At 40.6% G+C, this 71,310-nt stretch overlaps 7 long non-coding RNA genes across 7 annotated transcripts in view; 5 read left to right on the top strand and 2 right to left on the bottom strand.

The window, feature by feature from the left end:
• Window positions 1-183, top strand: part of LOC110964614 (uncharacterized) — an 885-nt gene extending 702 nt beyond the window's left edge. Inside the window, exon 4 of the long non-coding RNA XR_002596611.2 lies at window positions 1-183. This exon is cut by the window's left edge and continues 187 nt beyond it. This is a non-coding gene — a long non-coding RNA (uncharacterized LOC110964614).
• Window positions 184-4,949: 4,766 nt separating this feature from the next.
• Window positions 4,950-5,467, top strand: LOC127533238 (uncharacterized). Its single transcript, XR_007941023.1, has 2 exons — window positions 4,950-5,003; window positions 5,123-5,467. It is a non-coding gene; the product is annotated as an uncharacterized LOC127533238 (long non-coding RNA).
• Window positions 5,468-12,150: 6,683 nt separating this feature from the next.
• On the bottom strand, window positions 12,151-13,331 carry LOC127533234 (uncharacterized). The gene is made up of 4 exons (XR_007941019.1): window positions 13,241-13,331; window positions 13,039-13,112; window positions 12,855-12,923; window positions 12,151-12,737 (listed from the first exon to the last, which is right to left on the bottom strand). It is a non-coding gene; the product is annotated as an uncharacterized LOC127533234 (long non-coding RNA).
• Window positions 13,332-14,977: 1,646 nt separating this feature from the next.
• On the top strand, window positions 14,978-16,216 carry LOC127533231 (uncharacterized). The gene is made up of 4 exons (XR_007941015.1): window positions 14,978-15,107; window positions 15,234-15,307; window positions 15,423-15,491; window positions 15,594-16,216. It is a non-coding gene; the product is annotated as an uncharacterized LOC127533231 (long non-coding RNA).
• An 8,929-nt stretch (window positions 16,217-25,145) lies between these two features.
• LOC127533233 (uncharacterized) lies at window positions 25,146-26,421 on the bottom strand. The gene is made up of 4 exons (XR_007941018.1): window positions 26,331-26,421; window positions 26,130-26,203; window positions 25,946-26,014; window positions 25,146-25,829 (listed from the first exon to the last, which is right to left on the bottom strand). It is a non-coding gene; the product is annotated as an uncharacterized LOC127533233 (long non-coding RNA).
• Window positions 26,422-28,142: 1,721 nt separating this feature from the next.
• Window positions 28,143-29,386, top strand: LOC127533232 (uncharacterized). Its single transcript, XR_007941017.1, has 4 exons — window positions 28,143-28,272; window positions 28,399-28,472; window positions 28,588-28,656; window positions 28,759-29,386. It is a non-coding gene; the product is annotated as an uncharacterized LOC127533232 (long non-coding RNA).
• A 21,541-nt stretch (window positions 29,387-50,927) lies between these two features.
• LOC110964606 (uncharacterized) lies at window positions 50,928-52,114 on the top strand. The gene is made up of 4 exons (XR_007941016.1): window positions 50,928-51,018; window positions 51,145-51,218; window positions 51,334-51,396; window positions 51,499-52,114. It is a non-coding gene; the product is annotated as an uncharacterized LOC110964606 (long non-coding RNA).
• The last annotated feature ends 19,196 nt before the right edge of the window (window positions 52,115-71,310 follow it).

The raw sequence follows: 71,310 nt of genomic DNA, 5'->3' as shown, positions 1-71,310 counted from the left end.
ACCGGTCTGGAATGGAAAACTTGCTCTCAGTGCTGTCTTGTGTCAGTATGTTTTTGCTGATAATCTGCTGAGATTTTCTCAGTTTAATGTTTTAACCACTCGTCATTCAAGTTTAGTACAACATGTCTATCAAAATTCATTATTCTCTGTGATATTTACCAAATAAACATAATAATAGCTTGAGTCCATGTTTTTTCTCTGTGAATTTTTACATATCCACCAGCGATCATCTTCTTTTGCTATCATGTAAAACAATCTGACTGCGTCCTCAAAACATTCTCTGAAAGTTCCAAATAAAACATTATGCCTTAGTTACCTTTTAACCCCCTAAGAACATGAATTGAAATGAAAACCAGCCTTTAAACATTCTTTGAACATTTGATTAAAATGGTTTAACATTATCACAACTCATTGGTCATGTTATTGGAAAACATTCTCTGCTTGCTGGGATGGTGACGGTACAATACAGTTTGGTAGTTTGCTATCTGAAAAGGGAAAAGGAAGAACTATTTTTCTATGATTTGGGCAGTTTAATGTGGATGGAGATTTATTTTAAAATGACTTTAACACAACAGTGTGTTAGGATTTTGCCAGCTGTGCTGAATTTTAGAACTGGAAATGATGGAATTCGTTCCCTGATTCAAAAAAGGTTCCCATGGTAACCGCTTCTGTAAAGGTCAAAAACATTTTGTTCACAAACGTCAAATTTCTCTCCATTCAGGGCCGGAGTGGGACTCATTTTCAGCCCTGGACTTTCATGCCTCAGACCGGCCCACTTTAGATCACGATCTATTACTATTAAAATCATGTAATTCTAGCCTTGTCTGTGGAATTCAGTGTGCTTTTCTAAAATATCTCCACTTCAGTACAAGTAAAGGTCGCTTCACAATGTGGATATATTTCAACATGAGTGCACATCTCCAACATTATTCTTTACAACAATATCAGAATCTATAAGTAAGTTCAAGTAAGTGTTCAAGGATATTCAAAACCTTAAAAGTGAAATAAACGAAGAAATAAAAATATTAAATTTAAAAAATAAAAATAAATAAAAGGTGTTGCACTTTCTAATAACACTATCATCTCTTTTTCCTCTGCAAGGAAACAGTTCGGTCCGTGTAATTGGATTTTCCGTTCTAAAGCAGGTATTGAAAAACAAAAAACAAGTGGTTATTCGATTTTCGTTTTAAAATACAAAAACTGAAATAGAAATACAAGGCGTTTTTCCTTTTCATGATTAAAAATGTATATACGAAATTTTAAAAATGCTTTGATTTTCATTTTATATTGACAATAACGAAAATTAAAATTACAAAGAGACAGAAACGAGAAAAGGTCCTTGATCAAATCTCCTGTGCATAAATCTCTTTTATCTCTGCTCGCTTTTTTTAATTTCCTGATTTGTCCTTATGCTCACTTTCTAGCTTTTTTAGGTCTGATAAAAGTGTGTCAAGTTTTAACTGTCTTGCCTTTTTTAAATATGCTGTTTTGGCTATCTTCCCTCTCATCACAGCCTTACACGCATCCCACTGCACAGACGGAGACACCTCACCATTATCATTATCCTCTATGTGTATCTGAAGTTCCTTCACTATTTCTTCCTTTGTGCGTCCTTTTAAGATATTTGAATTTAATCTCCAGACTGTCACTTTTTTCTCACTCGCCAGACGTAGTGTTAAATACAGAGGGCTGTGGTCCATTACTCCTATATCACATTTTTCTACCCTATGCATATCTTTATTATTCATCAAGATATAATCAATCCTTGAGTATATGTTGTGTGGTGAGGAGTAATAAGTGTAATCCTTACTTGTGGGATTCAGATTTCTCCATACATCTACAATTCCCAAATCAGACATCAGACCCTTAATTTTTTTACTTATTGCACTTTTTTTGTATTCCACCTCCTGAGGAGTTTAGCTGTGAGTTCAGTCTTTGGTTCAGATCGCCTCCAGTTATCAAAACTCCCTCTGCCTCTGAGGTCATCAGATCGAACATCTGGCTATAAAATCTCCAATCAGAGCCTGGTGGTGCATAAATATTAAGAAAAGTTACCACCTCTCCCTCTAGTTTCCCCTTAACCATGATATATCTTCCCACTTTGTCCCCTGTCACAGAAATTTTTTAAAATGAAATCCTCCCCAAAATTAAAATATCCACCCCTCTCCGGTGTACTGATTTGTAGGAGGCTGAGAATATTTGGTTGTAACCATTCCTCTTAAGCTTTGCATGTTCATTTTCTGTTAGGTGGGTCTTCTGTAACATTATCACCCCGACACCTTCTATTTTCATCTTACTTATTATCTTACTCCTTTTGGTTGGGTTGAATACACCATTTACGTTATATGAGGCTACTTTAATGCAGTTTTTGGGTGATGTCATTTTTCTCTATTCTTTCGGTCTCGTGTCCTCTCCTCTCCTCCCTTTCACATTTAACCCTTTTGCTACAGAAACAACAGTGAACATTAAACAATGTATAACAGAAGTTTAACACAGAACAAAATCCTAAATGAACTTCCTTAAGTGAGGTCCAATTATTGACCTTCTCTGAGCTCTGATGTTCAGTCCGCTCTGAGGCCCTCACTGATAAAGTCAGCATTGTTCGTAAGTCTAAAACAGAATTCCATCTAAAGTCCTCCAATGTGGACCTAAAAGGTGAGTTTAATGCTATATTCCAACTAAAATTCACTACTGTAGATCTTGGAAGTTGGTCTGATGGTATCTTCCACCTAACATCCTTAAAAAGTTCGTTCAAAGGAATATTCCACCTAAAATCATTCAATTTAGACCAAAAAATCTTGGTGTAAAGGAGTATTCCACCTTAAATGTAGACCTAAAAGGATTGTTTAAAGGGACATCTAAAGTATTATTTAATAATCTGTTATCAGTCAGAACCCTGGCAAACTTATTTTCATCAATTTTTTAAGTGGAAGTCACAAATAAAGGAGCTCTTGGTTTTTACCGGCGTTACTGAGTCAAAAGCTGCTGTTTCAACACAAACATGTTCACATGCATCCACAAACCTGTTTTAATACAATTTTAAAAAAACAAATGCATCCACAAACCTCTCAGCACTTAAACACCCACAGACAGACGGCTGAGGCTCGGCAGCGTCCTCAGACCCACTGTTGTCGTTTTTGTTGTCGACCCTGGCAGAGAATTAAATTCGTTGCCGTGGGTTGTCTAGCGCGGCTAGGCTAGTTGTTTCCGGTTGTTTCTGTCAGAATCGTTGCGCCTCTGTCATCACTTAGTTACGCCCGCTTTCTGACTCTACACTTCATGGTGATTCGTCGGCCAGTTTTAGGAGCATCCAACCTCGAGGCTTACCGAAGGTAACTAGACCCACCCTGGCAGAGAATTAAATTCGTTGCCATGGGTTGTCTAGCGCGGCTAGGCTAGATCTACACCAGACTCTTCATTATATTCATTCTAATAATATTCACTCAATGAACAATCCTACCTCCCACTCTGGAGTTGTGGCTCTTGGCTGCTGCTTGGTTCTGGATCTTTCTTCTGACTCTGAGGGGCTACAGGACAAAGTTCCCCATTTATGTGGTCGCATCATACTATTATTTAAATTATATAACGTTATGTTTTACGCCACAATGATACACAATTAATTGACTTGACAATTAACTTGAATGGTGGTTTGCAAAGTTCAACAAAGTCCGTATCAGTTTCCTTGTCCTCATTTGTCGTTTCAAACCGCGAGCTTTAGTGTAAAAGTTTCCAATTTCTGCACATTCGGCTGCATCTGTTTCCAGAGCTTTCCTCTTCTTAATTCTTACCTTCTCCCCACCATCCTTGCTCTTCCTGTTTTCATCTTTCATTGTCCCGGTCCTCCTGATTAGCCACTCCGGGTCGGTCTCCGTTGCCTCTGTTCTTATTTAGCCGAATGCAGTTTTCTGACACTGTTTCTTTTCCTCATTCATTCAGTTGATACCAAACTGTCTGATCCACTCCAATGTTTGATCAGTAACCTCAGTTACTGCTCCAAAATCCTCCCATTTCATATGATTTTCTCTCCTGCACTGACTGTGGGGAGCTGCTTGCCTTTGTCATTTTATTCTGCTATGATGTTCTCAACTGTAAAGCTCCTGAAAAAATTAAAGAGACTAATCCGCTTGTACACTCTGACTGAACAACTCCACTTGTGCCATTAGAAGAGATTGTAGGAGAGCTGATGGGGAAAAAAAGACAAGCTCCAGGTCGCATATGAAATTTTAACAAGATTGCTTAAGTGTTAGAAATTCTATGGAAACACACAGACACTAAGCTTTACATTTCACAAACCAGAGGGGGCAAGTTCAGCTGAATCAGTTGGTTACTGAGCAGGGAATCCTATAATAAGCCACAATGCTGAAACAGAACATCACTGAAACTAGTGAGACAAAATAAGCCTGGATTATTGTTTTAATCTGTTTCAATGAAACAGGACCAAGGTGTGTTTCTGTCTGTAACAACTAGGCACACATTTTGAAATGTGGAGGTGGAAGATTTCCTAAGAGCTGCAGTTTCCCAACAATGCTGCTCCTGAAAGTGTATATAAGAAAAGCTCCACGCTCAGAGCAACACCACAACAACCTCCCTGATCATCTGTGAGACAGTCTGCTGAAGCTAAGACCTGACAGTAATTACATGAAATGTTATTTGTTGCGGTGTTTTCTGAAGGAGCATGGTAGAATCTTTATTTAATTAGTTTTTACTTAGACCAAACAGTTCATTTGAGAAGATTTTCATTCTTATTTTTGTTTTCACAGGTGTGATCACTGAAACCATGCTGAAGGTAGCACTTGTTCTTGGATGCCTCCTGAGCCTCGTTCTGGCCAATCCTGTGAGTGTGGCTTTATTATACTCATGATAATATATAAAATATGTACAGTATATTGTCATTGTGATAAAGTAGAATGTAGGTAATATTTATCTTGTAACTTGCGGATTTTCTACAGGTGGATGAGGGGCACAAACGAGTTGCCCGTTCAGAGTCATCAGAGTCTAATGAGGTGAATTCTTTCTCTGTCCTCTAGAATCAAACCACACATGAACGTCTGTACAAAAAAAAAAAATCTGTAAAAATTCTGAGACAGTAATATTACAACAAATGTTTCTGTTTTCCTTGAAGGCTGCCTCTACCACAACGGGACTTACTACAGCACAGTTCCTACAACTGCTGCAGGCTGTCCTCAATCTTTTTACAACTACTACGGCTGCACCCACTACTACAACAACAGCAACTACTACAACCACTACTGCTGCTCCGTAGAAAAATCTGTTTGGAATGGAAGACCAGATTTCATCACTGTTTTGTATCCCTTGCTTTGCTGAGAATTTGTTTAGATTTTCTCTTTTCAAATTTAAATCATGCTGTCTTGACCACACCACACGCACCATTCGAGTTCAGTAAAACATGTGGATCAAAACTAAGAGTTATCCATGATATCTTCTAAATAAAATGCAAAAATGGAAATGATACGGTCTCTGTTTTTCTTTTCTTAAAACTATATTGTTTTCAACTGTAAAGCTCCTGAAAAAAATAAAAGATGCAAGACTAATCCGCTTGTACACTGACTGAACGACTCTACTTGTGCCATTAGAAGAGATTGTAGGAGGGCTGATGGGAAAAGAAAGACAAGCTCCAGGTTGCATATGAAATTTTTAACAAGATTGCTTAAGGTAGTATGAAAGCGGGGTTAAGAAGCTTAATACTATGCGAAACTAATCCAAAAAAATCCCATACACCTAAAATTCTATTTAACTCCTTCAATTCTATTCTAAATCCTACAGTTCCTAGCTCCTTTGAGAGAGTCTTCTGAATTTCTGTCTCAATAAAATATATAACTGTGGGCATCCACAGGCAATTAATAGATACCGATGAAGTGACAGATCTTGTGGACACGAACCATTAGGCAGAGATGAAAAGAAAGAGCTCAGTGCAAACAACACACTACACCCACAGGCTGCTACAGAAGAAAGGGAGATGCTTCTTGGGAAAGTGGAGCGCTGTTTCACCTCTTCGCACAGGAATTTTATATATACACGACCGGTCATGAGCTTTAGAACACCTCATTTTTTCCATTTTTTTATCGGAAATTATGCATGTCAACATCTCGTACTCTCACCTCACTGTGCAACTGCTACAGGACTTCCTGACAAGGAGACCACAGGCAGTACGGGTCGGCAGCAAGGCATCGAGCACCATCATCCTGAACATGGGGGCCCCCAGGGATGTGTGCTGAGCCCCTTACTCTTCACCCTGCTGACCCATGACTGCACATCAGCGCACAGCTCCAATATTTTTATGAAGTTTGCGGATGACACAAATGTGGTGGGTCTCATCAGCAACAGCGATAAGACACAATACAGGAGTGAGGTGAGCAACCTGGCCAGGTGGTGCAGCACCAACAACCTCTCTCTGAGCGTGGAGAAGACAAAGGAGATCGTTGTTGACTTCAGGAAAGGACACACCCAGCATGCTCCTCTCAACATCAACGGTGCAGCTGTGGAGAGGGTGAGCAGCACCAAGTTCCTGGGTGTTTACATCTCAGAAAATCTCTCCTGGACCAGAAATACAACATCACTGGTCAAGAAGGCACAACAACGTTTCTACTTCCTGCGTAAGCTGAGAAGAGCCAGCGCCCCGGCCTCCATCATGTCCACCTTCTACAGACGCACCATCGAGAGCATCCTGTCCAGCAGCATTGCAGCATGGTATGGCTCCTGCACCTCTTGAAAGTGAACCCAAACATACACATGGTTTGTCCATCAATATGTGTGTGAGAAAGAAAAAAAAAAGAAGCCATGTTTCAGAAGGTCCTTTGAACATCAGGATGATTTTGTTTTGACACTCTAACCTCAATGCATCCATTTATCTTTATTAAAAATCCAACTACATTTTCTGCAATTCTCCTCATTCATGTAGCAGACACTTTTATCCAAAGTGACGTACATCTGAGAGTAGAAACAACACAAGCGAGGATTAGATAGATTCTGAAAATGAATCCAACACTAAATCACTGACATAGCAACTTGTACTGTAACACTCATCTGAACTGTGGAATAATGTATTTGATCCATCATGTATTAGACACCAAACATTTCTCAAACATCACATGTTAGTAGCAAAAGCCAGAAAAGTGATCAATTTCCTCAAACAAGAGGTGGCAGGCAGAAATGCAAACTTCATTGGGTGTTGCCTGGAACTTACCTGAACCACTAAGTCGTTTGACCTGTAATAACAATGCCAGATATTTCTCTGCTGTTGCATCTGTTTACCAATGTGCCAGTCCTGATGGGTGGAGACTGAACAACAGTGGAAGATGCATTTTTTTTCTGATTGCGCCAAGAGTAATATTCAAATTTGACACAGAAATCTGTTTGGACTGTAGTGTTTCTACAAGGCACCATTTAGTGAGTGTGTAGCGGTACTACGTTATGATTTATTGCTCTCGTTATTAATAATTGGGGCACCACCCTAGATCTCTAGGGAAAAAATTTAATATTAATAAAAAAAATTAATATTCATAAAAATTTTGATCAATCTCATATCAAAAAGTCTTGAATCCTCGTTTAAATTGACCACATTCTACACAAAGAAACACAAGACTGTAATTTGGTCTATAATGAGGTATTTATTAACTATTCTATGAAAATAATGACAAGTGAACTATATACAATGTAGATATGGTGTGTGTGTGCATGCAGGACTACGTGTGTGCGTGCGTGTGTGGAATGTGGGAGTGTGTGTGTGGTGTGTGCATGTGTGAGAGATGTGGAAGTAGGTGTGAGAGAGAAGGAAATATGGTGAGGATTAGCCAGAGCTAACCTGACGAGGTAATCGGTAATTTGGATTAAGAATTCTAATGATTTGTAAGAGAATAAATTGATTAAATTAATTAATTGACCAAGCTGTTAGTACATCACCCATAGAATGGAATCAGAGCAAACTCAGCTGGAGTTATTGAAGTGAACCGTCATGGGGCTGGGACTTGCGAGGCCTTCAGATTCTGCACACGGTCTGGACCTGCGGGTTCGGAGCGGTGCGTCGTCGTTGTGGTGGCCTAGATGTCCTGCCGCGGGTTGATCGGTTCTATGCAAAGACCTGGTCCAACAGGTCTCCGTAGTTCTCAGCTGAGTGTTTAAAAATGATGGTTCTCAGGCTTTAGCCAAGAAAATGGGTGTTGATGAAAAACGGTCAAAATTAAGAAAAATAAATGCTGGTTCTGAATCGGTTCTTCAGATTAAAACGAATAAAATTCGGCTTAACGTTGAGCAAAATTGAGCAAAATGTCTCCTTAAGTTACAAAAATATTAAGAGATAAATAGTTAACAAACTTAGATGGTGAGGGAATTTCAAAGATAGAAAAAACGCGCTTTAGGTAAGAAAATAATGAGAGAGACTTTGGTTGGCCTCTCAGGAAGAGAGGGGTAAGAAGTAAGAGTGGTAAGAGGCTAAGAGAGAAGAGAGAAGAGATGATGTGGGCTACGGCTGACTTTATCTGTGGGTCCAGCTAAGGGGAGGACCTGGGCGGAGAGAGAGAACTTTTAGGTGCGAGTCTGGTGGAATTTGGAATCTCTTTGTTCTCACAGAGTAGAGAAGAAAGAGGAATCCAGAATGGATTAAAATATGATATTAAACGCGCAAAACACGATCTGTCTATCCCACCATATTCAGTTGTGTGAAAGTGAAATGTGTAGATTAATACATATGTTCATATGATGTGAATCATTTCATTCATAACTATATGTTTATGTTTATGACATTAAAAATATGTATCACAGTGAAAATATAACAACAAGTCATAGATTTGGTAACAGGTAAATACAATGGTCATCATTCAACCTAAATAGAGAGGAAATTCAGAGGTTAATACTGGAATTCATTCCAAAATCATAGTATCCTGGGGAAGAAATGATTAAACATCACAAATTAATAAATCGACTTCTATCAGACATGCAAATATGATCTTCAAATATGACATAGATGAAACACTGTGAGTAACTGTGGTAAATCTGGAAAAACCAAATGCATATAGAAATATTAATTTGGAAAGTGTTTTTGTTTAAGTTCAGTTCCAGTCTCTTTGTTTCAGTCAAAGAGAGAGAGAGGGTGACTCCAGCCTTCTGCCATAAAGTTTTACGACTTGTTATCTGATCTGTGGAATGCAGAGACATCTCCGGCTGAGGGTCTCCTAAAGCTGAAAAGGGATGTTAGCATGAAAGTTCATTAAACAAACATCCATAGCATATAATTGAAAGTCATTGTCTTTTAAAAAGAAGAAGTTATTCCAGGGGTTTAAATGTTCACATGAGCTCCATCCTTCTGTGAATGAAAACCTACAGAAATACAAATGTCTCAATCCTCCTATAGAGATGGGTGTTGGTCAGTGCTGGAGAGAGGGACAGCTTATCTGAGTTTTGATCAGTTCAGGAATTCCAGGGCCTTTGCAGTCTTGCTACAAGTGTCACATTCTTTCTGTTCAGATGAAAACATCTGGTTTGAATGAATATTAACATTTTCTAATTAAGACAAGTTAAAAGTGTCTCAGCAGCATGAATTGAAATCAGGCTTGAATTATTCTACATCATGCATGTACACAGGGTACATACAGTGATGGAAACAAGTTTTCAGACCCCCTTAAAACTTCACAAAATCTCAAATATTATCGTGAAATATTTTTGTCTTTAAAAAAGTGTGGCTGTATTAGACAGGAACAAACAAATACAAATTACATTTGTTGTTGTTTATTGTTTACAAGAAAAATTAGAACTAAATTGTTGACAGTTTCAATGTCACGGATTTAGGCTGGACTCGAGCAAAGGAACCACGCTACTGAGGCAGAGATGGAGATAGAAGGTTTATTGACTGAATGCGTTATTAGTGGGGGAAGTGAGTCCGGGGTGTATTCAGAAGGCGGTGGAGGGTTGGTCTGGTTCTGGAGGGGGGAAGCCGGGGATCGGCGGCCATCGTCGGTTCCGTGAGGGGAGCCGAGTGTGGCAGCAGGTGGTAGGAGGATCCCTGGCGGCGGCAGAGCTCGGTTGTGGACGGGATCCAGGAGGGATGGTGCAGAAGGGGAAGGGAAGGCAACGCAGACGATCCAGGCAGGGATGAGGGACGAACCGGGCTGATCGGAGGCAGGAGTATCCGGGGCCGGGGGGCACCAGGAGGGGGGAAGCCAGGAGGGATTCGTGGTGTCTGGTGGTTCCAATAGGGAAAACAGACGAAGTACTGCAGGCAGGAGTCTGGACAGCCAGGTTCTAGGTGAAGGCAAAGGAGAAAATACATTAACGTTTCACAGAATGCAGAGCTACTGTGCGGCTAGAGTGAGACTAACAGGTATGTCAGGTACAACAATCTGGCAGAGACTGGAGGAGTGAACCGGTCTTTTGTAGCAGAGGCAGGTGATTAGTGGAACGAGTTCCAGCTGTCCAGACTCCAACGAAGTGGCTGATTACCTGAGTGAAGGAAGCCTTGGCTGCACTCCACTCAGTGCACTGCTGGGGAGAGAGAGAGGGAGAGAGGAAGAAAGAGGGAGAGAGAAAGGTGGGAGACAGATGAGAAAAAGGTATTTGGATGCCAGATAGGAAGAGGGTGAGAAGAGGGCTCTGACATTCAATATGTTAGTTCTCGGCATTGTCGGTATCAAAGTCAACAAAAAACAGAGAATGTGTTCAAAACTGAAAAAGAAAATAAATTAAAGCTGCAAGCAGCGATGGACGGGTCCTCGCATCCATGCCCAAATTTTCTCCTCTCAAATTTAAATGATGTTGTTTTTCACCTGACCACACTGCCAAATAAGGTTGATCAATTTAAAACATTTGGACTCTGTCTTCTCCTTAGTTAAATACAGGTGCTGACTTTTTTTTTGGACAGGCAGTGTATTTGGAACATTCTGACGACCTCCACACTCGCTCTTTTAAAGGAAGTGAACTGTATGATCCTGTGCCACCACACTGTGGAGTAGTCTGACAAAAACATCAAGGAAGGTGGTAGGCAGACAGACTCATCAGACTTCTTGTGTGCAAAAGAGGAGAAGATACTATTTTACAGCACTTCTCCATTCATGTCAGACTCAAAGTGACTAAACAGCACAAAAAATTATTTACACTGAAGAATGATTTCAAAATTAATCCACAGTTACTCAAAAAAAGGCACTTTTTTTGCAGCACAGACTCAACCCTTTCTCAGAGGAGCAAAATGTGAATGTGCTCAGTTCACACCTTCATCACTTCATACAGCATGGTGACCTTCTCTACAACCTGCATGCAAAGGATACTGCAAAAACCATCACTGCACACATTAAAAAGCTGTTGGCATTCCTAAATGTCCCCCTTTGATAGTAATATTTTATGTTGCAACTGAATGGTGTGTTTTCATACATAAGACACATTCATCAAAAAGGAAAAAAAAAAACACAAAACAAAAGAAAATCCTCCATTTGGTCTGGCCCAGTGATGTCACTCTGACCTTAACAACACCATAAATCCTGAAAGTGCTGGATGACCTCCTCCCAAACACTCCTGCATGATGAGTCAGAAAAAAAACAAAACAAAAACAAAGAAAGGTAAGTTTGAACAAAGGCGCAAACAATGAAAGCACATTTTACCTGTAACTTCATATAGAATAACTGAAACCGATCAAAGCTGTTTGTTTTGCTTTAATCCCCACATGATGGATGCAAACTTTAGCAAAATATCAACACAAACTAGCTGAGTGTAGGATGTGATGTGATGCTACACTAGCATGCTGAAATTAAAGCAAAAATACACATAAGGAAAACAGTATTCTGTAATGTGTAGAATAGAAGTGTCAAGGGACAAGTGGTGAAAATGAGAGTTCTCACAAACTCAAATACAAATGTGTCCTTATAATATGCCATTTTTCTTGTAAATAACACAAATTTGCACTTTATTGTAAATACTAAACATTTTTTGTACACCTCTGTAAATATCAGCATTTTAGACAGTGAGATATCTATCTATCTGTCTATCAATCTATCTCTGTCTGTCTATAAATATAATGATGGCTGCTGAGTAGGGAGACTTCAGGTGAAGTGTTACCACAAAAACACACATACATGCATGATATGAATATTAGCAAACACACAAACAGAACAGAGTCCATATATTTTACATTTATGAACTTTATTTGGCAGTGTGGTCAGGTGAAAAGCAACATGATTTAAAGTGGAGAGCAGAAAATCAGAAAAAAAATCTCAAGAAACATTTAAACCAACAGGAAATAGAGCTGACACTGACAATCCACTTCAAACTGGTTTTCATTCACTTCTTGGTTCCTGGTTACATTTCAGATATTAGAATGGAGCAGCTGTTGTAGTCGTTGCTGCTGTAGTAGTTGTAGCAGCAGTAGGAAACAGGAAAATGTGTTTAAGGACACATTTTAAGATCTTACTGTTTACTTATGAAAGCACACTCTCCTGATTTTACGTGAGATTTAGTTTAGTTAACTTCTCTGAAAAATATTGCTAACTTTTCCAACCTTTTCCTTTTGGTTTTCATCCACTGAATTGTGTTGTTTTTCAACCTGATGATTTTATGACTTGGAACTTGGACTGTGAAAAGTGCTCCATAACTAGAGATTATGATCCCTGCAAGAGGGCAATAAGAAGCTGGATGAGTTGTTGTGCAGACAAGGCGGGAGCAGCAGTAGTCGTAGTGGCACCTGCAGCAGTAGTTGTAGTAGCAGTTGTAGTGGTAGTAGTAGTAGCAGTGGTGGTAGTCTTCGGGGAAAAAAGAAACATTTGTTGTTGAAGACAGAGCAGATGATTCTGTCAGAAGTTTTACAGTAGCTGATGTTCATGTGTGGTTTGATATTAGAAGACGGAGAAGGAACTCACCTCATCAGAATTGGAACCAGAATCAGAACCAGCGCTTGAGCGGGCAAATCGTTTGTGTCCTCCATCCATCTGTAGAAAATCCACAAGTTACACCTTGAATATTATCTGCATTCTACTTTATTACAATAATAATATATTGTACATATCATATATATTATCATGAATATAATAAAGCCACACTCACAGGACTGGCCAGAGCGAGGCTCAGGAGGCATCCAAGAACAAGTGCTACCTTCAGCATGGTTTCAGTGATCACACCTGAAAACAAAAATAAGAATGAAAACTTGGTCAAATGAACTATTCAGTCAAAGTACAAATTAATTACATAAAAATTCCACCATCTTCCTTCAGAAAATACTGCAACAAATAGCATTTCATATAATTACCGTCAGGTCTTAGCTTCAGCAGACTGTCTCACAGATGATCAGGGAGGTTGTTGTGGTGTTGCTCTGAACGTGGAGCTTTTCTTATATACACTTTCAGGAGCAGCATTGTTGGGAAACTGCAGCTGTTAGGAAATCTTCCACCTCCACAGTTTAAGGTGTGTCTAATGATTGCAAACAGAGTCCACATCCCTATTAGATCGAAGCAGACAAAAGTAAAATCCTGGCCTAATCAATCTTGCTCATTGAAATGACAGGTCTGTTCCTATTATTGTGGCTTATAGGATTCTCTGCTCAGTAACCAACTGATCCAGCTGATCCAGCTGCTGTAGAGGATGCTGACTGTCAAACTTCATCCAGCTGGTTTCAAAGAATTTCCAAAAGATGGAAATAACATCCCAAAAGACAGTCCCATCCAGTGACTTCATGTAAAGAAATCTGGTTTCAGATGTTTTTCTCATGAGCATGATTTTGTTTGTTTAGGGTTATCTATCTATCTATCTATCTATCTATCTATGGTTACAGCAATAATCGCTTGCATGCTGGAATTTTGATCAAAATAAATAAGTGATGATGCTTCCTACGGCTCCCCTGAGCAACTACTTCTGACAGACGTAGGACCTGCTTTGTTTCTCAGTAACTGTCAGGAAAATACTTAAAATGGATTCCAAAAATTAAAGACTTATTTGAGCAGCTAAAGCCAGAATAGTGATTAATTTCCTAAAACAAGAGGTGGCAGGCAGAAATGCAAACTTCACTGGGTGTTGCCTGGAACTTACCTGAACCTCTAAGTCATTTGACCAGTAATAATAATACCAGGTATCTCTCTGCTGTTGCATCTGTTTACTAATGTGCCAATCCTGATGGGTAGAGACTGTAATTGTCCAGAGTTATATCAGAATTAAAGGCTTCACCTTGAACAAATATTAGGTAAATGTCAGCACATGGTCCAAATACAACCTGTTTCAATCTTCACTTTTGAGTGTAAAAAGAATGCAGGACTTTGACAGTAATTTCACAGCGTGATTTTAATAATTCTAGAGAAGAAAACAGTTGAAATTCTGAACAATAATTCAGATGATGCTCAGAATTTCAGATTGATTTTATGAACACAGCCACAAACAAACGGATGGAGACAGCTTCCTTTTAATCATTAGCTCATGTTTGTATAGTTGAATTTAGTTAGCTCCATGTTTAGGCTGCTAGCAGACATAATATAACTGGTTACTGAGTGAACTACGAGCTCAGCAGTCAAACATTTGTCCGTCTGTATGCAGTGAACTTCTACTGAAAGTTTTAACAGATTTCTGCTGTTACGTGAGCACAACTTGTTACTGTTGTGGCAACGAATATTTTCTGCATCAACTGTAGAGAAGTTTCTTCATACTTTTAGATGTTTGACATCTGTCTTTGCAGCACGGAGCTGCAGATAAGTGACAGAGCTGCTCAGCTGACCCTTGATGGAACTGTCTTCTGGGATGTCATATCGATCTTCAGAAAATTCTTTGAAACCAGCTGGATAAAGTTTGACAGTCAGCATCCTCTACAGCAGCTGGATCAGCTGGATCAGTTGGTTACTGAGCAGGGAATCCTATAAGCCACAATGATAGGAACAGACCTGTCATTTCAATGAGCAAGATTGATCTGGCCAGATTTTTCTTTATCTGCCTCGATCTAATAGGGATGTGGATTCTGTCTGCAATCATTAGACACACCTTGAAATGTGGCGGTGGAAGATTTCCTAACAGCTGCAGTTTCCCAACAATGCTGCTCCTGAAAGTGTATATAAGAAAAGCTCCACGTTCAGAGCAACACCACAACAACCTCCCTGATCATCTGTGAGACAGTCTGCTGAAGCTAAGACCTGACGGTAATTATATGAAACGCTTTTTGGCAGTATTTTCTGAAGAATGATGGCTTAATATCTATTTAGTTTGTTTTTTGACTAAATAGATCATTTGAGGAAGTTTCTATTATTTTTTATTGTTTTTTTCAGGTGTGATCACTGAAACCATGCTGAAGGTAGCACTTGTTCTTGGATGCCTCCTGAGCCTCGCTCTGGCCAGTCCTGTAAGTGTGGCTTTATTATACTCATAATAATATATATAATATGTACAATATACTAATATTGTAATAAAGTAGAATGCAGGTAACATCCAAGGTGTAACTTGCGGATTTTCTACAGATGGATGGAGGACACAAACGATTTGCCCGCTCAAACGATGTTTCTGATTCTGGTTCCAACTCTAATGAGGTGAGTTCCTTCTCCGTCTTCTAATATCAAACCACACATGAACATCAGCTACTGTAAAATTTCTGATTGTTTGACAACAAAATGTTTGTGTTTTCCATTAAGGCTACAACTGCTACAACTACTGCTGCTGGTGCTACTACCACTTTGTCTCCAGTACAACTAATACAAATCCTCCAGGCTTTACTTACCTTCTCACAAGGATAATAACCTTCAGTTATGGAGCACTTTTCAAATTCCAAGTTCATTAAAGTGCTTCACAAGACTAAAAGAAATTAAACAGACAAATCAAAAAATTGTCACATTGAAAAAAAAAACCCACAATTCGATGGATGAAAATCAGTGTTGGAAAAAGTAAAAAAACTTTTGAGAGAAATCAAAGACAGTTGAAAGGAAACTACATCTCCCGTAAAATCAGGAAAGTATGTCTTCAGAAGTAAACAGTAAGATCTTAAAATGTGTCCTTAAACACATTTTCCTGTTTCCTACTGCTGCTACAACTACTACAGCAGCAACGACTACAACAGCTGCTCCATTCTAATATCTGAAATGTAACCAGGAACCAAGAAGTGAATGAAAACCAGTTTGAAGTGGATTTTCAATGTCAGCTCTATTTCCTGTTGGTTTGAAATGTTTTACTGAGAATTTGTTCTGATTTTCTGCTCTCAAGTTTAAATCATGTTTTTCACCTGACCACACTGCCAAATAAAGTTCATAAATGTAAAATATATGGACTCTGTTCTGTTTGTGTGCTAATTGCAGCTGTGTTACACTATAATACTATTATTTATCCTTTTAATTCCCAACCTCCAGCTATGAATACCACTGGTGGTTGATGTTAGTGAACATTTATGACTGTTTACAAAGATAGATAGATAGATAGATAGATAGATAGATAGATAGATAGATAGATAGATAGATAGATAGATAGATAGATAGATAGATAGATAGATAGATAGATAGATAGATAGATAGATAGATAGATAGACTTGGACTTTTAGCAAACTTTATTTATGCGACATTCTGACAATACTTCAAGACAGTTTACATTTTTACATGTTAATTAATGAAACATGATTAATTTTAACACACACTGTCACACACACACACACACTGTCACACACACACACACACACACACACACACACACACACACACACACACACACACACACACACACACACACACACACACACTCTCTCTCAAAAAAAACGAGTCCTTCAGAAATTAAGTACCAAGGAGCCATCCTTCTCCAGTGAGCACAGCCTGCCTGACAGCCCACACATCCCTAAAACCATCCGAGTTGTTTGTCGATTTATAAAATGTATATTCAATTCTGAGTCGAGCTGCTAACAAACCCTTCATAAAAGAGACTGGATCAGTCCAGCCCACCCCCAGAACTTTGTTTTTTCGACTTTTCCATATTGCCAGTTTGGCACTAGCAAAGACAAAATTAATCAACACCAGAATCAGCTTTTTCTTGGGAGTGTATTTGGGACCAAAGATGAAGAGGGGAAAAGAAAACAGCTCTCCCAAACCCCCCACCCACTCCTGCAGCGTTCCGAAAAGCCCAGCCAGTCTGGGACAGGACAGCACCAGGTGTTCGGTGGTCTCTGTGTGTGAGCAGAAAGGACATCCCTCCCCAGTGCTTGGATCAAGGTGAGCTCTGTATCTGTTCGTAGCTATTGCTCCATGTATAATCCTCCACCGGAGATCAGCCACACGTTTCTCCACAGGAGGCTTATACAGGACCCTCCAGCTGCCATTAGGGAAAAGCCTGAGCCAACAACCTCAGTCCACTTGGACTCTCTGACTCCAGTGAGGGAGTCCAGGTTTAGCACCCTCATGCAGCTCAGGTAAAACTGCTTTCCTGTGCAGGAGCTCAAAGTCCCCAGTGCTGGACTCCTCAGAGACAGCAGCAGCCCACTCTCCTCTCTCCAGTCACCCACTGCAGGACTCGCACTCAGAGACGGGAAGGTGTACTCATGGCCGTCTGTCCATCGCTCGGCCAGACCCCGACTCTGAGCAAAGGCCCTGAGGGGCCCCGACAGAGACTGCCACACCTCCTTCATCAGGTTCTGCAGCACTCTGGTTGATCTTACGCCAGTAAGCTGAGGCAGTCTCTCCACGGGGGTTCTTACGAGGTGTCCAAGCTTCGTGACTCCTGCTTTAACGAAGGCACTTTTCAGCGTGACGGAGGACAGCACGGTGCTAACCAGGAGATCGTTACTGAAAAGTGGCTCCTCAAACAGCCACGTCCCAGGCTTTGGGTCAGACATTTGGGTGAACACTAGAGTCCTCCAGGCCTCAAACACAGAGATGTAAAAAGGGGAGAGTTCAGTGAAGCTTGGAGCAGGGGGCTTCAGCAGGAACAGCTGCTTGTCCAGTCCCAGTCCCCCAGCTCTCCGGAGCAGCAGCATAGCTAACGCCGACCAGCTGAGAGATGATCTATACAGCAGCCGCTGAGCTGCCTGAAGCCTGGAAGTTGCAGTCCTGGAGGCGATGTCGATCAGGCCCTGTCCCCCCTCCTCCACCGGAAGGTACAGGACGGATGCTCGCAGCCAGTGATGACCCAACCAGAAAAAGTCCACCAGGAGCTGCTGCAGATGTTTCATCAGTTCAGATGGAGGGTTCAGCACATGGAGTCTGTGCCACAGGGATGACACCACCAGATTGTTGACAATCAGAGCTCTTCCCCTGTAAGAGATCTGAGGTAACAACCATTTCCATTTAGATAACTTGGCTTCTACCATTTCCAGCACTCCCTCCCAGTTTTTAGCTATAACATCCTCACGTTCCAAATACACTCCCAAGACCTTTAGCCCCCTGTTTCCCCACCTGAGGCCACCAGGAAGACTGGGAATGTTCCCTGCACTCCAGTGGCCGACCAAACATGCCTCACTTTTGTCCCAGTTAACTTTTGCTGAAGCAGCCTTCTCATGGAGGCCCAGGCAGCACTTTAGCTGCTGGATGTCCTCCTGATCCTGCACAAAAACATTAACGTCATCAGCATAAGCAGACACAACTAAAGACCTGTTCTGAGCTGGTTCAGGTAAATATAAGACCCTCAATTGCTTTCTAAGTCTACAAAGAAGAGGCTCAATGGCCACACTGTACAGTTGGCCAGAGAGAGGGCAGCCCTGCCTGATACCTCTGCCAACTGTAACAGGACTGCTGAGCCCACCACCCACCTTCACTACACAACATGCACCACTGTACAATAGCTTCACCCAGGATAGGAAGTGCTCCCCAACACCAAAAGCCTGCAATGTGGAAAATAAGAAGGAGTGATCGATACGATCAAAGGCTTTCTCCCGGTCAATAGATATTATTCCAGTCTTTAAGTTGTACAGTTTGCACACATCGAAAGTGTCCCGCATTAAAAACAAATTGTCCAACATGGCTCTGTCAGGGACACAATAAGACTGATCAGCACCAATAATAAAATCCATAAAACCCTTCAGTCTGTTGGCTAAAGCCTTGGACAATATTTTATAGTCCGTACATAAAAGGGCTACGGGTCTCCTGTTCTTCAGCAAGGTCAGGTCCCCCTTCTTTGGCAGAAGCGATATCACCGCTCGCCTGCAGGAGGCCGGAAGGGTTCCCCTCAGGAAAGACTCCTGAAACACGTCCAGCAGGTCCGGTCCCAGGGTACTCCAGAAGTGTTTAAAGAAATCCACTGGTAAACTGTCCATACCCGGTGCTTTCCCTGAGGCCATCTTTGTTACCGCAGAGGTCAGCTCCTCCATGGTGATGTGGCATCCCAGGGTGTCCTGATCTGCTGGGCTCAGCTGAGGAAGGTCCTGGAGAAGCTCAGCTGCAGCCTCCACATCACAGCGCTCAGCTCTGAACAGCTCGGAGTAGAAAGCCACGGCATGCCTCCTCATCTCAGTGGGGTCTGAGGTTAACCCCCCATCAGGCAGATGCAGACACACCATTTGTTTTCTTTGGCCTTGTGACTTTTCCAAATTGAAAAAGAAGGACGTTGGGGCATCAATGTCTCTGATGGTGGTGAAGCGGGCTCGGACCAGGGCTCCTTTAGCTTTCTCCAGGAGGAAAGAGTTCAGCTGCTGTTTCTTGGAGAGCAACTGTTCCGGGTTCTCCACGGACATGCACTCCAGCTCCCTGATCTCTGCCTCCAGCTGCTCCATAGCCCTTCGGACTTCTGCAGTGGACTGGGCGGAGTACTTTTGGCAGAAAACCCTAATCTGACCCTTTCCTACCTCACACCACTGACTAAGAGACACAAAAAACTCTTTCCTGTACCTCCACTCTGCCCAAAACAATTTAAAATTTTCAGAGAAACCGACTGGTCGGATTTGACTCCTAGTTGCACGAGTAATAAAAGACGATGAAATATAAAATCTATCCAGTCTCGCTGCACTGACCATGCCGTCAGAGACTCTCACCCAGGTGTACTGTCGAGTGGAGGGGTATTTTAATCTCCAGATGGCAACGAGGTTTGCCTCTGCGACCATCTGGGCCAGGAAAGAGGATGACTGAGACTGAATCTCCTGTCCTATCCTGACCAAAGGGCCATCAGTGCAGCAGTTCCAATCCCTCCCCAGTATGATGCACTCCCCCTGACTGCTACTCCCTAAACTTGTTTTTTAATAAATTAAATAAAACTAAATGTGCAGACCTTTGATTGGGTGCATAAATGATAAACAAATTAAAAACAAACCCAATGATTTCTACCTTTACCATTAAAGCTCTGCCCACCATGATCTCACAGCTGGATAAAATTGTAACATGTACGAATGGGGAGAATAAAACAGCCACTCCAGCACTATGTTTGAGCCGTGGCTGAGTGCATACTGACCCCCCCACCACATTCCCCAGTCTGCCTCATTAAAACTGTCACTATGTGTTTCCTGCAACAAAACTACATCTATTTTTTTCAGTTTAATAATTTCAGATACTAATGCTCTTTTCTGTGGGTTTCTACCCCCATTAATATTTAAAGAAGCTCCCCTTAAAGTCTGCATATGAGGAGACACGAAAAAGAGCAGGACAGACAGAAAAATACAGCAGAGAGAAAACACCCTGTGACACACAATCATTTTTTTTAATTATTTGGAAACTTTACGTTTTTTCAGTACTTTTTTTCCCCTTAGAATTTTCCTCACATGTGCGACATGCTTTTGGAGACACAGCAGGTCCTTACCTACGACCTTCTGCAGAGTATCAACAGACTTCACAATTTTCTGCATGTCAGGGAAATAATCTGTTATCTCCACTGACCTGCCAAAAGAGTCATCTAGGAAGTCTGTCACCTCCTCCAAAGAATATAGATCTGTGCTCAGTGACACACTATCTGCCACAGACACAGAATCTGAGTCAACATCAGCATCTGAGAAGACTGCACCCTGGAGCAGCCTGAGACCCAGTCTGCAGTTTCTGCTCCGTGTCTGCAGCCTCCACCTGATTCAGCTCACCTGCAGTCCTCACCTGCTCAGGAGCACAAACTCCCAAATCCTCTGCTGTGTGAGCCTCTGCCTGCTCAACACGGCACTCAGTCACTCAGTAAATCCACAATAATCCTGACTCGGCTGCTTCCAGGACAGAATCTCTCCACAGTTTCAAAAAGAAAAAAAGAAAATGCTAAAAACCCAATTAAAACATTTAAAACAGACAGACACCCGACAGAGACAAAAGACATGCTGCCATCTTGGAAAGTGGGTGAGTTTCTCAACAATGCTGCTCCTGAAAGTGTATCTACACACGTGGACAAAATTGTTGGTACCCCTCAGTTAAAGAAGGAAAAACCCACAATTCTCACTGAAATCACTTGAAACTCACAAAAGTAACAATAAATAAAAATTTATTGAAAATTAAATAATCAAAAACAGCCAATACTTTTGAATTGTTGATTAACATAATTATTTAAAAAAACAAACTAATGAAACAGGCCTGGACAAAAATGATGGTACCTCTATAAAAGATTGAAAACTATTTGACCAGAGTGACATGATTAACTCAGGTGTGTCATTTAATTGACATCACAGGTGTTTCCAAACTCATAATCAGTCAGTCTGCCTATTTAAAGGGAGACAAGTAGTCACCCTGCTGTTTGGTGAAAAGGTGTGTACCACACTGAACATGGACAACAGAAAGCGAAGGAGAGAATTGTCCCAGGACATCCGAAAAAAAAATTATAGACAAACATCTTAAAGGTAAAGGCTATAAGACCATCTCTAAACAGCTTGAAGTTCCTGTGACAACAGTGGCTCATATTATTCAGAAGTTCAAGACCCACGGGACAGTAGCCAACCTCCCTGGACGTGGCCGCAAGAGGAAATTGATGACAAATTGAAGAGACGGATCGTTGGAATTGTATCCAAAGAGCCCAGAGCAACCTCCAAAGAAATTAAAGGTGAACTCCAAGGCCAAGGTACATCAGTGTCAGATCGCACCATTCGTCATTGTTTGAGCCAAAGTGGACTTCATGGGAGACGACCAAGGAGGACACCACTGCTGAAAAAAACTCATAAAAAAGCCAGACTGGAATTTGCAAAAATGCATGTTGACAAGCCACAAAGCTTCTGGGAGAATGTCCTTTGGACAGATGAGACCAAACTGAAGCTTTTTGGTAAGGCACATCAACTCTATGTTCATAGACTCAAAAACCAAGCATACGAAGAAAAGAACACTGTCCCTACGGTGAAACATGGAGGAGGCTCAGTAATGTTTTGGGGCTGCTTTGCTGCATCTGGCACAGGGTGTCTTGAAAGTGTGCAAGGTACGATGAAATCTGAAGACTATCAAGGCATTCTGGAGAGAAATGTGCTGCCTCGTGTCAGAAAGCTTGGTCTCAGTCGCAGGTCATGGGTCTTCCAACAGGACAACGATCCAAAACACACAGCCAAAAACACCCAAGAATGGCTGAGAGAAAAGCGTTGGACTATTCTAAAGTGGCCTTCTATGAGCCCAGATCTGAATCCCATTGAACATATGTGGAAGGAGCTGAAACATGCCATTTGGAGAAGACACCCATCAAACCTGAGACAACTGGAGCTGTTTGCTCATGAGGAGTGGGCCAAAATACCTGTTGACAGCTGCAGAACGCTCATTGACAAATACAGAAATCGTTTAATTGCAGTGATTGCCTCAAAAGGTTGTGCAACAAAATATTAAGTTATGGGTACCATCATTTTTGTCCAGCCCTATTTCATTAGTTTTTTTTTTTTTTAATAATTATGTTAATCAACAATTCAAAAGTGATGGCTGATTTTGATGATTTAATTTTCAATAAATTTTTATTTATTGTTACTTTTGTGAGTTTCAAGTGATTTCAGTGAGAATTGTGGGTTTTTCCTTCTTTAACTGAGGGGTACCAACAATTTTGTCCACGTGTGTAAGAAAAGCTCCACGTTCAGAGCAACACCACAACAACCTCCCTGACCATCTGTGAGACAGTCTGCTGAAGCTAAGACCTGATGGTAATTACTGATTTTCTGATGGAAGATGGCTTAATATCTATTCAAGTTAGTTTTTACTTTGACTAAATAGTTCTTTTGAGCACGTTTCTATTCCTGTTATTAGTTTTTACAGTTGTGATCACTGAAACCATGCTGAAGGTAGCACTTGTTCTTGGATGCCTCCTGAGCCTCGCTCTGGCCAATCCTGTAAGTGTGGCTTTATTATACTCGTAAAAATATATATAAAATGTACAATCTGTTATTATTGTAATAAAGTAGAATGCAGGTAATATTCAAGGTGTAACTTGTGGATTTTCTACAGATGGATGGAGGGCACAAACGACTTGCCCATTCAGACTCTGATTGTAATACCAACTCTGAAGAGGTGAGTTCTTTCTTCATCCTCTAGAATCAAACCACACATGAGCATCAGTTACTATAAAATATCTGACTGTTTGACAACAAATGTCTCTGTTTTCCATTAAGGCTACCACTACAACTGCTACAACTACTGCTGCTGGTGCTACTACCACTTTGTCTGCAACACAAATCCAACAACTCATCTAGGCTCTTCTTGCCCTCATAGGATAATAACCTTCAGTTATGGAGCACTTTTCAAATTCCAAGTTCATTAAAGTGCTCCACAAGACTAAAAAAAATTAAACAGACAAATAAAAAAATTGTCAGATTGAAAAAAAAAAAACACAATTCGATGGATGAAAACCAGTGTTGGAAGATGTAAATAAAAAACTTTTGAGAGAAATCAAAGACAGTTCAAAGGAAACTACATCTCCCGTAAAATCAGGAAAGTATGTCTTCAGAAGTAAACAGTAAGATCTTAAAATGTGTCCTTAAACACACCTCCTGTTTCCTGCTGCTACAACTACTACAGCAGCAACGACTACAACAGCTGCTCCATTCTAATATCTGAAATGTAACCAGGAACCAAGAAGTGAATGAAAACCAGTTTGAAGTGGATTTTCAATGTCAGCTCTGTTTCCTGTTGGTTTGAAATGTTTTACTGAGAATTTGCCCAAATTTTCTCCTCTCAAATTTAAATGATGTTGTTTTTCACCTGACCACACTGCCAAATAAGGTTGATCAATTTAAAACATTTGGACTCTGTCTGTTTTCTATTCCTTGGTTAAATACAGGTGCTGACTTTTTTTTGGACAGGCAGTGTATTTGGAACATTCTCATTAGCTCCACGCTCGTTGTTCTTTTACAGTAAGTGAATTGTATGATACTGTGCCACCACACTGTGGAGTAGTCTGACAAAAACATCAAGGAAGGTGGTAGGCAGACAGACTCATCAGACTTCTTGTGTGCAAAAGAGGAGAAGTTACTATTTTACAGCACTTCTCCATTCATGTCAGACTCAAAGTGACTAAACAGCACAAAAAATTATTTACACTGAAGAATGATTTCAAAATTAATCCACAGTTACTCAAAAAAGGCACTTTTTTGCAGCACAGACTCAACCCTTTCTCAGAGGAGCAAAATGTGAATGTGCTCAGTTCACACTTCATCACTTCAGTCCACCTACCATCATACAGCATGGTGACCTTCTCTACAACCTGGATGCAAACGATACCGCACAAAACATCACTGCACACACTAAAAACCTGTTGGCATTCCTAAATGTACCCCTTTGATAGTATATTTTATGTTGCAACTGAATGGTGTGTTTTCATACATAAGACACATTCATTAAAAAGGAAAAAAAAACACAAAACAAAAGAAAATCCTCCATTTGGTCTGGCCCAGTGATGTCACTCTGACCTTAACAACACCATAAATCCTGAAAGTGCTGGATGACCTCCTCCCAAACACTCCTGCATGATGAGTCAGAAACAACAAAAACAAACAAACAAAAAAACCCCAAAGAAGGATAAGTTCATATAGAATAAATGAAACCGATCAAAGGCTGTGTGTTTTCCTTCAATCCACACATGATGGATGCAAACTTTAGCAAAATATCAACACAAACTAGCTGGGTGTAGGATGTGATGTGATGCTACACTAGCATGCTGAAATTAAAGCAAAAATACACATAAGGAAAACAGTATTCTGTAATGTGTAGAATAGAAATGTCAAGGGACAAGTGGTGAAAATGAGTTCTCAACAACTGAAACACACATGTACTCTTACAATCCACCATTTTTACTGTAAATAACACCAATTTGCAATTTATTGTCAATATTAACCATCTTTTTCATTTTCATTACAGCTGCTGAGTAGGCAGACTTCAGGTGAAGTGTTACATGCATGATATGAATATTAGCACACAAACAGAACAGAGTCCATATATTTTACGTTTATGAACTTTATTTAGCAGTGTGGTCAGGTGAAAAACATGATTTAAAGTGGAGAGCAGAAAATCAGAAAAAAAATCTCAAGAAACATTTAAACCAACAGGAAATAGAGCTGACACTGACAATCCACTTCAAACTGGTTTTCATTCACTTCTTGGTTCCTGGTTACATTTCAGATATTAGAATGGAGCAGCTGTTGTAGTCGTTGCTGCTGTAGTAGTTGTAGCAGCAGTAGGAAACAGGAAAATGTGTTTAAGGACACATTTTAAGATCTTACTGTTTACTTCTGAAAGCACACTCTCCTGATTTTACGTGAGATTTAGTTTAGTTAACTTCTCTGAAAAATATTGCTAACTTTTCCAACCTTTTCCTTTTGGTTTTCATCCACTGAATTGTGTTGTTTTTCAACCTGATGATTTTATGACTTGGAACTTGGACTGTGAAAAGTGCTCCATAACTAGAGATTATGATCCCTGCAAGAGGGCAATAAGAAGCTGGATGAGTTGTTGTGCAGACAAGGCGGGAGCAGCAGTAGTCGTAGTGGCACCTGCAGCAGTAGTTGTAGTAGCAGTTGTAGTGGTAGTAGTAGTAGCAGTGGTGGTAGTCTTCAGGGAAAAAAGAAACATTTGTTGTTGAAGACAGAGCAGATGATTCTGTCAGAAGTTTACAGTAGCTGATGTTCATGTGTGGTTTGATATTAGAAGACGGAGAAGGAACTCACCTCATCAGAATTGGAACCAGAATCAGAACCAGCGCTTGAGCGGGCAAATCGTTTGTGTCCTCCATCCATCTGTAGAAAATCCACAAGTTACACCTTGAATATTATCTGCATTCTACTTTATTACAATAATAATATATTGTACATATCATATATATTATCATGAATATAATAAAGCCACACTCACAGGACTGGCCAGAGCGAGGCTCAGGAGGCATCCAAGAACAAGTGCTACCTTCAGCATGGTTTCAGTGATCACACCTGAAAACAGAAATAAGAATGAAAACTTGGTCAAATGAACTATTCAGTCAAAGTACAAATTAATTACATAAAATTCCACCATCTTCCTTCAGAAAATACTGCAACAAATAGCATTTCATATAATTACCGTCAGGTCTTAGCTTCAGCAGACTGTCTCACAGATGATCAGGGAGGTTGTTGTGGTGTTGCTCTGAACGTGGAGCTTTTCTTATATACACTTTCAGGAGCAGCATTGTTGGGAAACTGCAGCTGTTAGGAAATCTTCCACCTCCACAGTTTAAGGTGTGTCTAATGATTGCAAACAGAGTCCACATCCCTATTAGATCGAAGCAGACAAAAGTAAAATCCTGGCCTAATCAATCTTGCTCATTGAAATGACAGGTCTGTTCCTATCATTGCGGCTTATAGGATTCTCTGCTCAGTAACCAACTGATCCAGCTGATCCAGCTGCTGTAGAGGATGCTGACTGTCAAACTTCATCCAGCTGGTTTCAAAGAATTTCCAAAAGATGGAAATAACATCCCAAAAGACAGTCCCATCCAGTGACTTCATGTAAAGAAATCTGGTTTCAGATGTTTTTCTCATGAGCATGATTTGTTTGTTTAGGGTTATCTATCTATCTATCTATCTATCTATCTATCTATCTATCTATCTATCTATCTATCTATCTATCTATCTATCTATCTATCTATCTATCTATCTATCTATCTATCTATGGTTACAGCAATAATCGCTTGCATGCTGGAATTTTGATCAAAATAAATAAGTGATGATGCTTCCTACGGCTCCCCTGAGCAACTACTTCTGACAGACGTAGGACCTGCTTTGTTTCTCAGTAACTGTCAGGAAAATACTTAAAATGGATTCCAAAAATTAAAGACTTATTTGAGCAGCTAAAGCCAGAATAGTGATTAATTTCCTAAAACAAGAGGTGGCAGGCAGAAATGCAAACTTCACTGGGTGTTGCCTGGAACTTACCTGAACCTCTAAGTCATTTGACCAGTAATAATAATACCAGGTATCTCTCTGCTGTTGCATCTGTTTACTAATGTGCCAATCCTGATGGGTAGAGACTGTAATTGTCCAGAGTTATATCAGAATTAAAGGCTTCACCTTGAACAAATATTAGGTAAATGTCAGCACATGGTCCAAATACAACCTGTTTCAATCTTCACTTTTGAGTGTAAAAAGAATGCAGGACTTTGACAGTAATTTCACAGCGTGATTTTAATAATTCTAGAGAAGAAAACAGTTGAAATTCTGAACAATAATTCAGATGATGCTCAGAATTTCAGATTGATTTTATGAACACAGCCACAAACAAACGGATGGAGACAGCTTCCTTTTAATCATTAGCTCATGTTTGTATAGTTGAGTTTAGTTAGCTCCATGTTTAGGCTGCTAGCAGACATAATATAACTGGTTACTGAGTGAACTACGAGCTCAGCAGTCAAACATTTGTCCGTCTGTATGCAGTGAACTTCTACTGAAAGTTTTAACAGATTTCTGCTGTTACGTGAGCACAACTTGTTACTGTTGTGGCAACGAATATTTTCTGCATCAACTGTAGAGAAGTTTCTTCATACTTTTAGATGTTTGACATCTGTCTTTGCAGCACGGAGCTGCAGATAAGTGACAGAGCTGCTCAGCCGACCCTTGATGGAACTGTCTTCTGGGATGTCATATCGATCTTCAGAAAATTCTTTGAAACCAGCTGGATAAAGTTTGACAGTCAGCATCCTCTACAGCAGCTGGATCAGCTGGATCAGTTGGTTACTGAGCAGGGAATCCTATAAGCCACAATGATAGGAACAGACCTGTCATTTCAATGAGCAAGATTGATCTGGCCAGATTTTTCTTTATCTGCCTCGATCTAATAGGGATGTGGATTCTGTCTGCAATCATTAGACACACCTTGAAATGTGGCGGTGGAAGATTTCCTAACAGCTGCAGTTTCCCAACAATGCTGCTCCTGAAAGTGTATATAAGAAAAGCTCCACGTTCAGAGCAACACCACAACAACCTCCCTGATCATCTGTGAGACAGTCTGCTGAAGCTAAGACCTGACGGTAATTATATGAAACGCTTTTTGGCAGTATTTTCTGAAGAATGATGGCTTAATATCTATTTAGTTTGTTTTTTGACTAAATAGATCATTTGAGGAAGTTTCTATTATTTTTTATTGTTTTTTTCAGGTGTGATCACTGAAACCATGCTGAAGGTAGCACTTGTTCTTGGATGCCTCCTGAGCCTCGCTCTGGCCAGTCCTGTAAGTGTGGCTTTATTATACTCATAATAATATATATAATATGTACAATATACTATTATTGTAATAAAGTAGAATGCAGGTAACATCCAAGGTGTAACTTGCGGATTTTCTACAGATGGATGGAGGACACAAACGATTTGCCCGCTCAAACGATGTTTCTGATTCTGGTTCCAACTCTAATGAGGTGAGTTCCTTCTCCGTCTTCTAATATCAAACCACACATGAACATCAGCTACTGTAAAATTTCTGATTGTTTGACAACAAAATGTTTGTGTTTTCCATTAAGGCTACCACTACAACTGCTACAACTACTGCTGCTGGTGCTACTACCACTTTGTCCCCAGCACAACTAACACAATCCTCGAGGCTCTTCTTGCCCTCTTACAAGGATAATAACCTTCAGTTATGGAGCACTTTTCAAATTCCAAGTTCATTAAAGTGCTCCACAAGACTAAAAGAAATTAAACAGACAAATCAAAAAATTGTCACATTGGAAAAAAAAACACACAATTCGATGGATGAAAACCAGTGTTGGAAAAAGTAAAAAAAACTTTAGAGAGAAATCAAAGACAGTTGAAAGGAAACTACATCTCCCGTAAAATCAGGAAAGTATGTCTTCAGAAGTAAACAGCAAGATCTTAAAATGTGTCCTAAAACACACCTCCTGTTTCCTACTGCTGCTACAACTACTACAGCAGCAACGACTACAACAGCTGCTCCATTCTAATATCTGAAATGTAACCAGGAACCAAGAAGTGAATGAAAACCAGTTTGAAGTGGATTTTCAATGTCAGCTCTATTTCCTGTTGGTTTGAAATGTTTTACTGAGAATTTGTTCTGATTTTCTGCTCTCAAGTTTAAATCATGTTTTTCACCTGACCACACTGCCAAATAAAGTTCATAAATGTAAAATATATGGACTCTGTTCTGTTTGTGTGCTAATTGCAGCTGTGTTACACTATAATACGATTATTTATCCTTTTAATTCCCAACCTCCAGCTATGAATACCACTGGTGGTTGATGTTAGTGAACATTTATGACTGTTTACAAAAGATTAGATAGATAGATAGATAGATAGATAGATAGATAGATAGATAGACTTTGACTTTTAGCAAACTTTATTTATGCGACATTCTGACAATACTTCAAGACAGTTTACATTTTTACATGTTAATTAATGAAACATGATTAATTTTAACACACACTGTCACACACACACACACACTGTCACACACACACACACACACACACACACACACACACACACACACACACACACACACACACACACACACACACACACACACACACTCTCTCTCTCTCAAAAAAACGAGTCCTTCAGAAATTAAGTACCAAGGAGCCATCCTTCTCCAGTGAGCACAGGACCTGCCTGACAGCCCACACATCCCTAAAACCATCCGAGTTGTTTGTCGATTTATAAAATGTGTATTCAATTCTGAGTCGAGCTGCTAACAAACCCTTCATAAAAGAGACTGGATCAGTCCAGCCCACCCCCAGAACTTTGTTTTTTCGACTTTTCCATATTGCCAGTTTGGCACTAGCAAAGACAAAATTAATCAACACCAGAATCAGCTTTTTCTTGGGAGTGTATTTGGGACCAAAGATGAAGAGGGGAAAAGAAAACACCTCTCCCAAACCCCCACCCACTCCTGCAGCGTTCCGAAAAGCTCAGCCAGTCTGGGACAGGACAGCACCAGGTGTTCGGTGGTCTCTGTGTGTGAGCAGAAAGGACATCCCTCCCCAGTGCTTGGATCAAGGTGAGCTCTGTATCTGTTCGTAGCTATTGCTCCATGTATAATCCTCCACCGGAGATCAGCCACACGTTTCTCCACAGGAGGCTTATACAGGACCCTCCAGCTGCCATTAGGGGAAAAGCCTGAGCCAAAAACCTCAGTCCACTTGGACTCTCTGACTCCAGTGAGGGAGTCCAGGTTTAGCACCCTCATGCAGCTCAGGTAAAACTGCTTTCCTGTGCAGGATCTCAAAGTCCCCAGTGCTGGACTCCTCAGAGACAGCAGCAGCCCACTCTCCTCTCTCCAGTCACTCACTGCAGGACTCGCACTCAGAGACGGGAAGGTGTACTCATGGCCGTCTGTCCATCGCTCGGCCAGACCCCGACTCTGAGCAAAGGCCCTGAGGGGCCCCGACAGAGACTGCCACACCTCCTTCATCAGGTTCTGCAGCACTCTGGTTGATCTTACGCCAGTAAGCTGAGCCAGTCTCTCCACGGGGGTTCTTACGAGGTGTCCAAGCTTCGTGACTCCTGCTTTAACGAAGGCACTTTTCAGCGTGACGGAGGACAGCACGGTGCTAACCAGGAGATCGTTACTGAAAAGTGGCTCCTCAAACAGCCACGTCCCAGGCTTTGGGTCAGACATTTGGGTGAACACTAGAGTCCTCCAGGCCTCAAACACAGAGATGTAAAAAGGGGAGAGTTCAGTGAAGCTTGGAGCAGGGGGCTTCAGCAGGAACAGCTGCTTGTCCAGTCCCAGTCCCCCAGCTCTCCGGAGCAGCAGCATAGCTAACGCCGACCAGCTGAGAGATGATCTATACAGCAGCCACTGAGCTGCCTGAAGCCTGAAAGTTGCAGTCCTGGAGGCGATGTCGATCAGGCCCTGTCCCCCCTCCTCCACCGGAAGGTACAGGACGGATGCTCGCAGCCAGTGATGACCCAACCAGAAAAAGTCCACCAGGAGCTCCTGCAGATGTTTCATCAGTTCAGATGGAGGGTTCAGCACATGGAGTCTGTGCCACAGGGATGACACCACCAGATTGTTGACAATCAGAGCTCTTCCCCTGTAAGAGATCTGAGGTAGCAACCATTTCCATTTAGATAACTTGGCTTCTACCATTTCCAGCACTCCCTCCCAGTTTTTAGCTATAATATCCTCACATCCCAAATACACTCCCAAGACCTTTAGCCCCCTGTTTCCCCACCTGAGGCCACCAGGAAGACTGGGAATGTTCCCTGCACTCCAGTGGCCGACCAAACATGCCTCACTTTTGTCCCAGTTAACTTTTGCTGAAGCAGCCTTCTCATGGAGGCCCAGGCAGTACTTTAGCTGCTGGATGTCCTCCTGATCCTGCACAAAACATTAACGTCATCAGCATAAGCAGACACAACTAAAGACCCGTTCTGAGCTGGTTCAGGTAAATATAAGACCCTCAATTGCTTTCTAAGTCTACAAAGAAGAGGCTCAATGGCCACACTGTACAGTTGGCCAGAGAGAGGGCAGCCCTGCCTGATACCTCTGCCAACTGTAACAGGACTGCTGAGCCCACCACCCACCTTCACTAACAGCCCGGTCTCACGGGGATTCGTGAAACTGTCACGTCAGTTTTTGTTTCGGTTTCGTGCGCACCAACACGATGTCGTCATGTTTTTCGTGCCGCTCACCACGAGCGAAACCCGCTGTGGTAATCACATCTGAAAGTGGTTTATACTGGCGGCCGCCAGACATCCGGCCGCAATGGCGGCCACGGCCGCGGCCGCAAACGCCGATGGACAGCTTAAATCGTCATGAATCCGCCGGTATAAACCACTTTCAGATGTGATCCGGCCGCTGCCGTGGCCGGATGTCCGGCGGCCGCAATGGCGGCGGCGGCCGCAAATGCCGATGGACAGCTTAAATCGTCATGAATCCGCCGAATTTGCATAGGAATTTAAAGAATGTCCGGCGGCCGCAAATGCCGATGGACAGCTTAGATCGTCATGAATCCGCCGGTATAAACCACTTTCAGATGTGATTACCACAGCGGGTTTCGCTCGTGGTGAGCGGCACGAAAAACATGACGACATCGTGTTGGTGCGCACGAAACCGAAACAAAAACTGACGTGACAGTTTCACGAATCCCCGTGAGACCGTGTTGTCACTACACAACATGCACCACTGTACAATAGCTTCACCCAGGATAGGAAGTGCTCCCCAACACCAAAAGCCTGCAATGTGGAAAATAAGAAGGAGTGATCGATACGATCAAAGGCTTTCTCCCGGTCAATAGATATTATTCCAGTCTTTAAGTTGTACAGTTTGCACACATCGAAAGTGTCCCGCATTAAAAACAAATTGTCCAACATGGCTCTGTCAGGGACACAATAAGACTGATCAGCACCAATAATAAAATCCATAAAACCCTTCAGTCTGTTGGCTAAAACCTTGGACAATATTTTATAGTCCGTACATAAAAGGGCTACGGGTCTCCTGTTCTTCAGCAAGGTCAGGTCCCCCTTCTTTGGCAGAAGCGATATCACCGCTCGCCTGCAGGAGGCCGGAAGGGTTCCCCTCAGGAAAGACTCCTGAAACACGTCCAGCAGGTCCGGTCCCAGGGTACTCCAGAAGTGTTTAAAGAAATCCGCTGGTAAACTGTCCATACCCGGTGCTTTCCCTGAGGCCATCTTTGTTACCGCAGAGGTCAGCTCCTCCATGGTGATGTGGCATCCCAGGGTGTCCTGATCTGCTGGGCTCAGCTGAGGAAGGTCCTGGAGAAGCTCAGCTGTAGCCTCCACATCACAGCGCTCAGCTCTGAACAGCTCGGAGTAGAAAGCCCCGGCATGCCTCCTCATCTCAGTGGGGTCTGAGGTTAACCCCCCATCAGACACACCATTTGTTTTCTTTGGCCTTGTGACTTTTCCAAATTGAAAAAGAAGGACGTTGGGGCATCAATGTCTCTGATGGTGGTGAAGCGGGCTCGGACCAGGGCTCCTTTAGCTTTCTCCAGGAGGAAAGAGTTCAGCTGCTGTTTCTTGGAGAGCAACTGTTCCGGGTTCTCCACGGACATGCACTCCAGCTCCCTGATCTCTGCCTCCAGCTGCTCCATAGCCCTTCGGACTTCTGCAGTGGACTGGGCGGAGTACTTTTGGCAGAAAACCCTAATCTGACCCTTTCCTACCTCCCACCACTGACTAAGAGACACAAAAAACTCTTTCCTGTACCTCCACTCTGCCCAAAACAATTTAAAATTTTCAGAGAAACCGACTGGTCGGATTTGACTCCTAGTTGCACGAGTAATAAAAGACGATGAAATATAAAATCTATCCAGTCTCGCTGCACTGACCATGCCGTCAGAGACTCTCACCCAGGTGTACTGTCGAGTGGAGGGGTATTTTAATCTCCAGATGGCAACGAGGTTTGCCTCTGCGACCATCTGGGCCAGGAAAGAGGATGACTGAGACTGAATCTCCTGTCCTATCCTGACCTAAGGGTCATCAGTGCAGCAGTTCCAATCCCTCCCCAGTATGATGCACTCCCCCTGACTGCTACTCCCTAAACTTGTTTTTTAATAAATTAAATAAAACTAAATGTTCAGACCTTTGATTGGGTGCATAAATGATAAACAAATTAAAAACAAACCCAATGATTTCTACCTTTACCATTAAAGCTCTGCCCACCATGATCTCACAGCTGGATAAAATTGTAACATGTACGAATGGGGAGAATAAAACAGCCACTCCAGCACTATGTTTGAGCCGTGGCTGAGTGCATACTGACCCCCCAACCACATTCCCCAGTCTGCCTCATTAAAACTGTCACTATGTGTTTCCTGCAACAAAACTACATCTATTTTTTTCTGTTTAATAATTTCAGATACTAATGCTCTTTTCTGTGGGTTTCTACCCCCATTAATATTTAAAGAAGCTCCCCTTAAAGGCTGCATATGAGGAGACACGAAAAAGAGCAGGACAGACAGAAAAATACAGCAGAGAGAAAACACCCTGTGACACACAATCATTTTTTAAAATTATTTGGAAACTTTACGTTTTTCAGTACTTTTTTTCCCCTTAGAATTTTCCTCACATGTGCGACATGCTTTTGGAGACACAGCAGGTCCTTACCTACGACCTTCTGCAGAGTATCAACAGACTTCACAATTTTCTGCATGTCAGGGAAATAATCTGTTATCTCCACTGACCTGCCAAAAGAGTCATCTAGGAAGTCTGTCACCTCCTCCAAAGAATATAGATCTGTGCTCAGTGACACACTATCTGCCACAGACACAGAATCTGAGTCAACATCAGCATCTGAGAAGACCACTGCCTCCTGACTGCACCCTGGAGCAGCCTAAGACCCAGTCTGCAGTTTCTGCTCCGTGTCTGCAGCCTCCACCTGATTCAGCTCACCTGCTCAGGAGCACAAACTCCCAAATCCTCTGCTGTGTGAGCCTCTGCCTGCTCAACACGGCACTCAGTCACACTATTCACAGGCACACTTTCAACAAAACCCGAGTTAGACTCACAAACACTGTGCTGTACCGCAGCTGCACGCGGTGCACCAGTGGCAGCCACCGCCGCCGCCGAGCCCGCGGGACCAGCAACAGCCACCGAGTCCCCGGAGCAGGCAATCGCAGGCTCTGGCGCCGAGGAACCGGCAGCAGCCACCACGCCCGCGGGACCCACGGCCACAGCTCGCTCGGCCCCACCGCTCACCTCCCCGCCGTCACCCCCAGCCGGTCTCACCGTTTGCTGTCTGTGTGGACAGGCAACACACTTATGGCCCACATCCCCAACACTTCATGTTTCCTGAGCTTGCATAAAACATGTAGAAACCTTCTTCGTGTTTTACAATGAAGGACACGTCCAGTGTTTGCGACGGAGAATCCAAAAATCTGTCTCCGCAGAGACTGAACATGTTTTAACTTAGTGTCTTTACACCCCAAAGCAACGAAACCCACTGGCAAACTTACCAAAACGCCTGAGCTCCTTCCCCAGCGCTTCATTCTGAATGAATGGAGGGATGCCAGATACTGTGATCCGCGTAGACGGCACAGTCAGAGGAGAAACTTGAATAAACTCCTCGTCGAGGGTTAATCCGGGTTGTCACAAAGCTCTGATGTTAAAAGAACACGACCACAGCCTTGTTCATACGGGAAGCATACGAGATGTTCCCGTGACCCACCTGGTCTCCCACCGCCAGCAGGACCTGCTCCATGTTGGAGGCCGGTGGTGACACCAGCCTCATACCGTGGCTCAGGGAAGCCGGCGGCGGTGGCGTCTCAGAGGACGCCATCCTCACCACGAGGCACCAAACACACCAAAAACCACCAAAAACCACTAAACTGTTAGCCCAAAGTTTCACCAAATAATTCAAACACTGATCATTCAGAAAAAAAGTGACAAAACAAAAGAAAGAAAAAAAGTTTGAACACCCTCTATCGCTCTACTTCAACACACCTCCACCACCGATAGATAGAATAGAATAGAATAGAATAGAATAGAATAGAATAGAATAGAACTTCATTTGTCATTGCAACAAGTACAACAAAATTGCAAAAGCCCTTCAGTCAGTGTAAAACTGTGTGAGAAATACGATAAAAGGTGCATTGAACGTGTGAGAAATACGATAAAAGGTGCATTGAACGACATGAGGTAGTTATAATATAAGAGGTAGTGGTGTATATTGCACATTTCACATTAACAAAGGCTATTAGCCTTTGTTCAGGACCCTCACTGCTGTTGGGTAGAAGCTGAATCTGAACCGGTTTGTCCTTGCAGTGATTGACCTGTACCGTCTGCCTGACGGTAACAGATTAAACATGTGGTGTCCTGGGTGGGAGGGGTCCTGGGTTATTTTTCCTGCCTTTCGGAGGCAACGGGAGCAGTGCAGCTCTTCAAGTGTGAGGAGAGGGCAGTCTGTGATGTTTTGGGCCGTGTCGATGATCCTGTGCAGTGAGGCCCTCTGAGCCACCGTGCAGCTGGTGTACCACACGCACAGACAGTACACCAGGATGCTCTCGATGGTGCACCTGTAGAAAGACACCAGCAGTCTCTGGGAGATGTTATTCTTCCTGAGCACCCTCAGGAAGTGCAGTCTCTGCTGGGCCTTCTTCAGTAGCTCGGAGGTGTTCACAGTCCAGGTCAGGTCCTTCTCTAAGTGGACACCCAGAAAGCGGAAGTCCTCTACCCTCTCCACACAGTCCCCGTTGATGATCAGAGGTGAAATGTCTGTTTTAGTCCTCCGAAAATCAATGATGAGCTCCTTGGTCTTGGCTGTGTTGAGGAGCAGGTTGTTGTCTCTGCACCACCCAGTCAGCTGCTCCACCTCAGCCCTGTATGCGGACTCATCCCCCCCAGAGATGAGCCCCACAACTGTGGTGTCGTCGGCGAACTTGATGATGGTGTTACTGGGGTGCTTAGAGGTACAGTCCGATGTGTAGAGGGTGTAGAGCAGAGGGCTCAGCACGCAGCCCTGGGGGGAGCCGATGCTGAGCCTGATGGTCCCAGATGTGTGGTCACCCACCCTCACCCTCTGCCTGCGGTCCGACAGGAAGCTATAGATCCACATGCAGATGGAATGTGGAAGTCCAAGGTCTCCCAGTTTACCCACCAGTTTGTGAGGAAGGATGGTGTTAAACGCGGAGCTGTAGTCCACAAAGAGCATCCGCGTGTATGTTCCCTGCTGCTCCAGGTGAGACAGTGACGCGTGGAGCGCTGTAGCTACAGCATCCTCCGTCGATCTGTTGGCCCTGTATGCAAACTGGTGGGGATCGAGACTTCTGGGGACGAGTGAGGTGCTGTGACCCCGTGCCAGTTTCTCAAAGCACTTCATCACCACTATAGTGAGAGCTACTGGCCAGTAGTCATTGAGGCTGGAGATGTGTTGCTTCTTGGGCAGGGGGACGATGGTGGAGGACTTGAGGCAGGGTGGGATGACGGACTGGGAAAGGGACCGGTTGAAGATTCTGGTGAACACTCCAGTCAGCTGGTCAACGCAGTTCTTCAGCACCCGTCCAGGGACACCATCGGGTCCAGCTGCCTTCCATGGGTCGACCGCCCGCAGCGCGCGTCTCACGTCGTGCTCCTCCAGTGTGAGGCTGGTGATGCTCTGGACCGCAGGGTGTGGTGTAGCTGTCTCTGGGGATCCTGTCTCAAAGCGGGCAAAGAAGCTGTTCATCTCCTCTGCCAGTGAGGCTCCTCCCTCAGCAGTTCCGGTAGATAGATAGATAGATAGATAGATAGATAGATAGATAGATAGATAGATAGATAGATAGATAGATAGATAGATAGATAGATAGATACAGAGATACAGAGATACAGAGATACAGAGATAGATACAGAGATAGATAAAAAAATTGTATGTTAAATGCAGCTTCTGCTGGTTGATATGTCTTGCTATAATTACATATCAGGTGTGAGTTCTAAGTATATTACCAGTTAAATCCAGGTTACAATGTGTTCACTGTAGAAACTGCTGAGTAGAAACAACACAAGCGAGGATTAGATAGATTCTGAAAATGAATCCAACACCAAATCACTGACATAGCAACTTGTACTGTAACACTCATCTGAACTGCGGAATAATGTGTTTGAGCCATCATGTATTAGACACCAAACATTTCTCTAACAGCATGTTAGTAGTCAAAGCCAGAAAACTGATCAATTTCCTCAAACAAGAGGTGGCAGGCAGAAATGCAAACTTCATTGGGTGTTTCCTGGAACTTACCTGAACCGCTAAGTCGTTTGACCTGTAATCACAATGCCAGATATTTCTCTGCTGTTGCATCTGTTTCCCAATGTGCCAGTCCTGATAGGTAGAGACTGAACGTCAGTGGAAGATGCACTTCTTTCTGATTGCGCCAAGAGTAATATTCAAATTTGACACAGAAATCTGTTTGGACTGTAGTGTTTCTACGAGGCACCATTTAGTGAGTGTCACATTCTTTCTGTTCAGATGAAAACGTCTGGTTTGAATGAACATCAACATTTACTTGAAACTCATTTTTTAATTAAGACAAGTTAAAAGTGTCTCAACAGCATGAAGTTAAATCAGGCTTGAATTATTCTACTTGTGGGGACCGAAATGAGGTCCCCACAAGTGACATAGTTTTCGGTTTTCCTACAGTTGTGGGGATATTTGGTCCCCACAATATAGCAAAAACAGGGACACACATTCCACCTACACACACACACCTCTCATAGACATGCACGCACACCCACACACACATCATATCTGCATTGAATATAGTTCACTTGTCAATATTTTAATAGAATAGTCAATAAATGCTTCATCTTAGACCAAATTACAGTTTTGAGTGTTTCTTGTGTAAGAATGTGGTCCCTTTAACCGAGGATTCTCGCTTTTTATATGAGACTGATCAAAATTTTCATTAATAATTAATAAATTCTAATTAATTCCTCTAACGAGGTGGTGCCCTAATCAACGAGTGCAAAATCATAACGTAGTACGCCTACACGTGTACACAGGGTACATACAGTGATGGAAAGAAGTTTTCGGACCCCCTTAAAACTTCACATAATCTCAAATATTATCGTGAAATGTTTGTTGAAATATCTTTTTGTCTTTAAAAAAGTGTGGCTGTATTGGACAGATACAAACAAATACAAATTATATGTGTTGTTGTTTATTGTTTACAAAAAAAATGAACAAAACTAAATTGTTGACAGTTTCAATATGTTCGTTCTCAGCATTGTCGGTATCAAAGTCAACAAAAAACAGAGAATATGTTTAAAACTGAACAAAAAATAAACCATCTGATTATAAAAATAATATTTAGTAGTCCTGCCATTAGCACACAGTAGAAACTCAAAATTTCTTAGGTAGTTTTATGGAACCAATCGATTTTAAGTACACTGACAGTCAATAGAAACTTTGAGACCATATTTTTCAACATAATTTTTATTTTGAAGCCCGAAACTGGATTTTCTTCACATGAATCATTTGTTTAGCATATTGGCATACAGAAACAAAAATCTAAAGTTTCAAGAATGATTTCAAAATAAAGAATTTCACAAAAGAAAACGGCACCTGCAAAACACAAAGTCACAACAGTCAATACCGAGTATGGCCTCCATTTGCTTCGATGCAGGCAGCAATCCGTCGCCGCATGCTTTGGACCAGGCTTCTGATTGTGGGTTGGAACAGCCCATACGCCTGGCTACATCACTGTAGCTCAAACCGGCCTCCACCGTACCCAGTGCCCGGAGACGTTGTTCATGTGATAGACGCGGCATGATGCTGTTCACTGGACTAACAATGGTGGCCTTTTTTGGGCCTTTATATAGGCCTTCAAAACCCATTCTCAAATTGTGCAGATACTCACTGAGTATTGCTTGGTGTGTATTTGGTTCACTTTTGCAAAGTGACCAACCCATGTTCTACAAGTAGAATTCTGCGTACATTTCTACCTCAAAGTTTCTATTGACTGTCAGTATATTTAATGAACGGTTTTTTCGGATTTGTTTAGCTTGACCATATTGAAAGAAAATACACTTGAAGACCTAAGAGGGATTCTCATTACAATATTTTACAAATGCATGGAGTGTCTGAAAACTTTTTCCACCACTGTAAGCTGCCAAGACAGGATGATTATTAAAACAGACACAACTCATCTAAATGAACAAAAACCAGTGTGATGTTCTTCTCAGCAGTTGAACAAACCCTGTTGAGAAAACCGCAACAACAGGGTTCAGCATTTTGAACCCACATTAAATTTATTAACCCAGCCACAAACGAATGGATGGAGAATGCTGAAATTTAATCATTAGCCCATGTTTGTATAGATTAGTTAGCTCCATGTGTAGGCTGCTAGCAGACATAAAATTCCTGGTTACTGAGTGATGAACTACGAGCTCAGCAGTCAAACATTTGTCAGTATGTGGTAAGTGTTTTATCCATGTGTTAGAGCTATAGACTCCAACAAACAGAACTCTGTCATACAGTTATGACATAGAATGTGCAACACAAGGTTCTTCTAACTTCTGAAAGCGCCATGAGCAAGAATGTTAATGTTTGAGCTTATCAGTCTCCCAGTATTTCAAAATTTTGGCCTTGTTTAGTAACCATCCTCAATTATGTGTGTTGGAAATTCTTTTACACACAGCTGCACAGCAAAACAACCATGAGACACAAACTGTAAACGCTGAGCCTGAAAATATCCTCAGCAGCCTCATCCATAGGGTTGATAGTTGTCTTAATGCACTACAAAAATATATGTAAATGAAAGTAGAAACAAACATAAAATCAGGACCATGAGAAAAAAGACCTGAATTCAAATTTCTGAACAAAAAGTCATTTGAATGGACTGTCTTTTGGGATGTTATTTCCATCTTTTGGAAAATCTTTGAAACCAGCTGGATAAAGTTTGACAGTCAGCATCCTCTAGAGCAGCTGGTTCAGCTGAATCAGTTGGTTACTGAGCAGGGAATCCTATAAGCCATTATAATAGGAAAAGACCTGTCATCTCAGGTAGAAAGACTTATTGAGCCCTGATTTTTCTGCTTTGATCTAATAGGGACATGATTTCTGTCTGGAATCATTAGACACACCTTGAAATATGGAGGTGGAAGGTTTCTTATATATATATATATATATATATATATATATATATATAATCTTTATTTAACCAGGTTTGACCCACTGAGATCCAAGATCTCTTTTACAAGAGAGACCTGGCCAAGATTGGCAGCACATAAAGTTCCAACACGTTACAAATACAGTTAAAAATACAAATAACATACATTTTACAATTGGATTTTAAAACTTAGTTAAAAGAGTTCAAAGGATTAGTCAAACACTTCAGTTAAATTGAACATTTGCACTTCCTAAGCCTGGATATAATGAAGTTTATCATAGACTTAAAAACATTCCGAGATACCAAATTTTGGAGTTTGAGCTCTGATTGCAAAGTGTTCCATGTACTTGGAGCAGAAAATCTGAAAGCTTCCTTCCCCATTTCTGTTCTGACCTTAGGAACAGTAAAATGTAAAAAGTCCTGAGATCAGAGACCGTAGGGCCTATTAGATGGAATTAAAAGGAGTGATAAATAAGATGGAGTCAGCTGAAGAATGGCTTGTAAATCAGCACATACCAATTGCCAAGCCGGCGCACATATAATGAAGGCCAATTTACCTTACCGTGTAAGACACAATGATGAGTTGAGACTCCACAATTTGTAATAAACCTCAGAGCACCATGATACACACAATCCAGCATGTGGAGGGATTGATCGGAGGCATTCATATTCAACACATCACCATCATCAATAATCGGAAGAAAAGTTGACTCTACCAGTTTCTGTTTCACTCTAAAGGAAAAGCAAGACTTATTTCTAAAATAAAATCCAAGTAAAAGCTTCAGTCTCTTTACAGTGTATTGAATATGTTCCTTAAAGGAGAGGTGGTCATCAATTAAGAACCCCAGGTATTTAAAAGTGGATACAAGTTCAATCTATTGACTGCTGCTGGTAACAATGGCAGACTGACTTGATCTTGCTGATTTAGAGTTAGTGAAAAACATCAATTTTGTTTTATCAGCATTTAGAAAAAGTTACAATTGGCAAAGTTGTTCTTATATTCTATTAAATGCATTCTGCAGGTGTGCAAACACTTCTGCAGGCGTGGGTGCAGAGCAATATATGACTGTATCATCAGCATAAAAGTGAAAGGTTGCATGAGGAATATTCATTCCAATATTATTTATATACAAAGTAAATAACAAAGGCCCAAGTACTGAACCTTGGGGCACCCCCTTGTGGACAAACTGAGCCCTCAGAAGAAACACCGTCTAGCTGCAAAGCCTGGGTTCTGTCTTTAAGATAGTTTGCGAACCATCTCACTGCATGTGCTGAAAACCCAACTGCTGTAAGGCGCTCAATCAGAATACCATGGTCCACGGTATCAAAGGCCTTAGAGAAATCAATAAAGAGAGAAAGACAGCACTGCTTATTATCTAAGGCTTCAATTATGTCATTTATAACCTTCAAGGTAGTGTTGTGACGTTCACGAACGAACTGGTTCTTTTGAACGGCTCCTTAACATGAACGATGGGAACCGAGTCGCAGCTGGGAACCATTGTTTTTTTTTTCCCCAGTTACATGGGGAGGAGCGCAGCCCAGCTGCGCGGTGCTTATTAGATATGCAAATAGCGTCACGCCACGTTGTGCATGCTGCCTTCACGTGAGTGCGCCAGTAAAAAAATAAAACAACAACAACAACAACAACAACACAGAAACACTTGAATGCCCCCTGCCTTGGAGAGCAGCAGCAGCGAGCGGTCTAAATGAGGAGGAGGAGAGTCAGTCCATCATCGTTGACAAAATGAGCCAATTAAGGAAACGAAGCAGCATTTGGATGCACTTTTCTCTCGTGGCAGACATTAAGGGTAAATGCAGTATTTGTCAAAAAAATATTTCTAAGTCAGGCTCCACAAATAATTTGCACAGACACCTGAAAACTCAACATTGAACAGTAAAAGTGGCAGACTTTAAAATCTAATCCACACGTCAAATGAGGTTATAATCAATATTTCAGAATAATTCAAACTCATATTGGTGAGACATCTATATTCATTCCTCCCAGTGATTATTTCCAAGATTAAATGAGTGAAGGCCAGACTGGCTTTTTAAAATTTAATAAATATAAAAACGAGCCAAATGAGCCAGTTTTTTGAAAGGCTCTTTGGAAGGAACGTCTCACCAAGATCCAGCTCCCCTCAAAGAGCCATAAATCCCATCTCTACTTCAAGGTTGCAGTGGTAGTACTATGTTTTTTGCAAAATCCTGACTGGGAATTCGATAGAATAGAATTACTGACCAGGTATTCTTTTATTTGATCACTGGCAAGGAATTCAAATACCTTAGCCAGAACAGACAGTTTTGAAATAGGCCTATAATTATTTAAAATAGTTGGATCTCCTCCTTTCAAAAGGGGGACAACAAATGCAGATTTCCACACTCTTGGAATTACATTGGTCAACAGACTAAGATTAAAAATGTAACACAAAGGAGCAGCTACAATTTCAGATGCCAGTTTTAAAAAGCGAGGTTCCAAATTGTCTGGTATTGGTGCTTTTTTAGGATCAAGGCCTTTAAGTGCTTTAGCAACCTCAGATATAGAAAAAGGTGTAAAATTAAAAGACTGTACATTACCAGAGGTCTTATCAACCGGTGGAGTGTCATTCGAGGCCTTTTCCCAAAGTATTGGTTGTTTAGAGTGGTTTTAGGAGTTAAACAAGAACTCAGAGGAAATAAAATGTTTGTTAAAATAATTTAAAATTTCAGTTCTATCAGTTACTCTGCTGCCATCAATCAGCATACTAGAAGGAAGATTGACTAGGTTAGAAGAAGAGGACAAGGATTTAATTGATTTCCAATTGATTTAATTGGGTTGTTCAGACTTTCAGTAGTCATGGACAAGTAAAACTCAGACTTCGTGTTTCGGAGAAGAGAGGTAAATTTGTTTCTTAATTGTCTAAAATGAAGCCAGTCATTTTCCAAGCCTGATTTACGTGCCCTGGCCCATGCAGAATTTCGCTCAGGCAGAAGTTCTGCTAGTTTAGTTGTAAACCAAGGATTATCACGACCTTTAATTCTGAACTTGCGCAGGGGGCCGTGTTTGTTAATGATACAACTGAAACTTTCATGAAAGTAACTCCAAGCTAGTTCAACATCATCAAAAAGGACAATCCTTTTCCAGTCAAAATGATAAAGGTCATGCAAGAAAGCCTGTTCAAACATTTTCATATTGCGCTTCACAACAAAGCGTGGCTTACTTTTGGGAAGCCTTGTGTCTCTCACGACCGCTATCACACAGTGATCACTCAGATCATTTGGAAAGACACCTGTTGTCGAATATTTAGAGGGCATGTTAGTTAAAACTAGGTCAATGAGTGTTTTGCTCTCTGGGGGCATTTGGAGTTAGGTCTGGTAGGGGAATCAATTAATTGTGTGAGGTTAAGATAATCACATTGTGCCTTCAGGTGGTCAGACACCGGCATAAGCCAATCCCAGTTTAAATCTCCAACCAAAAGTAATTTGTTGTATTTCAATTGTTGTAAAAATTTAACAAGAGAAGACAATGCATTTTTAGGAGCAGATGGTGGTCTGTAACATCCTACCAACATGATCCGATGATTCTTTGTTAATTCTATTTCTAGAGCAAGAAATTCAAGTTCATTAGATACTGATTCTTTAAGCACTAAATTAACATCAAAATTGCTCCTGATATAAATTGCAACTCCACCGCCTTTTCATGGTCGATCAGCATGATAAACATTGTAGCCATTAATAGTAATATCCTTATCAAGCACAGATTTAGTGAGCCAGGTTTCAGATAAAACAATGACATCAGCATTTGTTGAGTTTTTCCAGACCTTTAACAAATCCATCTTGTTTAGTAGACTGCTTACATTTATATGAATTAATCCAAGGCCAGTTCTAGTTTTAAAGTCTGCAGGGGTGTAAGAGTGTGCCAGTGTATCAGGACCTGGATTTGTCTCAACATTCCCTGAAAGCAATAGCAGAAGTATCACTAAACGTTTAATCCTGGTGTTAAAACCTTTAACATCAGACACTTGGCTGGATGGATAAGTATTAGCAGGTGAGGAGATTGTAGAAATACAGAAATGCTCACTCAATACAAGGAGACAGCAAAGCTGCAGACAAATTGGGTTTAAGCAGCCACATGGATATGTTCAAGGACACAGCTATGTGCTCATGTGTAGTTGTAAGAGTAACGCTGCAACAGTCATTGTAGCAGAAAGTCATATTTTTATAGTTTGAGCTGTGGCTCAAACTATAAATATGTCCTCCTGAGGTGATTTTATGGGAGGAGGAGGAGGAATGCCCCTCATGTGGGGCCACCATCTCACTGGTCCAATCAAGGAAATAAAGCCTAATACAATAATAAGTGGCATTGTAAAAGAATGACAGATTAAAATTTAGATTTCACTGGAGGCTTGGGTTAGGATGATGACCGCAGAGCAGGGAGGATGGAGCGGGCTCCAGATTGCAGTACAGGGTGGATGGAACAGGCCTGTGGCTGCAGAACAAGGTGGATGGAACAGGCCTGTGGCTGCAGAACAAGGTGGATGGAACAGGCCTCTGGCTGCAGAGCAGGGTGGGTGAAACAGTCCTCTGGCTCTTCTTTGTCAGTCTTAAATTGAACCTTTTGAGAAGTAAATCCACAATAATCCTGACTCGGCTGCTTCCAGGACAGAATCTCTCCACAGTTTCAAAAAGAAAAAAAGAAAATGCTAAAAACCCAATTAAAACATTTAAAACAGACAGACACCCGACAGAGACAAAAGACATGCTGCCATCTTGGAAAGTGGGTGAGTTTCTCAACAATGCTGCTCCTGAAAGTGTATGTAAGAAAAGCTCCACGTTCAGAGCAACACCACAACAACCTCCCTGACCATCTGTGAGACAGTCTGCTGAAGCTAAGACCTGATGGTAATTACTGATTTTCTGATGGAAGATGGCTTAATATCTATTCAAGTTAGTTTTTACTTTGACTAAATAGTTCTTTTGAGCACGTTTCTATTCCTGTTATTAGTTTTTACAGTTGTGATCACTGAAACCATGCTGAAGGTAGCACTTGTTCTTGGATGCCTCCTGAGCCTCGCTCTGGCCAATCCTGTAAGTGTGGCTTTATTATACTTGTAAAAATATATATAAAATGTACAATCTGTTATTATTGTAATAAAGTAGAATGCAGGTAATATTCAAGGTGTAACTTGTGGATTTTCTACAGATGGATGGAGGACACAAACGACTTGCCCATTCAGACTCTGATTGTAATACCAACTCTGAAGAGGTGAGTTCTTTCTTCATCCTCTAGAATCAAACCACACATGAGCATCAGTTACTATAAAATATCTGACTGTTTGACAACAAATGTCTCTGTTTTCCATTAAGGCTACCACTACAACTGCTACAACTACTGCTGCTGGTGCTACTACCACTTTGTCTGCAACACAAATCCAACAACTCATCCAGGCTCTTCTTGCCCTCATAGGATAATAACCTTCAGTTATGGAGCACTTTTCAAATTCCAAGTTCATTAAAGTGCTCCACAAGACTAAAAAAATTAAACAGACAAATCAAAAAATTGTCAGATTGAAAAAAAAAACACAATTCGATGGATGAAAATCAGTGTTGGAAAATGTAAATAAAAAACTTTTGAGAGAAATCAAAGACAGTTGAAAGGAAACTACATCTCCCGTAAAATCAGGAAAGTATGTCTTCAGAAGTAAACAGTAACATCTTAAAATGTGTCCTAAAACACACCTCCTGTTTCCTGCTGTTGCTACAACTACTACGGCAGCAACGACTACAACAGCTGCTCCATTCTAATATCTGAAATGTAACCAGGAACCAAGAAGTGAATGAAAACCAGTTTGAAGTGGATTTTCAATGTCAGCTCTATTTCCTGTTGGTTTGAAATGTTTTACTGAGAATTTGCCCAAATTTTCTCCTCTCAAATTTAAATGATGTTGTTTTTCACCTGACCACACTGCCAAATAAGGTTGATCAATTTAAAACATTTGGACTCTGTCTGTTTTCTATTCCTTGGTTAAATACAGGTGCTGACTTTTTTTGGACAGGCAGTGTATTTGGAACATTCTCATTAGCTCCACGCTCGTTGTTCTTTTACAGTAAGTGAATTGTATGATCCTGTGCCACCACACTGTGGAGTAGTCTGACAAAAACATCAAGGAAGGTGGTAGGCAGACAGACTCATCAGACTTCTTGTGTGCAAAAGAGGAGAAGTTACTATTTTACAGCACTTCTCCATTCATGTCAGACTCAAAGTGACTAAACAGCACAAAAAATTATTTACACTGAAGAATGATTTCAAAATTAATCCACAGTTACTCAAAAAAGGCACTTTTTTGCAGCACAGACTCAACCCTTTCTCAGAGGAGCAAAATGTGAATGTGCTCAGTTCACACCTTCATCACTTCAGTCCACCTACCATCATACAGCATGGTGACCTTCTCTACAACCTGGATGCAAACGATACCGCACAAAACATCACTGCACACATTAAAAAGCTGTTGGCATTCCTAAATGTCCCCCTTTGATAGTAATATTTTATGTTGCAACTGAATGGTGTGTTTTCATACATAAGACACATTCATTAAAAAGGAAAAAAAAACACAAAACAAAAGAAAATCCTCCATTTGGTCTGGCCCAGTGATGTCACTCTGACCTTAACAACACCATAAATCCTGAAAATGCTGGATGACCTCCTCCCAAACACTCCTGCATGATGAGTCAGAAACAACAAAAACAAACAAACAAAAAAAACCCAAAGAAGGATAAGTTCATATAGAATAAATGAAACCGATCAAAGGCTGTGTGTTTTCCTTCAATCCACACATGATGGATGCAAACTTTAGCAAAATATCAACACAAACTAGCTGAGTGTAGGATGTGATGTGATGCTACACTAGCATGCTGAAATTAAAGCAAAAATACACATAAGGAAAACAGTATTCTGTAATGTGTAGAATAGAAATGTCAAGGGACAAGTGGTGAAAATGAGAGTTCTCAACAACTGAAACACACATGTACTCTTACAATCCACCATTTTTACTGTAAATAACACCAATTTGCAATTTATTGTCAATATTAACCATTTTTTTCATTTTCATTACAGCTGCTGAGTAGGCAGACTTCAGGTGAAGTGTTACATGCATGATATGAATATTAGCACACAAACAGAACAGAGTCCATATATTTTACATTTATGAACTTTATTTAGCAGTGTGGTCAGGTGAAAAACATGATTTAAAGTGGAGAGCAGAAAATCAGAAAAAAAATCTCAAGAAACATTTAAACCAACAGGAAATAGAGCTGACATTGAAACTGGTTTTCATTCACTTCTTGGTTCCTGGTTACATTTCAGATATTAGAATGGAGCAGCTGTTGTAGTCGTTGCTGCTGTAGTAGTTGTAGCAGCAGTAGGAAACAGGAAAATGTGCTTAAGGACACATTTTAAGATCTTACTGTTTACTTCTGAAAGCACACTCTCCTGATTTTACGTGAGATTTAGTTTAGTTAACTTCTCTGAAAAATATTGCTAACTTTTCCAACCTTTTCCTTTTGGTTTTCATCCACTGAATTGTCTTGTTTTTCAACCTGATGATTTTATGACTTGGAACTTGGAATTTGAAAAGTGCTCCATAACGAGAGATTATTATCCCTGCAAGAGGGCAATAAAAAGCTGGAGGAGTTGTTGTGCAGACATGGTGGGAGCAGCAGTAGTCGTAGTAGCAGTGGTAGTCTTCAGGGAAAAAAGAAACATTTGTTGTTGAAGACAGAGCAGATGATTCTGTCAGGAGTTTTACAGTAGCTGATGTTCATGTGTGGTTTGATATTAGAAGACGGAGAAGGAACTCACCTTATCAGAGTTGGACCCAGAAACAGAAACAGAGCCTGAATGGGCAAGACGTTTGTGTCCTCCATCCATCTGAAGAAAATCCACAAGTTACACCTTGAATGTTACCTGCATTCTACTTTATTACAATGACAATATATAGTATGTATAACATATATATTATCATGAATATAATAAAGCCACACTCACAGGACTGGCCAGAGCGAGGCTCAGGAGGCATCCAAGAACAAGTGCTACCTTCAGCATGGTTTCAGTGATCACACCTGTGGAAACAAAAATGAGAATTAAAACTTGGTCAAATGAACTATTCAGTCAAAGTACAAATTAATTACATAAAAATTCCACCATCTTCCTTCAGAAAATACTGCAACAAATAGCATTTCATGTAATTACCGTCAGGTCTTAGCTTCAGCAGACTGTCTCACAGATGATCAGGGAGGTTGTTGTGGTGTTGCTCTGAACGTGGAGCTTTTCTTATATACACTTCCAGGAGCAGCATTGTTGGGAAACTGCAGATCTTAGGAAATCTTCCACCTCTATCTATCTATCTATCTATCTATCTATCTATCTATCTATCTATCTATCTATCTATCTATCTATCTATCTATCTATCTATCTATCTATCTATCTATCTATCTATCTATCTATCTATCTATCTATGGTTACAGCAATAATCGCTTGCATGCTGGTATTTTGATCAAAATAAATCAGTGATGATGCTTCCTATGGCTCCCCTGCAGTTCACACCCTGCTTGAATGTAAAAATTTCACATCTTGCCATGACCTCCAGGAATATGACTGAAAATATGAAGAAACTAAAGTTTTATTCTGTAATTTTAAGGTCACTCTAAAGAATGCATGTTATTGAGAAAGTAAGACTCACCTGAGCAACTACTTCTGACAGACGTAGGACCTGCTTTGTTTCTCAATAACCGTCAGGAAAATACTTAGAATGGATTCCAAAAATTAATCCAACACCAAGTCACTGTCTGAGCAGCCTCTCCTGCAACACTCGCCTGAACTGTGCAATGTTGAGACACCAAATGTTCTCAAACAACACACCTTAGTCTTGTTTTATGATGATAAAATCATCTTCTTAACCGATTTTGATTTCTTTTTTTCATGACGACAGACATGATGACAAATTGATTAAAAGCCTTGAAATAAAACTTGGACATTGATCATATTTTCTGATCACCATGTAAGTGTAATGTAAAGACTTATTTGAGCAGCTAAAGCCAGAATAGTGATTAATTTCCTAAAACAAGAGATGGCAGGCAGAAATGCAAACTTCACTGGGTGTTGCCTGGAACTTACCTGAACCTCTAAGTCATTTGACCAGTAATAATAATACCAGGTATCTCTCTGCTGTTGCATCTGTTTACTAATGTGCCAATCCTGATGGGTAGAGACTGTAATTGTCCAGAGTTATATCAGAATTAAAGGCTTCACCTTGAACAAATATTAGGTAAATGTCAGCACATGGTCCAAATACAACCTGTTTCAATCTTCACTTTTGAGTGTAAAAAGAATGCAGGACTTTGACAGTAATTTCACAGCGTGATTTTAATAGTTCTAGAGAAGAAAACAGTTGAGCGTGAGCAGAAAGTAAGACAGAGTTCGTCTGCAGTCCTGAAATCCCTAAATCTCCACTGTTCTGTGCTCTGAAAGGGAAACTGAAATTCTGAACAATAATTCAGATGATGCTCAGAATTTCAGATTGATTTTATGAACACAGCCACAAACAAACGGATGGAGAAAGCTTCCTTTTAATCATTAGCTCATGTTTGTATAGTTATATATACTGAAAGTTTTAACAGATTTCTGCTGTTACGTGAGCACAACTTGTTACTGTTGTGGCAACGAATATTTTCTGCATCAACTGTAGAGAAGTTTATTCATACTTTTAGATGTTTGACATCTGTCTTTGCAGCACGGAGCTGCAGATAAGTGACAGAGCTGCTCAGCTGACCCTTGATGGAACTGTCTTCTGGGATGTCATATCGATCTTCAGAAAATTCTTTGAAACCAGCTGGATAAAGTTTGACAGTCAGCATCCTCTACAGCAGCTGGATCAGCTGGATCAGTTGGTTACTGAGCAGGGAATCCTATAAGCCGCAATGATAGGAACAGACCTGTCATTTCAATGAGCAAGATTGATCTGGCCAGATTTTTCTTTATCTGCCTCGATCTAATAGGGATGTGGATTCTGTCTGCAATCATTAGACACACCTTGAAATGTGGAGGTGGAAGATTTCCTAACAGCTGCAGTTTCCCAACAATGCTGCTCCTGAAAGTGTATATAAGAAAAGCTCCACGTTCAGAGCAACACCACAACAACCTCCCTGATCATCTGTGAGACAGTCTGCTGAAGCTAAGACCTGACGGTAATTATATGAAATGCTTTTTGGCAGTATTTTCTGAAGAATGATGGTTGAATATCTATTTAGTTTGTTTTTTGACTGAATAGTTCATTTGAGGAAGTTTCTATTATTTTTTATTGTTTTTTTCAGGTGTGATCACTGAAACCATGCTGAAGGTAGCACTTGTTCTTGGATGCCTCCTGAGCCTCGCTCTGGCCAGTCCTGTAAGTGTGGCTTTATTATACTCAAAATAATATATATAATATGTACAATATACTATTATTGTAATAAAGTAGAATGCAGGTAACATCCAAGGTGTAACTTGTGGATTTTCTACAGATGGATGGAGGGCACAAACGATTTGCCCGCTCAAACGCTGGTTCTGATTCTGCTTCTGATAAGGTGAGTTCCTTCTCCATCCTCTAGACTCAAACCACACATGAACATCAGTTACTGTAAAATTTCTGATTGTTTGACAACAAAATGTTTGTGTTTTCCATTAAGGCTACAACTGCTACAACTACTGCTGCTGGTGCTACTACCACTTTGTCTGCAGCACAACTAGCACAACTTTTCCACGCTTTTCTTCCCTTCTTTCGAGGATAATAATCTTTAGTTTTTGAGCACTTTTCAAATTTCAAGTTCATTAAAGTGCTTTACAAGACTAAAAAAATAAAACAGAGAAATCAAAAAATTGTCACATTGAAAAAAAAACACAATTCGATGGATGAAAATCAGTGTTGGAAAAAGTAAAAAACTTTTGAGAGAAATCAAAGACAGTTCAAAGGAAACTACATCTCCCGTAAAATCAGGAAAGTATGTCTTCAGAAGTAAACAGTAAGATCTTAAAATGTGTCCTTAAACACACCTCCTGTTTCCTACTGCTGCTACAACTACTACAGCAGCAACGACTACAACAGCTGCTCCATTCTAATATCTGAAATGTAACCAGGAACCAAGAAGTGAATGAAAACCAGTTTGAAGTGGATTTTTAATGTCAGCTCTATTTCCTCTTGGTTTAAATGTTTTACTGAGAATTTGTTCTGATTTTCTGCTCTCAAGTTTAAATCATGTTTTTCACCTGACCACACTGCCAAATAAAGTTCACAAATGTAAAATATATGGACTCTGTTCTGTTTGTGTGCTAATTGCAGCTGTGTTACACTATAATACTATTATTTCTCCTTTTAATTCCCAACCTCCAGCTATGAATACCACTGGTGGTTGATGTTAGTAAACATTTATGACTGTTTACAAAAGATAGATAGATAGATAGATAGATAGATAGATAGATAGATAGATAGATAGATAGATAGATAGATAGATAGATAGATAGATAGATAGATAGATAGATAGATAGATAGATAGATTTTTAGTATGTTAAATGCAGCTTCTGCTGGTTGATATGTCTTGCTATAATTACATATCAGGTATGATTTCTAAGTTTATTACCAGTTAAAATCCAGGTTACAATGTGTTCACTGAGCTTTGTTTCTGGGTATTGACTTTCATTGTGAAAATGAACCCAAACATACAAATGGTTTGTCCATCAATATGTGTGTGAGAAAGAAAAACAAAAGAAGCAATGTTTCAGAAGGTCCTTTGAACATTAGGATGATTTGTTTTGACACTCTAACATCAATGCATCCATTTAAGTTTTATAAAAAATCCAACTACATTTCCTGCAATTCTCCCCATTCATGTAGCAGACGCTTTTATCCAAAGCGACGTACATCTGAGAGTAGACAGAACACAAGCAAGGATGTAGTCAGGAGAAAATCTGGAGCCATAAACTGAGTTTAAGTGTGATAATAGGAACACAGTGTCTACAGGCAGTGCAGACCTAATAGGATTTTCATTTTAATTTTTTTATTTTACATTTTTTGCAGTCTGTAAAGTGCAAAGATGTTCAGTGAAGAGCTGGGTTTGTAGTCTTTTCTTAAAGATTGAGAGAGACTCTGCAGATTGAACAGAGTTTGGTAACTCGTTCCACCACTGGGGAACCACAGAGGAGAAGTCTAGCTCTGGACCGGCCCTGTTGTGGTGGTTGGATCCAGTGCCTTATGTTGGCCGAGCATAGAGAGAGGAGGGGAGTGTAGACCTGAATGAGAGAGTTACTTTTTTACTTGAAAAGCCCACATACGGAAACTTCCTTCCCTCAACCTTGGTAAGGCTCATCTTGTTTCACAAACGTTTCTCATGTCTTCGGGGCCGCACAGTGACTCAGTGGTTAGCATTGTCGCCTTGCAGCTTGAAGATCCCCAGTTCATGTCCTGGCCGAAGCCTGGGATCTTTCTGCATGGAGTTTGCATGTTCTCCGTGTGCATGCGTGGGTTTTTGTTGGGTTCTCCGGCTTCCTCCCACAGTCCAAAAACATGCTGGGGTTCATTTGTGATTCTAAATTGTCTGTAGGTGTGAATGCCAGAGTGCTTGTCTGTCTGTATATAGAACTCTGTGATAGACTGGTGATCTGTCCAGGATGTCTCCTACCTTCGATTTAAATCAGCTGGGATAGACTCCAGCCCAGCCCCTCCGTAACCCTACCCAGAGGAAAATTTTACTGCTCAATCATGTCTTAAAGACACAACAATGTGATTCTCACCTTGTTGCTCCTAAAGCATTTTAGGAGCAACAAGGTGAGATCAGTTTGAGACATAAGAGAGACATACTTGAGACCTGAGTGAGACTACAGTTGAGACATAAGTGAGACATCAATGAGAAATAGTTCCTATGTCTCCCCTTTTTGCTCCTTAAATGCTTTAGGAGCAACAGGATGAGACTGTGAGACCTAGGATTAAGCGGTGTACAGATAATGGATGGATGGACTCGTCTCCTCACATCACCTCATTGCCTCCCCCATTTGAATCTCTGGTGGGAGGGACTAAGATGTGAGGAATCAAGGAATGGAGCTGAGGATGTGTAATAAGTGAAATATGTAGAGTCTTGTTCCTATTTAAAGAAAAGAACAACATGTAGCTGTTATAGATCCTTAACCCACTGTTACCAGGGAGAGATTCTTATTTAGAAGTTTAACCCAACAGATGTGGAGCCAGTTAACACTCTATGGTGGATGGATATGGGTGAGGGACATGTTAGAGCCGTTAGAACACGTATTATCATTAGTAACAGGTATGTTGATTTGCCTTAGAGCTGCCGATAGATGTGTCCTGCTGATAGAACCCACACAATAACATCATACATGCTGATAGAGGCAGTCTTGTTTGGAGTCCTTCTTTCTTAGTCCAGCATCAAGACAGAGTTTGGGAGCAGAGAGGGGAGCAGACAGGCAGACTAAGGATTACCAGCTGCAGCTCAAAAATTAAGTTACATGAAAAAAATTCTTTGCCTGTGTGAAGTACAATCTTGTTTTGAACGCACTGATGTATTTTGTATGACAGATTAGAGACTCACCATTTCTGATTTTCTGCCAAAATGTTAGAGCACAGATATAATTAGAGTCAATGAGAGTTTTGGTCAATGCACTCTATACTCTGTGGTGATTTATGATTTAAAAAACAACAACAAAAAAACAAAGAACAACTCAAGTCCTATTGCAATGACAGTCATGCTGAGTAAAAAAAACCCAAAATGGCCACACTTTTATGTAGGAATTCTTCCTGTAATGTAGAACTTGTGAGAAGTGTAATGCCACCCTCTTAAAATTTAGAGGGGGTGGCATTACATGTGATTTCACTTACTCCAGCTGAATGGAAATTATGAATTTTGCAAAAATTTATCAAACATAAACTGCAACTGTGTACAAAATATAAAAGATTCAAAAATACAGATTTAGACGAATAGCATTTAAAGCCTTGTGACCTGTTTAAACACTGAATAACATTTCTATGGCAAAATATTCTAGAGCTAAAAGGTTCCAAAGATGGCTCAGTTTGGCAGTTGCACCTGTTGACTTTCCATTCATTGTGATTGGGATCTTTAGAGCATTTTTTTTCCACAAATGTATTTAAAAACGTACAATGAAACACTACCACAACTATAGTGCACTGCTCTCAATCGAGATGCACAAATTGATTTATAAATTGTATGGGTTTTCTCAAAGCTGTGTAATGAGTTACGCAGCTAAAATAACTCTGGAAGAATGCATAAAACGAAGACTAAAAATAGTAATAAGTGGACTTCAGTGCTTATGTACTGGTGCATTTAATTAGCAGAAATCTGTGTAAAATTCTGCATCCAATGTGCAACACATATCAACAAGCGAAATGAAAAATCTGTGTATTAAAATATTCATTATTTTTAAAGTCTTATCATTATGGCATGTTCCATTCTTTCTGCTAACACCCTCGTGGTATTGAACAGTTTTGGGAGGAAGTAAAATACAATTTTTTAAAACAGAATTCAAAGTAGGGTCTCGTAGGTCTTTATAATTCTTATAAAGTCAAGAAGTCCAAGGCTTCAGTGTTTTAATCGCACATCATGACAATGGTATGGCTAAAATTCATTTCAGTTTAGTCCCTCATCCATCCATCCATTTTCACACTGCTTAACCCTCATTGGGGTCGCGGGGGCTGGAGTCTATTCCAGCTGACTTAGGGTGAAGGCAGAGGACACCCTGGACAGGTGACAGTCTGTCGCAGGGCTACATATACAGACAAACAATCACACTCACATTCACAACTATGTACAATTTAGAATTACCAATTAACCTCAGCATGTTTCCGGAATGTGGGAGAAAGCCGGAGCACCTGGAGAAAACCCACGTATGCACAGGGAGAACATTCAGACCCCGGGAAGGCATTGACGCGAACCGGGGTTCTTCCAGCTGTGAGGCAAAAGTGCTAAACCACGGCCATACAGCCCTCAGTTCATTCAATTCTGTTTTATTTATATGGTGCCAATTCACAATCTGTGTAATCTTATAGCACATAACATATTAAGTTACAACCCAAAGTTGCCTTTGAATTCCCTCTGAGCAAACAGTCAGCAACGGGGAGAAAGAACCAAAAACTCCCCTTTAATATACAGCGGAATAAAAAGCTCGGACAGAACCAGGATCAGAGAATTCAGTCATCTGCCTCGACTGGTTGGGGTGAGACTTTGGAGTCAGTCAAAATGAATGAATTGAAACAGTATGACTAGTGAGCTCCATGCTAGTATAACTGTAAATCAACAGAACAATCATGTGGAGCTCATCAAAGTGTTTCAAAAAGTTCATTTTAGCCATTTAATGTCGTCACGATGTGGGGCAACTTTGAAAACAACAACATAACAGTAATGGTATGGTCCACCTACAAAACAAGCAGATTAATTCCAGAGATGTAGTGTAAATGTGTAATGTTCAACTATTTGGCAGAACTGTGCACAGATACTGACCTCATCACCACTATCTGACTTGCTTTCTGCCTTCGCAGACCTTCAGACGTGTTGATCTTGTATTATATGCTCACAGATTTAACACAGCTTAACCAACATGCAATGCACAGACAGATCTAAAAATTGTTAGTAATGTTGGTTTGACAATACTGCGATGGTCTTGGGGACTTTGCCAGGACACCTGAGACTAGGGTTGCCACCTTTCAGAAACGAAAAAAAAGGACACCCACCACGACTCCTCAGGGCCACAGTTCAGTAAAATTGAAAAGACATTCACAGATTCAGACTTCTGGCATCAATAACTCATTAGACATATATTGTTAAAGCATAAACGATGCCTCTTTCCCATCGTTGTAAGGCAGACAATGTGCTACAAGCTCAGTTTTATCAAAAGTAGCTGTCTTTCAAGCTGCAGGAAAGTTGCAAAGTATGTGAATAGTTGTGAAATATGCAAAAATATGCGCGATTCACCTGCCATCTGGCCGCGGAGGGATGTGTCCTCTAATCAGACACTGGGACTGCTGCGGGGTTACTGGACTGACAGCCTGTGCTTTGGGAGGGGGAGAAGCTCACAGCAGCATGCTTGTTGAGGACAGTAACTGCAGAATGATCCGAGTTTTCCTGACAGAAAAAGTCGCTAGATTTGTGGATAGCTGCTTTTGACAAAAAAAGTCGCTAGGACGCTTTGGAAAGTCGCTAGAATTAGCGAGAAAGTCGCTAAGTTGGCAACACTGGCGCCACGCGCCGCATCAGCTCGTGCTTCCAGTGTGTGTGTGAATGCGCGAACTGATGACGTCAGGCCGGGCGTCACATAAAAACTCCCTCACAACTCCATTTATATTGGTTATAGTTTTCTCATTTTATGCGGAAATTGTGAAATCAAGCAGGACCCGCATATTTCTCTTTTTTCGTGGAAATGTGAGATTCTTGCGGGAATTATGCGCTGTTTTGCGGGGATTATGCGGCCTTTTGGGAAATAATTGACCCCCGCATAATCAGCGGCATTTTGGTGATTAATGCGGGAATTCATGCGATCGCATAATCACGTTTTTCTGGAGGGTCGAGGATTATACTATGTATAACTGTGCATGTGACAAATAAAACTTTATCTTATCTTAGGTTTTGAGCCCAAAGTGCTTCTGTCAACTAACATTAAATATTTACAATAAAAATAAAGAAAAACAGTAATTCCTCAGATTTCAGAACATATGAAAATCAACAGGCTTTGAGTCCAAAGTGCCACTTGTGTCAACTAACATTTCTATTTACATTATTAAATGACAAAAAAGTAAGTACCTGTCTGAATCCAGGGATGATCAGTTCCCGTGGTTTGAAAAAGCAGGCAAGGGGAGGAAAATAAAGCACCTGCCTCACTGCATCCTGTCAGCCAAGACGTTGACACGCTCTCTGCTGCCACCCCATGGCCGGTGGTGTGTAAAGCGATCAGAGGGAGACAGGCTGTCTCCCTCTGATCGCTCTGATCACTCAGCGGGGCGCTGTCATCCTGCGCCCTGTGGTCTGCTATCTCTTGTATTGAAGAGGAACGAACTGCGCATGTCAAAGTTATAACGAGAGTCAATGGGGAAAGATGAGTGTGCCCCGGCCGGATATGACGTTTATAATCTGACTTTTTATTACAAATTATACATTTTAGTAACTCTCTACAGGCTCTATTATCCATTTTGCTTGTTAAAAAACATGGGATATACATGTAAATGTAATTTTAAAAAACGTTTTATTAAAGGAAGGGCTGTGACTCTACATGATGTGAGACAGAGAGGACGGCGCTCTAGCGCCCTCTATTGACCAGCCGCCCCTGGTTTACGCACAGAATGGATATGAAAAAGACAAAGCCTTTATCATCAATCTCATATTGATATTAGTAAAATTTCATATTCATAAAGCAAAATTCAGCAATCAAAAGCCAAATTATCTGGTCTTCCATAAAGAATTTGAATATTATTTAAAGTCAATAACCCATCTGATAACCAGAAAGCAATAAAAACAGTTAACATTTGTAAAAAATTTAATTTGCTACAATTGTTTAAATTTGCTCAGCTGTTTTTTGTGTATGTTTTTTGTTTGTTTTTCTGTTTTGTTTTTTTTCCTTTCTTTTTTCTTCTTTTCTTTTCTCCTTCAAAGTGATTTTTGTTAACTCTGTCACTGTATGTTTCAGTATCATGTGTTGGATATTGGATGTTACCTGTGACTTTTGGAAATAAAAAATTAAAAAAAAAAGAATTGCTGAGCTGTCTGTCACAAATGGCTAGGGGCTGAGGCAAAGAATTCCTGAGCTGTCGCAAAAATGGCTAGTAGCGCAAGTGACGTACTTTCCGCACATGCGCAGTACAAATCAGGTTTCCGGGACGGATCGGGTAGTGACCATAGACATAATAAAGAGTAGACGCCGCATCAACCGCTACTGCCTATTGGGGCTGACGAGCGGTGGGGCCGCCATCTTGGTCCGGTCATCCACTCCACTCAGTGCTGTTTGACAGCGCATTTAATCCATCTTAACTCTGAATATTAAACTGATTTTTACGCGTTTTTTATTTTTATTTTTTTGCTGCACACGTCATACATGTAGCTATGATACAGGACAAATGGTTCGGCGTATTTTAATATTCATAGCGAGATTAATAGATAATCGAATATTCTGATATTAAGCTCAGCTGTAGACAGGTATTTTGCAGACACTGTAAAAAAATGCAGTAAAAAAATAAAAATAAAAAACGTGTGAAAATCAGTTTAATATTCAGAGTTAAGATGGATTAAATGCGCTGTCAAACAGCGCTGAGTGGAGCGGCTGACCGGTCCAAGATGGCGGCTGTATTTCTCGCTGCGCAGCACCCCAAGCGGCGTCTACTCTTTATTATGTCTATGGTAGTGACAGTGACAGCGTCTGTAACCAGGAAACCCGTGACAGAACCGGCAAACAGAGAAGTGTATCCGCTGGACCTCGCATCGGGTCCTCACTACATAGGTCTAAGGAAGATAAAACTGGCTGCCCTTAATATTTCCTGTGTTTTATTTTGCTTATTATGCTGTTTTGATGCATGTGTGACAGACGTGTATGGGACATTTATGAAAATATGGAACAATTAGCGTCCCGTATTGAATCAATACGGGACGCTACAATTAATTGTCAAATAAAGGACGATTCCGTATTTTAAGGGACGGGTGGCAACCCTACCTGAGACCTGAGGCCTGTGCTATAAAGCAGCATCCGAGGTAAAGGAAGTAACTTCAGGTTCAACTCTGGTTTATTGATATTATGGTGTTTCCCTTGTTAGTGAGGTACATCATTGTGGTAACTTATGCTGAACACCTAACCAAAGCAGGTTATGTTCCAGACAACAGATCATCTCCAAATGACCAATCAGTTCCCTTTGAAAATAATTTCAGCATTCATGAAGATCCGGTGGAGTTCAGCGTGCACAGAGTGAGAGAGGAAGGTCAGAATTTTTAAAGCTGCTATTTGAGAACCACTTTATTGTTTTATAGGACTTTGCATAGCAAAATATTTCTAACACAAACTGATAAAACCACTAAAGCCTTGTAAATGCTGACCTGAAAGCATTCACAGTAAACCTACTTTACAGTTTGATTTAGGATTTTTTAAAATGCACTTTGCTTGTTCTGTACTTGTGTTTCTTCTCTAAATACAGGGATTACATGCATAATTTTTCAACACAATCTTGAGTTGTGTCATGATATTTACAGAGATTTTGGAATTTAAAACATACAACTAAGCTACTTCCACACAATTGCAACTATGGACAGATTGTACTTTAAATGAGGCAGACATGTTGATAACCCCAATAAACCATGCCCAGACAGTCTGCAGTTTTTTTTTTTCATTTCAAGACCTGTCCTTGTCTGTTAAATAATATTCAATGGCATGAAATATGTTTTGATATGAATATTAGCACACAAACAGAACAGAGTCCATATATTTTACATTTATGAACTTTATTTGGCAGTGTGGTCAGGTGAAAAGCAACATGATTTAAAGTGGAGAGCAGAAAATCAGAACAAATTCTCAGTAAAACATTTAAACCAACAGGAAACAGAGCTGACATTGAAAATCCACTTCAAACTGGTTTTCATTCACTTCTTGGTTCCTGGTTACATTTCAGATATTAGAATGGAGCAGCTGTTGTAGTCGTTGCTGCTGTAGTAGTTGTAGCAGCAGTAGGAAACAGGAGGTGTGTTTAAGGACACATTTTAAGATGTTACTGTTTATTTCTGAAAACATACTTTCCTGATTTTACATGAGATTTAATTTCCTTTTAACTGTCTTTGATTTCTCTAGAAAAATGTTTTGACCTTTTCCAACACTGATTTTCATCCACTGATTTGTGTTTTCTTTTTCAACCTGACAATTTTATGACTTGTCTGTTTAATTTTTCTGCCTTGTGAAGCACTTTGACGAACTTGGAATTTGAAAAGTGCTCCATAACTGAAGGTTATTATCCTATGAGGCCAAGAAGAAGCTGGAGGATTTGTTGGATTTGTGTTGCAGACAAAGTGGTAGTAGCACCAGCAGCAGTAGTTGTAGCAGTTGTAGTGGTAGCCTTAATGGAAAACACAAACATTTTGTTGTCAAACAATCAGAAATTTTATAGTAACTGATGTTCATGTGTGGTTTGATTCTAGAGGATGGAGAAGGAACTCACCTCATCAGAAGCAGAATCAGAACCAGCGCTTGAGCGGGCAAATCGTTTGTGCCCTCCATCCATCTGTAGAAAATCCACAAGTTACACCTTGAATGTCACCTGCATTCTACTTTATTACAATAATAGTATATTTTACATGTTATATATATTATTATGAGTATAATAAAGCCACACTTACAGGACTGGCCAGAGCGAGGCTCAGGAGGCATCCAAGAACAAGTGCTACCTTCAGCATGGTTTCAGTGATCACACCTGTGAAAAACAATAAAAATAATAGAAACTTCCTCAAATGATCTATTTAGTAAAAAATAAATAAATAAATAAATAGATATTCAACCTTCTTTCTACAGAAAATACTGCAAAGAATAACATTTCATATAATTACCGTCAGGTCTTAGCTTCAGCAGACTGTCTCACAGATGGTCAGGGAGGTTGTTGTGGTGTTGCTCTGAACGTGGAGCTTTTCTTATATACACTTTCAGGAGCAGCATTGTTGGGAAACTGCAACTGTTAGGAAATCTTGAACCTCCACATTTCAAGGTCTGATGATTACAGACAGAATCCACATCCCTATTAGATTGAGGCAGATAAAGAAGAATCTTGGCCTAATCAATCTTGCTCATTGAAATGACAGGTCTGTTCCTATTATTGTGGCTTATACGATTCCCTGCTCAGTAACCACCTGATCCAGCTGATCCAGCTGCTGTAGAGGATGCTGACTGTCAAACTTTATTCAGCTGAGTTTCAAAGAATTTCCAAAAGATGTTTAAATGTTCAGAATTTGAATTCCCCCTTTTCTCTCACGATCATGACTTTATGTGTTTTCACTTGCATTTTTCTTTTGCAGCTCATGTTAAGACCGTTGACAACCATCAGCCTTGTTGATGATGCTGTTCAGGTTTTATCAAGGCTCAGCATTTTTTGTTTGTGTGCCAGAGTAGTTTTGAAGACGTTTATTCATTTTGATCAGTTTTCTAAATGAACCCAAAAAACCCCCCCAAACCGTGCACTGTGTAGAAATGTGCATCTTTTTCCGGTTTCTTTATCTCCAATTGCAGCTTCTTAACTGTCATTGGTAGATGTCAGGTTTTTGCCTTTAATACCAACAGACAGATGATGTTGAGAATTAACAGACATCCTGTGAAAAAATATTTGACACAAAGGAACTAATTTTGTCATCATGATATGATCAAGCCTAGTGAAAATATATGTGCTCGCCGTGAGGTTCTTGTAGACTAACGGGCAAAATGATGGGGTTTCAAAATCAACGCCACAATCTTCTCAAGCAGGAAGCTTCCACAGTGAAGAGGTATTTGTCCCATGCTAAGTAACAGACAACAGCACTTTGTTCGTATGAAAGCTTTCCTCCCTGAGTCTCAATACAACCGCAGAATAGTTTCATGTACACTACAGTTCGAAAGTTTGGGGTCACTTAGAAATGTCCTTATTTTTGAAAGAAAAGCAGTTTTCAATAAGGTTAACATTAAATGAATCAGAAATACAGTCTAGACATTGTTAATGAGGTAAATGTATTCTAACTGGAAGCAGCTGATTTTTAATGGAATATCTCCATAGGGGTACAAAGGAACATTTCCAGCAACCATCACTCCTGTGTTCTAATGCTACATTGTGTTAGCTAATGGTGTTAAAAGGCTAATTGATGATTAGAAAACCCTAATGCAGTTATATTAGCACATGAATAAAAGTGTGAATTTTCATGGAAAACATGAAATTGGGTGAATCCAAACTTTTGAACGGTTGTATAAATGGGACAATACAGACACACACATTACCAGCATTTCCTCCACTTTGCTCTCCATGCAGGCGGGATGCTTCATGTCTTATAGGCGACGCAGTCATACATAATAGCGTGCAGTTCAAGTTCAATCTTACTGAACTATAGTGGGTTTTTTTTTTAGAGCTGCACACTGTGCTTTGCTTGGTGCAGGGGCATGGCGTTGTTGCGCAGCACAAGCAGTTGAAATGAATGGGCTTCAGAGCGCAGCGGTGCTGGTGCCACATCCTGTGTGAAAGACCCTTCACTGTAACCATTTCTCTTTATAATATCTCAATGTCATTCATCTAGAAAGATAATCAACACAATAAAAACAAGTCCAAACGATGCCCTTTTGCTGTGTGGAAATGTGTAATTGAATCATTCTTGTTCTATCCTACAGTAAGGAATATGATTGTACATAATTCAAAGAATGGAGACAATTTAAACATTTCACATTAAACTTTACATCTCTCAAAGAATGAGGATAAGTTCGCTTTACCCAGGATTTCAAACATGCATTTGATATTATTGAGTCTACTAAACAGTCTAACTATCTCTGATTATCTTTATTATCTTTAGAATATCTCAATATCATTTTATAAGGAAGAAAAATAAGCCAAGAAATAGTATACTGACACCTTGTGTAAGTTAGCAGTTTTTTCATTCACAAAATTGCCCTTTTTAACTGATAATGGCTCTTCTATAAGCTTAGATCCATCTGCAGGGTTTGTTCCACTGCTGAGAAGAACGCCGTAAGGGTTTGCGTTTCATTTTGCAAAGCGGTAACTTATTTTCAACAATCATCTTCTTGCGCAACACATAAATCAAGTCTGGTTTAAGTTAGCATTGACAAGACACAGCTTTGTTCATGCCTCCAGTAAAAGTCAACATTCATATCAGCTTTTTCAATTAGTCACGGACTTCATTTGATGCATTTATGGGATACTTCCCGGAACAGGAAAAATATGTGGCATTCTTGTAAAACTCCCTCTAAGAAATACAAGTGTCCACATGTATTTGTTTGTGTCAGATCTGAACAGATTTTTTTTTTTAAAAAACAGAAAACATTGCATATTGCCACTGACATGCATGTTCAGTCTTTAACCATCAGGACTGGGACATTGGTAAACAGATGCAACAACATGGAAATACCTGATCTTATGGTTACAAACCAAAGGACTTGGTGGCTCAAGTAAATTCCAGACAACACCCAGTAAAGTTCGCATTTCTGGCTGCCACCTCTGGTTTCAACAAAATGATTGGTTTTTGCTTTCAGTTAAATTGTCATCATGTCTGAAATAGCATGTCCTCCTTGAAAAAACGACCACATAGGTCGTCTGTACACGCCCTTATTACGACCGAGTGTTCCGTTTTGAAGATAAGCGACCTCTAGCGGTTGAGTAAATATCGACACTCCAGTGTCTCAGCTGAAACGTCACCATGAACAAACTTTGACCTAACACTAACACTAACCCAAACCATAATCATAACCATAACCCTAAACCCGTCTTGCGAAAGTGAGGGAAAAGCCGTTTCGCGAGGGAAAAGCCGTTTCGCGAATTAAATACCGTAATGTCTTCCTGTCCCTCGTAGGGGTGCTAACCTAAATACACTCTCATGGGTCGTATTCCAAGGGCATGTACATACGACCTATGTGGTCGTATGAGTTTGAGGGCTTGTTGGTCTGAAACCATGTGTTGTTGCTAAGAAAAGAGATCAGAAACAATTAAGAGCCACTTATTCCTCTTGTTCGGGGAGGTCTTCAGTAAACAAATACAATCTGTGATTAATTGAAAAAGCTCGGTCTGACTAAGCACGGACTTTTACTGTTGGCCAAAGGTGTTCCAATAACACAACTTTGTTAACTTAAAACAGGCAACAATACTATGGAATAAATTTCCTATCATAATTCCAGAGCATTTTAAATTGATTTGAGGGCAGCATTTATCGATTTCATTCTCAGATTTTGTGATATTGTCTCTCAGAACTCTGCTCTCGTGCTCAAATTTGCTCTGCGCGTGCTCAAACTGTGTCCTCGCACTCGGTTAAGATGCTGCTCGCGCAGATTTCCTGCGCTCAAACTCAAACTCTTCCTCTTGCTCTTACGGAACTTCTGCTCGCGGATCTCTGCTCTGCTCTCGGATTTTTTGTGTATCAACGCTGTCAACCAATAGAAGGCCGGCTAGCTTTGACCAATCAGACTATCCCTGTTTGTATACGGGTGCGTTCGCTGTTTTTCCGAGGAGCGTCACATACGGGCAGGCACTCTTTCAACAGGTTTTATCCACTCCCTACCACCGGGGCTGTAATAAATGTGATTTCTTTTATTTTTTTGACCACTGTTGGAATAAAATATCATTCAATACATACAACAGCGTCTGAGCTTCTCATTAAAATGGCTATATTGTATAATAATAGCGGCATCGAACGCTGCTCTTTGAGGTGTGCTGGTGGAGAAAACAATGTCACCATCCTGAAGCTAGCGGGACTACATACTTGATACTTCACACAGCAGCAGCAGAGGTGCAGATGTTGTAGCTGAGAAAGTTTGGAGGTTGCCACTTCTTGCATTCCCAAACTAGTAGGGGAGTCAGATTTTGTTAAGTGACCCAACAAAATCTGACTCCAGATTTTATTTCATATCATACAATCTGCACAGTTAACTCAATCTGCATATTTCTGTTAAAGTCCTAGTTTTGAAATAGTCTGTCTGTTCTTAATCTGCCATACTGTGATCTGTTCTTACAGACTGTAATTTACTAGGTTTAAAAAAAAAAATTTTTGTTGTAATTTGGTGTTTTAGCTCTTGTAGCAAATAATTTCCAGGTGTGGGATAAGTAAAGAAATTCAATTCTATTATGTTGTTAACTGGCTCAATAAAAATAACAACAATAACAAATGGCTTTATACTTAAGAACTATACTTATATTAAAGACTTTATACATAAATACCAGACATATTTTGATGCCATATCTTGCATTCTTAGGGGAGTCCGATTTTAAGTAAGGAGATATAAAGTTTTCTCAGTGAACAAATATTTTATTGACACGTGTAGAACACTGATGGAATATGAACAATATTTGGCGATTACACCCTGTCCTGTCCTGATGTCCTCATAGGAGTGAAGCTGAGAGTAGCGTAGGATCTCCCCCGATGCCATTTAGGGTGCGCACATACGGATGAGAAGAGGAGGAGAAACATGTCACCTAATCATATTCAACAGGAAAACACGTCTGCAGGTCGGTACTTAATCACATTTAACCCGAAAACAACAGCAAAAACAGTAAACGTACAACAGAAAACCCGTCAAGTGGCCCCAGTGTGAAACGTAAGTTGCGCGCGTTCACGCGAAGGGGGAGTCAGATTTTTCCAGGGAGTGTGAAAATTGCACAACACCGGTCCATTTTAGCAAGCCAACTGCTGTCCCGCTAGCTTCAGGATGGTGACATTGTTCCAATATCATCAGTAAGCTTGATAATGTCAAATGAATGTTTAAAATCCTGAGTAAACCCAATTTATCCTCATTCTTTAGGGAAATGACACCAACAAAAGGGAAAGGCAAGAGACTTACTTCAAAATGAAGTAAGCAGAAACTCATATGGCTATCAGCAACTACACAACTACTTTTCGATGCATTTTGTTTGTTTTGCAGTGTCTGCTAATCCACAAGCATCATCTGCCTGTTTCCACATATAAAGTCAGGCACAAGAGAAAAAAAGGCATACAGGAGACAGAAACTATGAACGTTGAGCAGCCTCATCCACAGGTTTAATAGTTGGTTGTCAATGGTCTTCAAAAGAAAAATACAAGTGAAAAAACATCAAGTCAAAAACATGAGAAAATGGTGTGAATTGAAATTTCTAAACATAAAGACATTTGAATGGAACTGTCTTTTGGGCTGGGGCGGCTGGTCAATAGAGGGCGCTAGGGCGCCGCCCCCTCTGTCTCACATCATGTAGAGTCACAGCCCTTCCTTTAATAAAACGTTTTTAAAATTACATTTACATGTATATCTTATGTTTTTAACAAGCACAATGGATAATAGAGCCTGTAGAGAGTTACTAAAATGTATAATTTGTAATAAAAAGTCAGATTAGAAACGTCCGGGACACACTCATCTTTCCCCATTGACTCTCGTTATAACTTTGACATACACAGTTCGTTCCTCTTCAATACAAGAGAAAGGAGACTGCGGGGCACAGGCTGACCATGCCCTGCGCTCATCTTCAGCAACACAGAGTTCAGGAGTTGCAATGGTGCTGTGGCTCTGTACCAGCTCTGTACCAGCTCTTCATGAGCAACAATCTTCAGGACACCTTCTCAGAGACTGTGTCTCTCCTGAAGATCCTCATCACGACTCCAATGACGACAGCTGAATCTGAGAGGTGCTCAGGGGCGGTTTGAACGTTATTTCATTCGGTCGTTTGACTGAAGGGCCGGTCCACATGTGGGCCAGTGGGCCGGTGCGCTGGTATTTATTAAATAATTTTGTTTATTGGGTGCCCGACGCTGTATAGCTCATTGGGTTAAGCAGGTGACCCGCGGCCCTTTGCTGCATGTCTTCCCCCTACTTTTCCCCCAATTTCCTGTCACTCTTCACTGCGACTATCACAATAAAAAGGCAAAATAAATAAATAATTTTGTTTATTTATCCATATGCAGCCGAATGGGATGAGCATCCAACCATTCATCAGCCCTGTACAGGCACGCAGGCCCACATGCGTCACACACACGCACGCTCGGCCCCACACGGGCCCTGGAGGTGCTTCTCAACACTAAAAAGAATCAAGACCTTCCTCAGGAACACGATGTCACAGGATCGTCTTAATGCACTGGCCATGCTCTCTATGGAAAAGAAACTTGTCAGGGAGACCCCAGATTTTAACTATAGAGTCACTGAGAAATTTGCATGTGTCAAAGACAGAAGAGCAAAACTTGCATACAAAAAATAACACAGATGTAGAGGTGCTGGCTGTAATCTCTAAAATGTGAGGATTTACTTTTCTGTCATTTAATAATGTAAATAGAAATGTTAGTTGACACAAGTGGCACTTTAGACTGAAAGCCTGTTGATTTTCATATGTTCTGAACTCTGAGGAATTACTGTTTTTCTTATTTTCATTGTAAATATTTAATGTTAGTTGACAGAAGCACTGTGGGCTCAAAGCCTAAGATAAGATAAGGTTTTATTTGTCACATGCACAGTTATACATCGTATAATGCCTACTGGTTTCAGTATTTTTTTTTCAGGCAAAGTGACACATTTTTATTGCTTTGATCTTAAATACGCAGATTTGCTGTTTTCTCATTGTCATGTAAGGTTGTTAATGTAAAAGTTAGCTCACAGAAGCACTGTCTGCTTTAAGCCTTATAATTAGGTTTTTTTTATTTTTTACAAAATGTCCAATGTTTGTTGTTTTCACAGGTATGGATTTGTTTTTGTTTATTTGAGTATGTAAATATAAATATGTTGTTCCAAAGATTTTGCTGGACAGAAGAAGCACTTGGCACTCTTTGAAGCTGGAAAAATGAATTGTTTCTTTTTTTACTTTTGAAGTAAAAAATAGATTTGCATATTTATACATTCTTAATTTGTTTAATTATAGAAAATGAGATTTTAAGGGTTTGTGTGTACCAATTACACCTTATCTGGAGCAACTCATATCAAATACTGGGGAGATAAATTCAAATTCACTAGCTGGTAACATTTACATGCATTTAACTGTCTATTTGACTCAGCAGTAGTGCTTAGGTGTACCCTCGTAGTGGTGCATATTAATAGCACATCAATTGGCTGTGAACATAATTTACATCAATTCTTGTATTCCGGTGTTGCCGACTGCTATTTGGTTTGGTAAATTAAGTGCGCCCCCCCAAAAGAAAAATTCACCAGCCGCCGCTGCTTTTGGGATGTTATTTCCATCTTTAGGAGATTAGCCTGAATAAAGGTTGTCAGTCAGCATCCTCTAGAGCAACTGGATCAGTTGGTTACTGAGCAGGGAATCCTATAAGCCACAATAATAGGAACAGACCTGTCATTTCAATGAGCAAGATTGATTAGGTCAGGATTTTTCTTTACCTTCCTCGATGTAAAAGGGATATGGTTTCTCTCTGTAATCACCAGGCCTTGATATGTGGAGCTGGAAGATTTTTTAACAACTGAAATTTCCCTACAATGCTGCTCCTGAAAGTGTATATAAGAAAAGCTCCACGTTCAGAGCAACACCACAACAACCTCCCTGATCATCTGTGAGACAGTCTGCTGAAGCTAAGACCTGATGGTAATTATATGAAATGTTATTCTTTGCGGTATTTTCTGAAGGACGATGGTTGAATATCTGTTTAGTTTTCATTTTGACCAAATCGGTCATTTGAGAAAGGTTATATTATTTTTTATTGGTTTTTACAGGTGTGATCACTGAAACCATGCTGAAGGTAGCACTTGTTCTTGGATGCCTCCCGAACCTTGCTCTGGACAATCCTGTAAGTGTGGATTTATTATACTCATAATAATATATAAACTATGTACAATATATTATTATTGTAATAAAGTAGAATGCAGGTAATTTTCAAGATGTAACTTGTGGATTTTCTACAGATGGATGGAGGACACAAACGACTTGCCCGTTCAGACTCTGATTCTGGTTCCAGCTCTGATGAGGTGAGTTCCTTCTCCATCCTCTAGAATCAAACCACACATGAACATCAGTTACTGTAAAATTTCTGATTGTTTAACAAATGTTTGTGTTTTCTGTTAAGGCTACCACTACAACTGCTACTACAACCACTACTGCTGCTGGTGCTACTACCATTTTGTCTGCAACACAAATACAACAAATCATCCAGGCTCTTCTTGCCCTCTTACAACGATAATAATCTTTAGTTTCTGAGCACTTTTCAAATTCCAAGTTCATTAAAGTGCTTCACAAGGCAGAAAAATTAAACAGACAGGTCCTATAATTGTGAGACTGGAAAAAAAAAACACAATTCGATGGATGAAAACCAGTGTTGGAAAAGGTCAAAACATTTTTGAGAGAAATCAAAGACAGTTCAAAGGAAACTACATCTCCCGTAAAATCCGGAAAGTATGTCTTCAGAAGTAAACAGTAACATCTTAAAATGTGTCCTAAAACACACCTCCTGTTTCCTACTGCTGCTACAACTACTACGGCAGCAACGACTACAACAGCTGCTCCATTCTAATATCTGAAATGTAACCAGGAACCAAGAAGTGAATGAAAACCAGTTTGAAGTGGATTTTCAATGTCAGCTCTATTTCCTGTTGGTTTGAAATGTTTTACTGAGAATTTGCCCAAATTTTCTCCTCTCAAATTTAAATGATGTTGTTCTTCCCCTGACCACACTGCCAAATAAAATTCATAAATGTAAACTATATGGACTCTGTTCTGTTTGTATGTATGTTTTTACGTGCATGCATGCACGCACAATTGTATTTCTATGTAACAGTGGCCATCATCACAGGGAACATTCTTTAAAATAATAAAATGTAAAAATCATGTCTAATACCCTCTGGTAAAATTTTAGAATTTTTGTTAAATGAGGACTGACAGGAGCTGCACAGTGAGTCAGTGGTTAGCACTGTCACTTTGCACCTAGAAGATCCCCGGTTCGTGTCCCATCCTGGACCTGGGATCTTGCTGCATGGAATTTGCATGTTCTCCCTGTGAATGTGTGGGTTTTCTCCGGGTACTAAAGCTTCCACCTACAGCTCATGTCAATTGATAACTCTAAATTGTCCATAGGTGTTTTCTTTGTAAATGTAAACCTTTCGGTTCTAAAACCTTAAGGTGTAATTCAGGTTCGGGAGGGAGTTTTGTTTGAAATACAGTCACCCCAAAAACGCACAATGACAACAGAGTATAAATTTTTAGGAAAAAAAAATTGAAGCCTACACATAGTTTAGCTCATAAATGTTGACGCGACCAAAACATCGTATCCATTGACGGTTCACAATAATCGCAATCCAGTTCACCAACAGTACCAGGATAGAAGGATAGAAATGTTTTTTTTTTCACCCACAACTGGCCGGCCAGGCAAATCAAACTCAAACCCCTGGGCAACAAAACAAAAAAAATGTCGAGTGGACTCAGGAAAATCCTACCGCCTCCTTATAACGAATGTCTGACAAGATGGTCTGAGGTGATGGCCAATCCCGTGATGGAGTGATGGAGATATGGACGTGGATGGACATCAGCACAGTAGCAAATGGATGAAGATGGAAGTCCCACTGAAGAGGATCCTCAAAAAAAAAAAAAAATAACAGCCTACACAGATGTGCAAGGCAATTACTCATACAATCCATAATAAGTGTCCAATACATCTACTTCAATAAAGTTACCATTCTGCCAGTCCTTTCTTAGCTCGTAACACACTGTAGACGTAATACATCATAGCACAGATGAACAATATAACCTCCTGAATTTAAATGCATTCTTCACTCAGCCTACAACTGATAATGCAACACATTTTACAGTTTAACACATTACTAGGACTCAGAAACTTTAG

This window comes from Acanthochromis polyacanthus, chromosome 3, assembly GCF_021347895.1.
Source record: "Acanthochromis polyacanthus isolate Apoly-LR-REF ecotype Palm Island chromosome 3, KAUST_Apoly_ChrSc, whole genome shotgun sequence".
Taxonomy (NCBI): domain Eukaryota; kingdom Metazoa; phylum Chordata; class Actinopteri; family Pomacentridae; genus Acanthochromis; species Acanthochromis polyacanthus.
This window is presented reverse-complemented; position numbering and strand designations above follow the sequence as displayed.